Source organism: Desmodus rotundus, chromosome 9, assembly GCF_022682495.2.
Source record: "Desmodus rotundus isolate HL8 chromosome 9, HLdesRot8A.1, whole genome shotgun sequence".
Classification (NCBI taxonomy): Eukaryota; Metazoa; Chordata; class Mammalia; order Chiroptera; family Phyllostomidae; genus Desmodus; species Desmodus rotundus.
Window position 1 is genome coordinate 80,381,536 of NC_071395.1, and position 72,089 is coordinate 80,453,624.

Sequence of the window (72,089 nt, forward strand, 5' to 3'; positions counted from 1 at the left end):
CCATAGTCCTGACAAGGGATTCCGTTGTGTCAAAGAAATGCAAATTAAGAGAGAAACCAATGAAGGGGTGTTTTTGGTTTTTCAAATTGGGACATGATTTTACAAATGATTCTGAACCTTGGCCTGCCTATGGTGAAAATGGCTTACTCATTCACTTCTGGTTGGATATAAATTAGTCTAGCCATCCTGGAGGAAGGTTTGGCATTTTTGTATTATAAAAAAATTAAAATGTTCATGCCTTTTTATTTTTTTAATAAAAAATTTTATTTATTTATTTTTAGACAGAGGGGAAGGGAGGGAGAAAGAAAGGGAGAGAAACATCAGTGTGTGGTTGCCTCTCACTCACCCACTACTGGGGACCTGGTCCACAACCCAAGTACGTGCCCTGACTGGGAATCGAACCAGCAACCCTTTGGTTCCCAGTCCACGCTCAATCTACTAAGCCACACCAGCAAGGGCTGTTCATGCCGTTTTAAATGAAATATGTCCTATCCAGTTTTTTGGGGGCAGATGTTTCACTCAAGACTGCATTTTTACCTGGAGCTGGAAGAATGTAAGTGTGTCCTAAATCCATGATCAGTGGTCTAATACATTTGTGTGTTTTGTTTTCAAAAAGAAGTCCATGCCCTCTGACTCAGTGTATGGGGTCAGGGTGCTGGCCAGAAACAGGCCCAAGCATTTAGTCTACAGTCAAGGTAGTATTTCAAATCAGTGAGGAAGGCTGGAGGAAGGCAGTGAGAAGTTGGCTAACTATTTGAGAAAAAAATTAATTTAGGTCTTTACCTCACCACACCTTATATCAAAATAAATTCCAGCCCTGGCTGGTGTGGCTCAGTGGATTGAGTGCTGGCCTATGAACCAAAGGGTCACTGGTTCAATTCCTGGTCAGGGCACATGCCTGGGTTTCAGGCCAGGTGCCTGGTTGGGGCCATGCAAGAGGCATCCAACTGATCAATGTTTCTCTCCTTCTCTTTCTTCCTCCCTTCCCCTCTCTCTAAAAATAAATAAATAAAATCTTTAAAAATAAAAAATTCCAGATGGGTTTAAAAGCTAAATGAAAAAGTAGAAGAAGGAGTAGGAGGAGGAAGAGCAGGAGAAAAGAAAAAACAGAAATCTAGAAGAAAATCAGGGAAGTCTTTGCTACTCAGATGAGCAAAGGGAGCCAAAGGCAAAACGCGAAGGAAGACAGCATAAAGACAACATCAGAAAGTCAGGCCACCTGAAAATACATGTGTCAAAGCTCACCAAAAACAAAATCAGAAAGCAAATTCTAAGTTTGGAAAAATATTTGTAACACAAGACAGACCTGACATTTTTAAGAACTTCTACAAATCAATAAGAGAGAAAAAAAAAGGAAATAGGAAAATTCATAAAAGAGATGCATAGGTAACTCACAAAAGGAAAAGGACAGATTTTCACATCTGTTTTCAAAATATATCTATCAGACACGTGGTCTCGGGCATGGGAGAGCAGGAACATAAGCCAGGCTTTCAGCAAAAAAGTCGTTTTCCTTTGTCCAGCTCGGGGGTGGTGGCCCCTCTCTGTGAGAAGCTTTTCTAGGAGCAGGGCTCTGGGATGCCGAGTTCTCCCTTTCCCAGGGCGCTGGAGAAACAGCTGCACCCTTTGTTGAGGTTGTGTGAGGCTTTCCCCGGAGCGAAGCCCATGGCTTCTCGGGAGGTTGGTGGTGATGTGATCCGTCTCCTTGTTTACCAGTGCGGACAATGGGCCCCGGAGCTGGCCTTCCAGTCGCACAACCAGCTTGCTGGGAGCTGGGCCGAGGCCCCAAGGCCGCGTCCTGAACCCGGGCGCCACGGCCACCGGGGGGCGGTGCTGCCCAGAGGACGCGCCAGTCTCGGGTCAGGCGGCTTGCCCGCGTGGGGAGAGCACAAAGCCCCTTTCTTCTCCTCCTCTCAGGGAGATGAGTCACAACCGAGGTAAATGTCAGAGACCGCGGCGATCCAAAGCGCAGGCAGAGAGGCGGGGCAGCGGGGACGCACGACGGATGCCTCTGAGTCACCGCGGACTCCTGCTCTGGGGCATCTGCGGCTCCCTGGGCTTGGCCGGTTGGCGGTGCAGGGAAACTGGGTCAGGCCAGTGGCCTAGTTTGCTGTTTAGCAGCAGCGGCCAATGGCAGGAAGTGAGTGGGAAGGGCAGCTGGCCCATTCATGTGACAAATGTCTGAGGAGTTCCTACCAAGGGCTGGGCAGGTCAGAAGGCACTCTGGCAGGCGGTGTCTAAATCCCCGCCACCACGGGCTGGTGAACGCACAATACAATATACAGATGATATATTGTGGAACGGTATACATGAAACCTACATGATTTCATTAACCAATGTCACCCCCAATAAAACAAAATAAAATAAAGCTGGGGCCACATGAGTTCAGAATGTGTAATCTCAGGACCCTGAAGCCTGGGCTTGACTGGGCAAGTACCCAAATCATTAGTCTCTCTGTCACATCTCAATCTCAGCTGTCTAAATTGGAACGCCTCATCCTGGCATTGGATTTCTTGGGATCTAACTCTGCGCTACTTGTCTGATTGGTTCTGCCAGGTGGTCCAAACTCGGACCATCCCCACCCCCAGCCCCAGGCCATTTCCTGCTCATTTCACCTAGGGCTGGTGTTTGTACCCCAGCTGGCAATGGCCACCTGCCTCCCAAGCCTACCCAGTCTTCTCTCTGCTTCTGACTCTGCTCTGGGATGTCTGAGAACTACTTTCTTTTTCTCTCCAAAATCCTCACTTTTTTGCTAATAAAAAGGAGACTTTTGTCACCTGATCCAAAGGTGTGAGCTGCTGGACCTCAGCGAAACTAGAAGCAGCCTGTACAGGTCTGTACCCTGGAAGCTGGACCGGAGGGCGGCTGGAGATGGCTGGGAGGCCCAAGAACAAAGGGCCTCTCCAGAGAAGGAGGGGAAAGCTTCGGGGAGGGAAGCCTCAGGCCCAGTAGCATGAAGATCTTGGCTAGGAGGGAGGTCAGAAGAGTCAGAGGGAGGAGGGACTGAGTGCAGAAGAAGCTAGTTAGTCCCTTCTCCTTCTCTGGTTCCTTCCTCTTCCCCTCACCCCCTCCTTGAGCTTGGGTCTGACACTGAACCCACCCACATGGTGGTGGCCGTGGAGTTGGGCTGCTCTAGGGCCTCTCTAAGGCTGAGTTGTGCTAACGCAGTGTCTCCTTGTCCGCCCCTCCACCCCAACCCTTGCCCCACTTCTCAGTGACTCCTGAGCATCGGGGATGTTCCTCCGGCCTCACAGCGGGCACAGTGAGGCTCCGAGGGCTGGAGACTTTGCAGGAAACACAGCAGAGGGCAGAAGGAATTAACCCCGGGCCTCCTCACACTCCACACTTCAGGGGATGTGGCCCGGATGAATGGGAAAGCAGATGCACTGTGCCTCTGCTGACTGACTTGTTCACAGATTTGAAGGTGTCGGTCTGTCTTTAGCATTATTTTTTTAATTTTAAATGTTTGCTGTAGAATGCCCAACCAACATGGAGGTGTATGAAATAGAATCCAAATGAAAGTGCAGTTCCTCACTTGGCGTAACCCTCCCTGGCTTCTTCAGCGCCATGCATTTGAGCATGCTGTTCTAGAACTTGCTCTGTTCTCTCCCGACAGTCTTATCTCCTTCTCGCAAAGGCTCCTCAAGTCCCGGCATATGGCTAACCCGGCCCTCTCAGATGGACCCCGAGGAAGTTTCTTGGTTTTACCTTTACAGGGACACTTCCTTGGTGCACTGAGGAACAACATCTCTGGGAATACCTTCCTAATAGTAGAACTGGGGGAGCAAAGGAAATGCATCCTCTATTCTCTTTTCTCTCTCTCTTCTTGAAATTAAACTTATTGGGTGACATTGGTTCACAGGATCATGGAGGTTTCACGTGTGCATTTCTGTAATCCGTGTGTTAATCTCTTATAAAGCTTGTCACCGCAGGGGCTGGCAGGCGCGGGGCAGGCTGCATCGGGCCATCATCGCACAGAGCCGTTCCAAACGTCGGCCTCCAATGATCCCTCCTGGCCACCTGCTCCCTGGCCTGCCCCTCACCTCCCAGCCAGGACATAGCCCCGTCTGAAGCTCCTGCCTTTGTGCACAGCCTCTGGGGTCCTCCTGGCACCCCCGACACGCACACACACGTACACACACCAGCTCCTTGTGTGCCATGGAACACCTCCTTTACCCTCTGGCTACCAGGACCGACAACTGCCCCACAGCAGCGCAGCACCCACTCAGCCGTGAAGTTGCAAAGTCCCCCTCTTGGGCACAGACCCTTTTCTGCCTCCTTTTAAGGCAGTGACAAAGGTAGAGAAACGGTTTGTCTACAAATGCTAATTAGGCCATCTCCACTGTCCCAGAGCTGGGCCTAGCTCTTCTTGGAGTGTGACGGCTTATTGTTTGTTTTTGGGTTTTTTATTCATTTTTATTTTATTGATTTTGTTATTGATATTGAGAGAGAGAGAGAGAGAAACATTGACTTGTTGTTCCACGTATGCATTCATTGGTTGCTTCTTGTATGTGCTCTGACCAGGGATTGAACCTGCAACCTTGGTGTATCGGGACGATGCTCTAACCAACTGAGCTACAGGGCCAGGGCCGTAACTGTTTACTGTTAAATGCAGGATCTGGGGTCCTCCAGGGCTGCACTGCACGAGTGGTGCGAGCCAGTGAGGCAGCAGCTTCCGTGGAGCCTGTGTACGCACAGCCCCGAGCCAGGCACTGGGGGTAAGAGAAACAGAGGACATAAACCCTAATCCTTTTGCCCCACGAACTATGTGCACAAGGGGTCCTACCACGGAGCTCTGTTGTACCCCAGCACGGCTTTAAAGAGCTTTGCCTCCCTCCTGCCCACCCCCCCCCACAAAAATGAGTTCATTTGATTCTCCTTCCACAGAATTCCTCTGCATCACGAGTGGCCGGTGTTGCATATTTCTGGGAGGCGTTCGGGCTCGTTCAGGGAGAATTCCCAGAGTGCTTTTGTGCAACATCGAGCCGGCACTGTGTGTCACTGTCTCCTCTGGGAAACTGGGTGGGACATGTCCCTGCCCTCAGGTCTAGCCTCACAGTCTGGTCGCCAAGACAGGTCACTAAGCAATTACAACACGAGGAGATGCATGCAAGAGGAAAGGTGGCTAGCAGGAGGCAGGGCTGCCATGAGATGTGATGTGGAATATTTATTGTCTGTGAAGCGTTTGGGGGGGATGTGACATGTGCCCGGTTCACTCTCTTTTCTTTTGTACTTGTACATTTTACCCGTTGAACTTGAGGTTACATGTCTTCTGCCTATAGCTCTGGTTCTTGAAATCCCACCTTCTCAGGAAACATTTTGACTTCAGCCAAAAAAAAAAAAAAAGACAGTAACCTTCCCGATCTAAATGCAAACCCCCATGGCTCTGGCCCACCTCACAGGCGCATGAATCCCCTGTCCTCTCTGTGACCCAATATTTCATTCACCTTTCACGAGCTCTCTCCTTCATTCATGGGCTGGGTTGGCCATATGAACCCCAATGAGGAAAAAGCTGCCTGTTGGACAAGCTGGATACCAAACCTTTTTTGGGCAAGATAACTCCCCAGTGCCGGTGAGGTCGCGGTGAAATTGGCACGCACCCACTGCGGCTTCAGATTTAAACGGGCTCTGCACTTTTGACAAGCGATCTGGCAACGTGCATAAAAGTGGCAAAGTATAGCTTTTGGCCCACTAATCCATCTTTGGGATTACAAAAGCTTTGTTCCTCAGGGAGCTATTTTCAATAGTAGGAAAGAGGGAGCAACCCTAAATGACTAGCCAGAGGGAAATTGTTCATTTCTGAAAGCTTCTTTGATGTGGGGGCTTTGTCCTATGCATGAGGCCTGGCGTGGGCGGTGCCCTGAGTGAATATTTGGGAGGCAGCAGGGCCGAGATGCGGTGCAGTCGTTGGAGGTGCCGCTCCGGGGGCCAGCCTGCCTGACTCAAGTCTCAGCTCTGCCACTAACTGGGCTGTGTGACCCGGAGAAAGTTCTATCACCTCTCCATGCTTCAACTTCTGATTCTGTAAAACGAGGGTGATGATTTAGAGTAGGACCAATTTCATGGCATTATTATAAGATTTAAAGAAGGTACATGAAGTATAAGACAGTATATATATTAACTATTATCATTATTACCAAATAAACCAAAACATTCTGAAATATCATGTGATTATAAATGATAATATGTAGCGAAATTGGAAAAAATATTCATGATGTCATAGTCTCAGTCCATTCTCCCTGCCTTTGTCTTGCCTGCTCCGGAACAGTCTTTCTTAGCTGTCACATAGTTAACAAGCAAAACTCACCCTGTACCTGCCCTGCTTCAGATCCCCTCAGATGCCGAGAAGCTGCTTCACACTCCACCCTCACTGCCCCCCTCACCCAGCCTAACGAACTACACACCCTCCAAACTCAGCACTGCACCCACATTGCTTCGCATGCCTGAGCACAGCTGCTCTCTCTCTGAACCGTGTTGGGTCAAGAGACAAACAAGCTACTGGCCCGGCCTGCCTCCGGTGCAGTGGCCCTGCTCTGCCCTCAGGAGGGCACCACTGCTATCTAAGGAATGAGCCGAGGACCGCCGGAGAGGGCTGGAAGTGCGCACAAAGTGCACTCTGAACTGGAAAATCACCCAGGCAGTGAGGCCATTAAGTAAGGAGGCCAAGTAGGAAGGATAGTGCCACCCCACCACATGGAGTTTCCCGGTGTCCTCCCTGGTCTCTGGTGTTCTCCCCACAACAGCCCCCTTCTTGCAAGGGTCCCATTTGCTGTGGGGACTGCTGGGACAGTGGTTCCAATAATAGGAGTAAAAAGAAATGGGACCTGAGTCTCCCAGTCCAGGCTCTGCTACTAAGTTCACGTTGTCTTGATCAAGCTGATTGACTTCGGTAAAATTACGGAGTTTTGAACCCGATCAGCGGTTTTCAGTGTGGTGTGGGTCGTGGTCCAGACTCAGATCTCCAGGAAAGGGACCTGGCATGTATGTTTTCAGGAATTCCGACAAGTAACTAATTGTCAACACTGGCCTTAGCTCACCTCTGGAGCCCCTTGCTGCCCCTCCGTTCTCTGGCGAGGGCCGTGGGGCACACTCACGATGAGCTTGAGGTGAGGTGGGTGTAGCACCCCAATGCCATCCCAAGTGTGAACCAAGATCTCTCAGCGTAGTAAAGAAAAACAACTTGACTTATACTGTGCCCTATGTCAGGCCCTATTCCAGCCTTGCAACTGTTAAGTTCTCTACTCCTTGTAACAATCTATAAGGATGCTAATTATTATTATCCTCATTTTACAGCCACGGAAACAGGCGCAGAGAAGCTCAGTCCCTGCCTAAGTTCCCGCAGCTGGTCCGTAGAGAGCTGGGGTGCTGGCCCCTGCAGTCCGGCTGCAAATTCTGCCGTCTTCCAACTCACTGGCTCCTTGTAATAAGCCCAGCAAATAAGGCTGAGCCAGTGATCCTGTGTGTGGCTCATTATAGCAATTACAAGGTTGTCTTTTCCTTGGCTGCCTGATGGTTGGCAGGTCTGTTTTCATTTGTCCCCTGGAGTGGAACTCCTTGAGAGCAGCAACTGTGTCTTTGTAGCACCAGCACCCAGCAGAGTCTGGGGTGCAGCAAGTCCTCAAGGGAATGAATGCACGAACAAAGGAAGGAAAGAAGAAGGCACACAGGGTGAATGTGGAGTGCTGGGACAGAGTGGGGCACAGGGTGCGGAGGAAGCCAGGGTAGGGCAGCCACTGCCTGATCAGAGGCAGGAGTCAGGCCCAAGGGGTGTTTTTGTGCCCTGGTAGGTGCATGTCCGAGGAGCAGTCACTGCACACAGTGCCCCTCAAGGAGGTGGCTCTAGTACTTGTTCCAGCAAAAACCTTGGCCTAGAACTGCAGCCTCCTGCCTGGTCCGCAGGCTCCCTGCCTTCCCCTCCAGCTGAAGGAGGCTCCTCCCAGACTTCCAGGGCTTGCTTCTTGGGGTCAGGAAGCCAAGCTGGTTTCTATCCACTTCTCCACCTCTCCTCCCACCCCTCCCTGATCATCTGACTGCTCACATGAGGCCAGAGTGGGGTGTGGCTGTTTTTAAGGCCTTTGGCATTTATTTCAGGGGAAAAATACACTTAAACAAAACAACTTGCTTTATACAAAAATATTCTATGACTTGCCTCAAATTTGTATGGGGGAAGGGGTAATCATAAACACCCAAGGCTGTGGAGATGTGGTTTTTTTCTTTTAGAGAAAGAGGGAAAGAGAGAGAGAGAAACATCGATTTGTTGTTCCACTTATTTATGCATTCATTGGTTGATTCTTGTATGTGCTCTGACTGGGGATCAAACCTACAACCCTGGGGGATCAGGACACTAACCAACTGAACTACTGAGCCAGAGCTGGAGATGTGATGTTTTAGGTGTAATAATAACAGCTCCCTACCTTAGGCTAGGTCCTTTGCTAAGTGCTTTTAGGGCTTGATTTCTTTTAAATCTGATAACCATAGGCCTTCAGTGCTATGATAATGCCTATTTCACAAGTGAGGAGGAGGAGCTTCAAAAGTTACAGGACTTGCCCAAGGGCATGCTGCTACAAAGTAATTGAGCAAGATTTTAAACCAAGTATTTCTTGACTCTGAAGCTGATGGTCTCATAGATGTGTATAAGCAGACTCTGTCTTGGCCGCATGTGACAAATGTGTCGATGGCCACTCAGTATTCATTTAGTGCCTAGAAAACAGGTGAACGTGACCGACCCACTGTGCACAGAAAAGCTACAGGTGGGTTCGCTCTCTCCCCCCCTACCTCTCTCTCTCTCCCTCCCCCGCCTCCCTCTCACCTGCCCACCCCCTTCTCTTCTCTCATTTGCAAAGTGACATCCCAAGGATGGGATCTCCCATGTTGTTTCTGGGAGAGAGAATAGCATATGTTTTCGTCATCTTTGTACTTTTCCATATAGCTTGACATTACAATACCATGGACATTTACCTTTAAAAACAATAAAGTCACAGAAACATTACTTTAAAACTACATGTGGAAGCCCTGGCTGGGTAGCTCAGTTGCTTAGAGCATCGTTCTGATATGACAAGGCTGTGAGTTTGATCCCCAGTCAGTGCACATGCAAGAATCAACCAATGAATGCGTGAGTAAGTGGAACAACAAATCTCTCTCTCCCTTTCTCTCTCTAAGATAAATAAATACAAATTAAAAAGAAATACGTGTGGAGGTTTATATTTATTGAGAATGTATTTAATTTTAGATCCTATTTTGCTCTGCCTGCTAGGAAGCTCCATATCAAACTTTGTTCCAGGACCTGGAGGCAGAAAATGTGGATTTGAATCCTGACTCCACATTTTACCATCAAGTGGCGTTTGGGCAAGTAAGTTAACTTCTCTCTGCCCTGGTTTCCTCATTTATAAGATGGGATAAAGACATTTGTTTTATGAGGGTTGTTGTTAGGATTAAATTATACAGATTAAGCATGTAGAACAGTGCCTGGGTCATAGTAAATGTTCATACATCTTAGCTATTATTTTATTTTAACAAGTTGACATTGGCAGGATTTCATCATCAAGCCATTTTTCAGGAAGGTTCACGGGTGTTACACCCCTCTGTTTGCCTCATCTTACCTCGCACTTCACTCACTGTGATCTGTTTCTGGTGTCTTCTACTCCTGATGTTACCTATGACATCCCACTGACCTGTTAATTACATGTGTTCCATTGACTTTGTGTTTCATCAAATCCTAGATGCCACTGACTATAATCTGCACGATTATATTGTGAGCCCCATAAGAAAGAGAGGAAGGAACTTGCCAACACCAACAATCCTACAATACATCCCACCCTGGCTGGTGTGGCTCAGTTGGTTGAACATCATCCCGCAAGGCGAGAGGTCACTGGTTCGGTTCCCAGTTATGTGTGAGAGGCAACCGACTGATGTTTCTCTCTCACATAGATGTTTCTCTCCGTCTCCCTCCCATCCCTGCTCTCAATAAGTAAGTAAATAAATAAAACCCCCAAGTTCAGAAATGTTCAAATGTGTAGTAATAAAGGGTAACTTTTAATCCATGAATATGGTAAGAATGATCTGATCCTTTATTCCTGGCTTGGGTCCTTCCTGGCTACGAACCATCCCTGCCCTTTCTATGTATCCGCTCACCTGAATAACTGACTCTCCCGCCCAGTCCGGCCTGGCCTCCAGGACTCTGGCCCACTGCCACCCTGGTGGCTGCTACTCCTGCCGGGTCAGCTCCAGGCAAATGAGTCTAACCTTGTCCACACAGGGGCAAGGGGCTCAGGGTGGCCCTGCATGTGGCAGCTTGGAACCGATCTAGTGTTGATCTTTAAAATCCGTGGCTGCAAGGTTACCTGACTTTCTCAGCTTGAGTGACTGTTTTTGCTGCTTCCTGCTTCAACCTGAGTTGGACTGTTCAGATGGGCAATAAAAAGAATTTATCTGAGAGAAGTTCCTAAGGAGATCAGCATAGAGGAAAAACTAACCAACATGCGCTGTGATTTTCCCAGGCAATGGGCAAAGGGCAGAACTCACTAGTCATTGTCTTGTCTGCATGGGTTTTAACAAATTACACTTGGTATCATCCCTTCCCCTCTTCCCCACCCCACAATCCAGTGCAAGGTGGAGTGTGTTGGGAAAGGTTAAGACTGACATCATCAGTGACCCTGGGGGATTGGCGAAGACGCAGGCAGGGACTAATTTAGGAGTCTGATGTTGCCTGAGTGCGTTTCCTGCATGATAGTGCCTGTCCATGGCCTTTATGGAAATGAAACGGCTCTGGAGACAGAGCAACCAGAATCGCATCCTGGATGTCATTTCTTAGCTGTGACCTAGAGGAGTGAGTTGGTCTCTCTGAACCTCCACGGCTATAAAACGGCGATATTAATACTTTATAGACTTGCTGGGAAGCACCGGGAATAGCAGTGAGCACACAGCCAGTGCTCAACAAATGGTGGTAGTGACCAACAAACGTCGAATGCCTGTGCAGATGTGAGATAACAGCTAAACACTATTTACGTAGGGGAGGCATTGTTACAGCATTTATTATAGCAAAGCTCCCGAAGTTACAAGCTGTTAAGCAGCCAAGGCAGCAATCACCCAAAGTCTTTCTTGGAACTGTAGCCTCAGCCAACAACTTCTGCAAAGTCCTCTGGGCAGCAGGCCCTGGGATGAGAAACTGGGCCAACCTGCTATACGAACATCGTCCTGATCTGAGGCCAGACGGGGCCAAGCCTAGAAGGCTGGGTCTTTGCCAGCTGTTGTCTGAGAGCTGCTTTCTCAGCCCGGCACAAGCTGGATGGGCTGGCTGGCACTGGCCTCTCAATCCAAATTCCCTGACCCAGGGTTACTTCCTGGGCTGCTGACCAGGGCCCACTCTGTCATTCTTTCACGGCTCTGACAAGTTGCTCTGACCCAAATGCCAGCCAAGCCCTGAGAGAGAGGCGGAGAGAAACAACTCCCACCCAGGCATGGCATGTTTGCCTTCTAAATGAGGCATGAATCCCTAAAAAGGAGTAACTAGCAACAGAGCATATTTGAAAGGCCAAGCGGCATGGAAATAGACTAAGACGTGGAACTTCAGAAAGGGCCAAGACCACTCTGGGCTGAGGCGGCTTACCCGTGACCACCAGAGAGGCCAGCTAGGCCATAAACTCTTGTCTACAAGATTTTGGAACGCCATGAAACTGAGTAAAACAAGTGAAGGAGGCTTGTGGCACAAAACGGGGGTGATGGGGACAACCTTTGACTTGGGGGCTGCAGGCCCTTGCCACACAGTTGGCCCACAGCAGCATTTGCTGCTTCTCTTCTAAGCTCCACCAGTATCACTCAAAGAGAACTTGAAACCAGAGGAGCCCCTACCCGATCACCCTGGGGGCTTGGAGCCAGGGCAGTGGTTTAGGAATAAAGTGCTGCTCTGATTGGGGTGGTTCGGTTGGTCGGGTACCGACCAGCAAACCGAAAGGTCGCCAGTTCGATCCCAGGTTGGGGGTGTGTGAGAGGCAACCTACTGATGTTTCTCTCCCTTACCAATGTTTCTTTCCCTTTCTCCCTCCCTTCCCCTTTCTTAAAAAAAAAAAAAAAAGCCTGTCTGCGTGATGTAGGAGAGCTTTCACCTATTTAAAAAAATTTCAGGAAGTATTCTGCTGGTCCTATAGTAAACTTTAACTGTCATTTTCCTCACAATTGCTATGAGACAGGTACTGAGAATCACGTAACTTACTGGGCGGGCTTCCCAAGAGCCAAACATTTGGCTCACGTTATGCAAATGTCGTCTGTAAGGCTCCCATTTTGTATTACCCTCTTTCTCAGGTATCTGTTAGTATACATCATCCCTTTATTTTCTGGAGAACATTGCATTATTAGTCAATTCACATAAAACAACTTACTGGAGCTGCCGTTTCATCTGTCTTCATTGCAAGGCATTTCATCTTATGTCCTAATCTAACATGAGCCACTTTCTACTTCACAATATTTTTGGAGAATAATTTTTAAAAAGAGCCATTACTGCTTCAGACTGATTTAAAACAAAACAAATGTATCACTATCATCACTGTATTCTACTTTTCTCTTGACAAAGTCTTAAGTTTACTTCCACAGGTGGAAGGAGTTCCTGGACTTCTAACGTCATTTCTAAAACAGCCCTGGCCAGGTCGCTCAACTGGTTGACACATCATCCCGTACAACAAAAGGTTGCAAGTTCAACTCCAGATCAGGGCACATACCTAGGATGTGGGTTCTATCCCGGGCTGGGGCATGTACGGGAGGCTACTGATTGATGTTCTCTCTCCCTGCCTCTCTAAAATCAATGAACATATCCTTGGGTAAGGATTAAAAAAATAATAAAGAAAATAAAAAAATAAAAGAGAAACGACAAGGATAATCAGTTGTTAGTATCTGATAGGGACAATAATGCTGGAGTTAACTTACATGGAATTAAATCATTTTTCCTTCCCCAATCCTGGCATCATTCAAGCTTTTCCCCCTTCTGATTCTTCAACTGTTAAAATAAACCTATATAAATACCAAGTCACAACCACACAAAGCTACCCAACCACCCGAAAAGAACAGGTCACTTTATACCTGATTCGGACCCAATGTTTTGCTTTTGGCTATACAAGCAAGCTTTACAGAGCAAAGGGCAGGTTGAGATGCCCTTTAATCTTCATTCCTCCCACACATCCTAGTGTAAACGTGAGCCACAGTCACCATGACCTTTTCTCCAGGTTGCACTTCATTGTTTGCTACCAAAACCTCTGACTTCTAATGGGAAAGGATTTAAAAGTCCACCAGTATACATCAACTGATGCTTTATTTTGAAACAGCCATACAAAAGTAAGCCCATCTGTAACTCTACGAGACAGTTTATATCTTAACCTATAAATTCCGTAAGCGAAATGCACTGTTGTAGGCCAGAACCTCATCAGAATTACTTGGACAAAATGTCAGTCTGGAGGTTGGATTCACTGTCCCAGTGGTCTCTGGCTTGTGAGATAATGTTTTACTTCTCACTCGGTGTTTTTTTATTCCTGGGCTGGCTGGCCAACAGCCAGGTCCCCTGTATCCGTCAGCCTCTGCCTCAGCCCATCAGCACGCTCCAGTGTAGTCCTTTTTTGGTCTTGCTGCCCTGAGGGCAGTGCAAACCAGTTGAATCCAACTTTGTCTCAATCTCAAGCGGGCAAGGAATTTCAGGGCTTAGAAATTTAAGGTTTGCCAACCTGCTACAAAGTTACATGACTTAAAGTCATTGAAATCACTTTAAATCATTTGAAATTATGAAGACAGCTTGGCTACTGAGAAGCATTTTTCTGTTTGCCCACACCCCTATGGGTTACTAAACTAGGAAATCAAATCTGAACGGAAATGACCTCATCAGTTCTCCAAATAACATGCTTGTGGCAAAGACTAGAGGACAGAAAGAAACAGTATCATTTTAAAATCATGTAGCTAGAATCTGACCCACATTAAAAATCCAAACTTGTCTTCCCAATTCCATTGATTGAGTACTCAGTCTAGGACTTTAATACATGAAAGTATCACCATCCTGTTATTACCTTCTTCCCAACAAATGGAAAATACAAGCATGTTTCTATGTGACTCATATTCTGCAGCCTTCCTTTCAGCTTGCACTGATTTTCATGGGAAAAGGAAGTAAGCAATTCTGGCCTTTTCAGAGAATGATTCACCCAAAAATGCTATTTTTCACTTGGTCAAATAAATTGGCTGGAGAATAAATAATGTAATGGTGTGATGAGTAAGTAATGCATCTTACTTTAAAATTATAAAGCAGATAGATTACAAAATAAAATGGAAAACAAAAAAAATCACAACAGGTTTAAAGATAAGATACTTTTGTGCTTCACTTTGTAGAACACAAAGGAGCCGGGACTGGTGCAGCTGAGTCGGTTGGAGCATTGTCCACAAAGTGAAAGGCTGCCAGTTGATTGCCCAGGGCACAGGGATCGTCAGGTCTGGATGCAAACGCTGTCTCTCTCCAAGGATGTTTTTCTCCCCCCCTTTCTCCCTCCCTTCCCCTCTCTAAAAAACAAATAAAATCTTAAATAAGTAAATAAATAAAATACAGGTGATTCTCAAGAAGTAACTTCGGCAAATTTTCCACTGCCTTTCACGTTTATACCCTACATCGGTATACACCCTTACCAGCCAACTGTAGGAACTTCCAAATAATTTCTTGGTGGAAACAATCAAGTCTTCAAGAGCACACATAGCTAATAAAAGGTTTTGCTTTCTCTTCCTTTTTGCCTCCTCAAAGGGCCCACATCACTAGATTTTTCTTATGGCTATCATAACCAGGTGGGTTTACTATAAGCCTTAGTTCCCCCCCAAAATTCTATGTTTCTTCTGCTCAGTAGTTGTTTTAAGACTTTTAAAAACAAGCATTACTGCAACGGTTCTCCCCAAAGAAACCAATGTGAATGTTAAATTCATGAAGCATTAACTCTACCCCTATACTTGTGCTTCTTCACTACACCTTTCTTGCCTAATTTGCTTGCGGTGCTCCATCAGTCCTACAATGGAGACAAAAAGCACTAAACATTCCAACATATTTAAGAAACATTTGCAGAAGATAGTGATTTTTTGTCTTTAATTAAAAAAAACTCAACAAAAATATATAATTAAACATTTTACATAATACATACATTCTTTAATATCTGCAGGTAAGATAAATAACAGAAGGCAAAAGCAGGTATACTGTATTGCTTCTCTTTGGTAGGTCACCAATATTATCCCCTGCAGAAACACAGGATACATGTAAAAACAAACAAAACACAAAACCATGGTCTTAAAATAACTGTCCCTTACTACAAACAACAAAATATTTAGCAATAAAACAATACAGTAGATGGATCTTCAAATTGACTGAAATTTATAATACTTTATACCATAGGGGTTAAAGTAGCAAGCTGCTTTCCAAAATTAAGGTCTGCAGCAATAGTTTGGGGGGTGGGGGAGACACCCTTTTGGTAGTTATAGCCCGGCTGTTTTTAATTGAATGTCACATTCAAACTCTACCTCTCACATGCCATCCATTGTAAGGAAAACAAAATCCTTTCCCTATACAAAAAGTTTGTGTTACTTACAAGTTAGTTTTCTGATTCCCCCCACCAAACACATTTTATATGAGGCAATTCAGCTTTCTCAAGTCAATATTTACCATCTAAACTCAGTGTCCCAGAATAAAAGATTTTTCCTTCCACTTTACAGCAAAGATAGATAGTGTGGCTCTACTAAAGCAATATATACATGTCAAAACTAAAGCTCAGAAAAGCAAAAGAGTCCATTCGACACATAGCAGCTTATATCTAAATATGCACATGTATGTGTGTTTCACAGTTAAATTTTAGAAAAAAAATTGCATTTTCTATGTTCGGAAATACTTCTCCTATAGTCTATAAATAATATTTTAAAAACTGATCAAAATGCAGTACAAGAACATATCAAATTAAATAAATCTTCTAAACCTTGAAAAACAGATACTTGAAGTCGGTAAAGCTTGAGGTGTGTTTTGTAAAGGGTGCTCTGTCAGTCCCTACTAGTAGGGAAGGCAGGGCCCTCTAAATACGATAGGAGAGAAACTCCAACACTTTGGAAGGAATCGGCAGCTCCTGGACTTGTTGGGTGGGCATCACTCTCCGGATGGACATGCGACATAAATGCTGAAGACTAGGGATTTGCCTTGGAGTGGCCCAAAAATACACACTTCCATCATGTGTCCTAAACAGAAACAAGAAGAAAAATCACAAGCTCAGTCACCCAAATACATGCATTTCAACATCCTACAGTTCAAACAACTATCATCCAAAGCTGTGTATCAGAGTCACAAACTATACATCAAAACCTAATTAAGGAGACATAATCAATGAGCATGATCTGCTTTATGACAAAGCAGTATTATTACAGAGAGCCCTTATGGAAGATTTACTGACAATGCATACTGGCTGCTTTGATTAAAAACTACCGGAAATTGTCTCTTAAAAACAAACAAACAAAAAATAGAAAAATGGACTTACCCAGCAGCTAAAACACTGCCATCAGTAGAAAAGGCACAGCAAAGACCATTGCTCAAAGGTGCAACTTGTACTGGATAATCCTCATCAATTCTCCAGAACCTCACCATTCTGGAAAGTAAATAAATTGTCCAGTAAGTATCTAGTAGGATATTTAAGGTAAAAAGCAACCTTTAAAATTGAGAAAGAAATGCCACTATGTTCTGAGTCACAAATAGTACATTTGCACAAATCATGGCAGCAAGCAATTCTGTAACTTGCTTTATAAAGTACTGGATAGTCTATACATTGGTAATTTAGATCAATTCACACTTAGGAGACTATAATGCATGTCTGTCTACCTGTCTTAGTTCAGATACAGAATGCTCCCAGCCAAAACCTTTCTCCTTATTCTTACACTTAAAACCCAATATCTGATCTTTTTTACTCTCATTCCAAGACATTTATAAAGCCTTTGCACCTAGGTAGAATATGTCTAGGAATGGCAGACAACTGCCATTCAGAATTATCTAAGCAAACAGGAAAATGGTGATTTATTGTCAAATAAAGAATCTGTGAGCTAGGCTAAAAGCTAATTAAAAAATCTACCCAGTTTGCTTGAACTAGCTAACAAGAAGTACAGGGAAAGGCATGCATGATCTTTAGTTTACATGCATACTACTCAGGCCAAGGTTCTTTTTTTTTAATCCTCACGCGAGGATGTTTATTGATTTTATTTATTTATTTATGTATTTTTAGAGAGAGGGGAAGAGAAGAAGAGAGTGAGAGAAAGATCAATGGGTGGTTGCTTCTCACGAGCCCTGTACTGGGGACCTGGCCTGAATGAAACCCAGGCATGTGCCCTGACTGGGAATCGAACTGGCGACCCTTTGGTTCACAGCCCACACTCAATCCACTGAGCCATGCCAGCCAGGGCTGTTTATTGATTTTAGAGCAAGAGGTATGATGTGAGAGGAAAACATTGATTGGTTGCCTCCTGTATATGCTCCAACTGGGGATCAAACCCGCAACCTAGGTACATGCCCTGACCAGGAATTGAACCCACAACCTTTTGGTGCATGGGATGATGCTCCAACCGAGTACCCTGGCCAGGTCAACATTCTTTAAGACACATCAACATCTTTCAAGATCTTATCTAAAGAACAAGATGCTAAAACCCAAACTGCAAAGGTTTTTTTTTTCTTTCTTTAGCCTTTCTTAAGAATGTTTTCATGAAGTAGAAGATGAAAAGAAATCTTTAAAAGACTTCTTTTGAAGTCTTGACCTAGTAATAAATAGGTCAAGCTGTAATTAACACACTTACTTGTCGTCAGCAAGGCTTGCAATATGCAGTCCATCATGACTAAAAGACACAGACCGGACCCATCTGTCATTTGCTCCTCCAGCAAATATTGGAGTAGGTGGGGGAAACATGTGCCTGCGGTAGAAGTACATGTTTTCAGTGGAAATGAGTCACTTCAAGAAACAAACTACCCAGGTACAAAATACATCTGTCTTTGAGTAATGTTTAAAGTGGCCTTAACGAACACAAGTAAGACTTGAGAAGAGCTGATACATCCAAATTAAATGAAAGGAACCTAAAAAGAATTACTAATCTCCTTTTAAGAATATTGTTTAAGGTACTAAGATGAAGTCCAACTTTTAACTATTTTTTCCCCACATGAAACTCTAAATGTAATTACCCTTTCTACAGAGTCATGTCCTATTGAATAACAAGACCTATATTAAGATAGCCAAGTTTATTCTTAGAATTTATATTTAAAGCTTTGCATTATCCAATGACTTAAATAATAACAAAATTTTAAATTATGATAGGCTGCAATTTTAGGTTTCACATGTTAGTGCTTGCAGTCATTTATGTAATTTCTTAAGTTATATACTGACAGCCAGAGATAAATTACAGACTAAAATAATTCCTGCTGTACCCACCCAAGTTCCATCAGAATGTCTCCGGTATGTGGGTCCCAGATATATACTCGAGTATCGTAAGATGCAGTAGCCAGTAATGCTCCATCAGGAGAAAAGTCACAAGCTACAACATCGTGGTGATGTCCTTCTAGTTTCCGTATCATGGTATATTTATCCATATTCCAAAGGAAAACCTGCAATAAAAAGGAAAATGTTATAGCTTCATTCAGACACACAGAGGTCAAAATGGCACATCTTAAACTAAAACTGCTAAATTTAATCCAGATTATATTAAATTAAACATTATAAATTACGGATAATTAAAAGAATATGCTCAGTGTCATAGATTAAAAATCAGTCTTTAAGTTAATTAAAGTAGACATGCAAATTCTATTTAAAATGTTTCTGTTAAATGTTAATTAAAAAATAAGCCTAAACATAATAAAGGCAGTAACCACAAAGTTACACTGAAATCCATTTATTCCAAAAACTAATTAACTAAAATATACAGAAATAAATAGGGTTAAGTACTACAAACCCTCTTCTTTTTCTTCCAGAAACTACCAAATTTTAAAAAAATATACAGACAGAAAATGTAAGGTTAACAAATTGTTACTCCATTGGCATCTCCCTTTGAGATAATCACTTGTTTACAAAAGGCTTGGGTCACCAACGAGAGCCTAGGAAGAGAAACAGATACTGCAAGCAAAGAGAATATTCACAGCCAAATGAAATTTCTTTGGCAAACAACAAGGATGTTAAACCACATTACAAAATGAAAATGCTAATTTATGAAAATAATAAAATTAACATTTCTCTGAATCAAGATTGGCTAATCTTATTTTTCCCAAACTGACCACACAATCATTAGTCATTTTAAGTATAAAACATTTAAATTACTTTAGTACAAGTTCACATATAGTTTTAGATTCTAACATCAGTAGTTAGACTGTGCAGAATAGCTCTAAACGGATTCTAATGTTTACTGCATCTGCTCTACTAAAGGCGAGCTTGGAGGTTTAACATCCTAGTAAGACAATCTCTCCTCCTCATGGGATAAAGCAATCCTTTGGCTACATTTTTTTTTTTTTCTGCACAGAAACAATATATTACTTCCAGAGAAAAAAAAAAGCACAAGTTTTAAATTGGATCAGACTTAATTAAGGTATCTCTGCCATCTCAAAGAATTCCAAAAAATAGTACATACAGAGAAACCACCTGAAAGCCAATTACATCACATCAAACTGGTTTCACACGTCAGACTCCCAACTCCATCAAACTGGGAGGTCAATTTACTTGGAGGAGTCAGTGGGTTTCACTGGGGGAAATTATTTTAAAAAAGAAAAAAAGAAAGAAAGAAGAGCAGAAAGTGGACATCGACCAGCACCTGTGTTACGTACAGTACACCTTGCAGCCGAATGCAAGGTTACTTCATCCTATGGTAAAGGTCGCCCCCAGCCCGGTAGCCAGAGATGCCACTCTTTCTGCCCAGCTAACACCATTGTGCGCCTGTGTGCGAGTGGTGCCAGCATAACCTCAATCACACCAATATTGCTGCCACCACCTGTGACAGGGAAAGCAAGAAGCATATGGAAAACACACAGCCTAAAATAGCAATGTCAACATCTAGCTTTGTCCTTCTCATGATTTTTAAAGAACTAAATATTTTTTCCTAAGCTTCCAACATTTTCAACTATTATTTTAACATACTTCTTGACTAAATAAAATGCATTTTAATCAGCCTCCCACCCCCCATTATTTCAAAGTGTATTGTGATTATCACATGTATTTGGACTTCAACCCTTTCATAAATATCTAAAGCTAAAATGATCTCTTTAACTATACTGACTCAGAAGCTGGTAGACAACTAAAGAGTTCATCAATAAGCATAACCCTCATAAGAGTCACTTTATACTTAATCTGTCTACAGGTATACTATGCCTGTTAGCATAAGACAGACCATATCAAATTTCTTCTACAATTCACTCTAAGACATACATGAGTGCTATTTGCATTTTTATTCGGTTTTTAAGTTACTTTTTTCAGTTAAATGTCCAGGACCAGCTGGGACTCAAACTTTTTAAAACAGCAAACTGGACAAAAAAATAGAACAACAAAGAAGAAAATTATTAGCAAGGGAATGTCTTAACATTTGTACTATATCTCTTCTATAGCACATAAACTTTCCTAGGTCTTAAAAAAATAAATTTGACAAACCCCTTATTTTATGAATAGTATTTCTAACTAAAAGCAATTCAATTTCTCACTTTACAATTAATAACTATATTTAATTTCCCTCATGCAAATTCTCCCCATCACAAAATAAAACATTTAAGATATTCATGACACCGAGCACAGACTTAATAGGTTACTTAGATTTAAAACGATTATGCACACATTATTGTAATCCAATTCATAATAAATGTAGAGGAACTTTGACACATACTGCTTTACTGGCTCCCACTGAGCACAGCATGGAAGAGTCAGGAGAGAATGCACAGCTGTACACCCAGTTCTGATGGCCTCTCAATACTTTCATCATGTTTCCTGAACAAAAAGGAATATCCATATTAACCCTAGAATCCACTTCAAATGAGTGTCATTCAAAGATGGCAAAATCAAAGAGTTCTAAGGTAGCAGTGATTTGTGCATAACGGGTTTGCGGACGTATGTTCTAGTTACTAATTTTTGTAACTGAAGTTTTATTGAAATATAATTATGCCAATTTGTTTGTGTTGTGCTCCAATGGCAGAATAGAGAAACTATGGCAGTTATAGCATGGTCCACAAGTATAACCTATTTGACATCTGGCCCTTTAAGAAAAAGTCTGCTGACCCTTCATTTATAGAAGATAGACTTCTTTTTGTCTGATCCCTTATATTCTACAAATGAAAGAACTGAAACATATCAAGTTGAGACTTACTGAACATCTTCAAAATGCCTTTTCACACTTCTTCCTTTCTGATAACCTACATTCTACTTCAAATCCCTTGTACATTATACCCAAAGGGCAAAATTATGGCTAAGTATATTTTAACTTATTTTTTCAAATATTTACTGAATACCTACTACATGTCAGGCGTGAAGATCTCTACTGTCTTGGAGCTTACATTTTACTAAGTCTCCATTCTTAAAACATATGCACACAACTGAAAAATTTGTTGAGAAAGCAAGCACTATTTGATATGCAAAAGAATATAAAAACTTAATTAATCAAACTGTTTTAACTGTTGAGATCCCTTAACCCTTCAACAGCTGAGCAGTCAAAGAGAATCAATAAAATGCAGAGATGGCGCTTTATGGTTTGGTAATAACAACACATTTTATCAGGCAATGGTTCCATCAGTTGGAACAAGTCTCCAAATCCGAAGGTTCTGCGTCCTGCTACATTCAGTTTACGCTACCTAACTAAGCAAGCCTGTCAACTTCCAGCCTGAGCTGTAAGAGAACTAGCAGATCTTATTTAAATACAAGGTTTCAATTAAAACTGTAAACTTTTTCATTACAGGCTCTAAGAAGAGGGAAGAAATACTCCGTATGGTCCTCTCAAACAAAGTAGATTCTCCAGAACCTTATCAGTAGGCATCACAATGATCAAGGTTTCAGAAAAATCTGAGTACTTGACACTGACATACCTTTTGTTATATTGAAGGGTAAATCTTTTACTTTTCATAACACAATTTCTTACCTTAACCTATCCAATGTAATATTATGCTTATTTATTAGCACTTACATGTTATAAATTCTGATGTACAAGTCACATTTTAATCAAATTTTATTAGCTCACTAAGTTTTATATTTGTTTGTTATTCATGGTCTACTTAAATTTTTACTAAGCAAATGAAGTTAGTAGTTCTCCCTAAGATAAGAAAAAAAACTAACAGACCAGTTCATCTAAAAACCTGAAACTGATCTAGATTTTATCCTCAAATAGTTGATACAGATCTGTATGGTTAGTTTCTGAATAATATTAGATTGTTTACTTAGAGTAACTGCTAACTCCTATTCTGGGTCACATTTATGGTTTTGTTTGATCTGTACAAGGAAAGGAACCAAAGGACTAGAGAAAAGGAAATGATCATAATGCCACTTTTAAAGGTCAAATGCCCCAGATGAACCCAATACCTCTCAGTAATAGTATCAAAAAACTAAATCTTTTTCATAGCCTGGGAAAAAGACATACCATCATCTTTCAGGTCCCACACTCTCAGAGTTTTGTCTCTTGAAGCTGACACAAGGATCAAGCTCCCATCTGGAGCAAAAGTTAAATCTCTGACCACTTCAGTATGATCTACCAAGTTAAGGAGGAGTTTTCCTAAATGAAATGGAAGGGAAAAATAAGACAATGTTAATAATTTTTATCAGCCTCTATTTTATAAAATGGTGTTCCTCACCATTTAAAAACTACTTGGGCATCTCTTTAGCTTACCAAGTGTAAAATGACTTATTAATTCTTTTACTATTACCTTTAAAGATCTGCTATTTACATTGTTCTAAAATGCATTATTTCCAGGATAGCAAAGCCTACATTAGAAAAAATTAAAAGGGAATTCCTGAGTGTACACAAACTCCAGGATCAAGTTAACTTAGTAATCAAGAAAACCTAATTATCATTTTAATTCTTTTTATAGTATGATTTTACATAAAATTTTTCCTTTTCTTTTCCTGGGCCTTGAATTACTAATGGACTGTCAAACTCTCCAAAAGATTCACGTTATCCCACAGCAACCTAAATTTTCAAACATAATCTCACTGAAAAAAATACACTTTATAATATTTTCAGTTTTGTTTTCTATGAGCATCAATGTGCTTGAACTTTTTCAAGAATCTAACCAAATTTTATTACTCACCACCACTCAATGTTTGTATCACTTACTGTGTTCTAATGTACATACTATTTTAATGCTCATTTTTAAACTCCTTCAAATGTTTGAGTACATATTCTCAGCCAGACTGTTTTAGGTAATGAACAACACATTTACTTTTATTTGCCCAAAGAATGTAACTTCTAATCCTATCTAGTTAAACTATAGATTAAACATCACCAAAACTTTATACAGGGTTCAGGGGTGTCCAGCCCACGGCCCAAGATGATTATGAATGTGGCCTAACACAAAATTGTAAATTTACTCAAAAAGCCTTTTATTGCTCATCAGTTTTTAGTAGTGTCTGTGTATTTAATGTGTGGCCCAAGACAACTTTTCTTCTTCCAGTGTGGCCCAGAAATGCCAAAAGGTTGGACATTCCTGGTAGATGAATGTTGAAAATCAGGTTTGCCTCGAAACCTGTAAGCTATCAATCACTGAAAACTATGTAAGAAAACGCCTTGCTATTTGAGTCAAACTAAATTACTAGTTTTAAGTGTTAATTAATGAAACGTTCCTTAGATATGCCTTCCTGTTGTAACGTGCTGTACTACCCTCCGAAGAGTGATCAAGTGCTGTGAACTCTATTACCCTAAATTAAAACCACAGTGGAAGATGCTATTCAGGCCAATTATAAAGACACATTGCACCAAATCTTGCTTTTCAGTAAGTGAAAATCCTTAAATTATATACTGCCTATAAGCAATGCCCTGCGCATCATAAAATAACCAAGTTTGCTTTTAAAATTATGACTCCATACCTGTATATACATCCCATATTTTGATACGCCCATTGTTTAACCCTGTGGCAAGGAGTAGCTGATCTTGTCCGAATTTGAATCGATGCCATTCTATGTTTACACAGCGACTCTGTTTTTCTGGAACTGAAGATCCAAAAGCAAGACTCCAGACTATATCACCACAGTCTATAATATGCTCGCGAGGCTTATTTTTCTGAGCACCATCACTATTTTGTCTTGACAATCTCAAACCGCTTGAATTAGTGATATTCTTGGTGCCATGCAAGAGACTGGGTGGGGGAAAGGGTCAAATAGAAATCTAGTTATTATTTACTCCAGACTCCTGTGGATATGAAATGATGTTTGTTAAAAATACCTCAATGTTATTATTGTGATACTAAATAACAACAGAGCCCTATAAATGGGAAGGGGAAGTTGCTATGAACTACAAGGACATGACCAAATAAATTCTCAGTGGCTGAAAAGAAAGAAAGTTCAACAATGAGGTAATTTATTTGTTTCAAAATTTTCTTCAAAACGGCTATATCAATTAAGACTCCTTTAATTAACCTAAAGCAAGTATAAACAAGGGAAAAAAAAAAAAAACTTGAGAAGCCAAAACCAGAAAATTTCCTTAAAAAATAAAAACCAAAATAACCAGTAGTTTCCCAGTTTCTACACCTAAAGTAGTATGTAACAAGGACATTAATAAATATAACCATGAAAGTAGACTAGACACAAAAGCAGGGAAAGATTAAATTTAGGATGGTACATTTTAGAAAAACTTTCAACAAATATCCAAACTCAATTAAGCCCAAGTAGAGGCTAAGTACATAAAAAGTAATTACATGACTATGTACCTGTTACCTAATAAAATGTTGTGAAATCAAAAAGCATCATATAACAAAGGTCACCTGACCTGGTACAAATAACATACACACTAAACCAAGGCACAATATGCCTTTTTATATACAGAAACACGTAAGGATCTGAGAAAGTACCCTGTAGGAAATAATAATACTTCCCACAATTTCTCCAATATATACATTCAGCTTAAGATAAAACACATTTACAATAGGCTACAAAAGAAAAACTTAAATATAAAAATCTTTTTATTACTCCACACAGAGAAAACAGGGAGTTCTATAGACAGATACATAGTACAAAAAAGAAAAGTGTCTTACAAGTTCTTAAGGCACTGGGACCATGGAACAAGCTTTACTGTCGAATGTCCTTGGGACCAAGCGAAGTATGAACCATCTGGAGCAAAAGCAACTGTCCAATTCTCACGACCACATTTCTTGTCAAAAGGAGCTGCTACAGCTAAAAGTTCACCTATAGTACGTGATCTCACTAAAAAGAAAAAAAAGATATTATATATAACCAACAATAAATTTGATACTGCTTCCATTTTACTTTGGAACTTACTCAACTACATTAAGTATGTTTTCCCTTTTCTAGATATCAACAGAATGAGTTCTGCTTTCCACATTTTGACGGGACATATCTGGTGTGAAGACTCCTTAATGATAACATCTTCAAGTCTTGGCAAAGTGAGTTTCCTAAAATTTTTCAAAACAAGAGCTTTCTAGAAAGTTTCAATTAAAAAGAAAAAAACTGGTCAAGTAATGCTACTGTAATGATCAATCGGGGCTGGCAATCACTGAAGTCCTGATTTTTGCATTGCCTTATGTTTTCATCAAATTACTAACATTTAAAGTGCAAGAGACTAAAGAGACTTTGCAAGAAAAGTTTCTTCCAAAAAACCTGTAGCTTTCAAAAACCATAAACCACTATAACATATGACATTACATCATTACTCAAAGAAAAGCACTATAAAATGTTCTATTCAAACATGGATATTCTTATCTTTTTCAGGTCACAAAAATCACAAAACCCTTAGAACTATAAGGGACTTAACAACTATCTAGTCCAACCTCTCAACCAGTGCTTTAAATTCGTAACATTTGTGATCCTTTAACAGTGGTCCTCAAGCATCTTCCTAATGGGCTACAAACTGACCCCAAACTGGAATAATTATTTTGGTGTTTGAAGGACAAAAACCAGACAATCCCATACATTTTTCATTTAATTAGGAATACTTAAATTTAGCATTCATAATAAAAGCTGGTATATTAATAACAGAGTGTACAGAATTTCTTTTTTAAGATTTTATTTAAAAAAAAGATTGTATTTATTTATTTTTAGAGAGGGGAAGGGAGGGAGAGAGAGAGGGAGAGAACCATCAATGTGTGGTTGCCTCTCGACCATCCCTTACTGGGGACCTGGCCCACAACCCAGGCATGTGTCCTGACTGGGAATCAAACTGGAGACCCTTTGGTTCATAGGCTGGCGCTCAATCCACTGAGCCACACCAGCCAGGGCAGACATTTTTATTCTGCATTTAACAAGCATCATCAGCAAGCTCCTACTGCAAATGTGTGCGTGCATACTCAGCTGGAATTTCCTCAATTTAGGGAAAGGATATTCTTTATCAGCAAATCACCAATGCTATCTTGGGTTGGTCTTATTTTCGAAGTTTGCTATCTTGTCTTCTTAATTATAAGTTGTTGTTGTCCAGTTTAGTTTCACTGTTATCTATTTTATGGTCAGTTGTCTGGTCACCACTAGAGAATATTTTTATGTATTTGGCTTACACGTACTGCAGTTAAAATAAGAACCACTTACACTCCTACTGCTGGGGCAGATATAAAGACCCCAAAATGTACTCATTCAGTGACACTTCCAGTCTGAATGCACAGCCAGTGTAGCACCTGTCATGATAAGTGCTCAGTAAATACTTACTGAATGAATATGAAAGCACAAGTATAAGCTCTCATTCTTAGGTGATTTCAAAATTACATTGCCCAATTCTTTGATGTATCAACAAATAAGCTATGGCTTAAAAAGTAAACAAATAAAACTGACACCAATTTTTCTATGATATTCATAAATATGAATACTTAATAAGGCTCATTCTAATTTAGTGCAGCTGAGATTATCAGAAAATATTCCTTTTTGTTACTCAAAACCTTCCTCCTTGCCACTCCAACCACTCAGTCCAGATTCTGACCTAAGAGAATAAACCTAACCCTGCTCTCACGTGACATTCTTATGTTGAAGACAGCTCTGACGTCATCAACTAAATCTATTCACCAGGCTGAAATCTCTAGTCCTTTCAATGATTCCTTAGGTTACCTGGTTTCAAGGCCATTCCCCATCTTCACCATCACCACACTTTTCTGGATAAACTCCAGTTAATAACTGCCCTCCTAAAAGCGGCACCCAGAACGAAATACAATACTTCAGATGTGGCTTAATCAAAGCAGCAGAACCCCCCACCTATCTCCACCTCACCTATATCAATACAGCACAAGGTGACATTAACTTCACTAGTAATAACATGGCTTTCTTAATGCAAAATTTACACACCAGTGCCCCTCATATGCCTGCAAAATGCTTTTTTAAATACACGAATGATTTTTGAAAGGGCTTGCTCTTCCATGTTTCCTTACATTCCTCCAAGCCCAGTCTCACATAATCATTGCTCTAGGATGCTTCATATGTGCCTGGACCCTGAATTTGCAACCCCTGCCTAAATCTTTTTTTTTTTTTTTTAACTTGGCTTTCTGTTCAACCATATCTATCTTTTAAATCCATAAATTTTAGGAGGAAAAGTTCACAAATAAGGGAAGCAATTTTTAAAATTCAACTGAAAAATTCAAGCATTATCTTAAAAAGGAAAAGCCCCTGGTTAAACTAAGATGAGTATACGTATGTAATTTCTGTATCAAAGAAGTCTAGCCCTAGTATTCAACCTCAGCAACACCTGGTAAGTTGGACTAGCACTCACCTCTCTTTTAACCAGCAGAAGCAAGACTAGCCCTCCTACAGAAAACTTTTTTTTGTCTGTATTTTAGGATCATTCTGTATTTTCTTTCAGAATCCGAAATCTTTTCAGTAACAAGGCAGGGTGTTTTCCTTCTTTTACCTTGGCCACAATCACAAAATTCCTCTTATATAAAACGTGGTTCTAAATTAACTAAAAAATTGGTTCAAATAAGTCAAAGACCACAAAGTAATAACCTAACTTATTCTTGAATATAAATTCAAGAAATGGGGCCACTACAAAAAAAAAACAAAAACAAAAAACCAACCCTGTCAAATAAATGCTGTTCGAAGTATTGTATTAGTAACTACCTTGTTAATTTCTTTGCTTGTTAACATGTGCAGGTATACCAAATGATCTTTTCAGTTTAATCAAATGAATTTAAACACTCCATTTAAACACTGGTACAATATTATAAACTAGCGTAAACCTTTATTACATTATCTGCAGCGGTTTAATGTTGGTATCCTAAGAAATGTATGACTTAATGACCTTGTCTAAGGGAACAGCTGCCTGCCGCAGGAACTCGGATGTAAGGTACAAGTCTGCATTATCAAATACTACCCGTACAGCAGTAGCACATCATCTCAGTCACTGCTGAACGGAGCCAGCTAGATACTCAGCTCCTTCTCCATACTCCCGCATTTCATAACCAGAAAGGCGGCTTCTGGCATGGTGCCCTATGAAAGAGGCAGTACTCCCAGTCACATGGACTTCAATCATTCGCGGAATCTTGTCTCTCCGCTTTCAGTAGTACCAGAGAACCCAAGAGGTATAATTAATACCCAAGAAAGTAGGGAAAAAGTCAGTCCTTACTGATACAGAAAAAGATACACAGAGATACTAGTGTTTAATATCCAAATGATACTTCTCTCCCAAAAAGGTTAGAAAAGGCCAAAGTTCTTCTAACATATTGGCACTTAGCTAGTAGAAGAACTTTATGTTGTATCCAATAACAGAGACCTAAATATGTGAAAACAAAATTTTTTTAAGGCTACTTAGTAGATGATTCTCCTTTATACAGGTATGCTAAGAAGCCCTATCCCTCAGAAGAGAAAACTGAAAAAGTTTTCAAAATGGTTCATCAAGGTGAAGTGAAAACGCAGATTAAGAAAGGCAGTTCGTTCGTCTGGGGCATTATGTGTAGGGAAAAAACTCTACTGGACTGAAAATAAGAAACTTTTGGGACATCAGGACACACTAGTCCCGAAGTACAGTTAAAATAAAAACTGTACATGAATTGTTTTCTCTCCATAGTTAAAAATTATTAAAATCAAGGTTAAAGTCCCCCCCTAACCTGTCATCCAAACTTATCCTTAAGAAAACTAAAGCCCGGAATTCTAAGATGTCTCTAAATACAAAAAAATTTACCCACAGACGGGACAGAGGGCATTTTGGCTGCTTCAGCTTCCCCCTTTCTCTACAAATACCTCTTCCATGTATTTAAAGAACAGGGGAATGCAAAGGCATCCACCTTCAAAAGGGGGGAGATGCTAAATGGTTTAACTTTTTAAATAAAAATTGTATATATTTAAGGTGATAACATGACGACTCGATACGTTCCATTTTTAGTCAGTATATCCGCGAACGCTCCCTCAACCACCGCAGCAGCCGTTCCAGTTATTTGCCCTGGAGAGGAATGTGAATAACGCCAGGTGCTGTTACCTGAGCCACTGCGGTCTGGACGCACAACCTCCAGAACCTACTGCGCCGTCTTCGGCGTGGCGGCGCCAGCCACTCAACCAGTTTTTCGACAGGCTTTGCGGAGCCTGCCCTTCGGCGCTACCGTGTTTCCGAGGTCCCCCCCCCCCCTGCCGAGTGCAGGAGAGATAATTCCGAGGCGTCCCGCCCGAACCTGAGCCACTCCCTTTCTGACCGCCAGCCCGTTTTTTAAACTACTGCTTCCCCCCGGCTGATGGCACCTCTTCGGTCACATTTCTCCTTAAACAGTGGTTGGAGATACTCGAGGACCCCGCTTTTCATGATAGCCCAGGGCACACGAGTTTGCTTTCGGAATCGTGAATTCGAGCCTCCGAGACTTGTCCAGCACTCCCTTGTGCACTCGACGCCCTGCCGCTGAGCCGAGAAGAATCCCCGCATAATGGTCCCGGTCCGCATCTCCGATGAGTGAAGTGCGGTCCCCAGGGGGGCCCTCGCTACTCGGCGCCCAGGTTCCCTCGACCCTAAGAGCCGCCCACTGCCTCCCTCCCCGCCAGGAGCAAGGTCGGCGCCAGCATCCATGATCATCCCATTTACCCTAGCGACCCCAAGCCGCGGGGCCATTTCCTTCCTGTTAGCTCCAGGGCTTGGCTCCGGCTCACCTTACTTCCCTCAGATTCCGAACGGTTTCCTCCCGAGCCTCCTCCGAGGAGTCCCTGCCTCTCACGAGCCCTCGCGCGCTCCCCAGCACCCCACGCTCACCAATCCCATTCCTCACCGATCTCTTTCTCGTTGACCCTCGGGGGAAAGCTGGCCATCTATGGGGCACCGTCTGATTCCGGGGGCGCGATGCGGCCGCAACCACAGAGAAGGGAGCGGAGAGTGCTGAGGGGCGTGACGCGGACTCGGTCCCTCCCGGTCCCGGGGACGCAGGGGAGGGGCGGGGGCGGTCGCGGTGGCCGCTGCCGACTGCCCCGGGAAAGCTCCGAAGGCCTTGGACCAAACTATGCAGTCAAACACAGACAATAGACCCTGGTTTCTGCCTGACGCTTGTAGACCAAGACACTCCCTCGAACGCTGCCGACAGCAAACGAGACACTGGAGACAAAATGGCGGGCGGCCGGGGAGATATAAAGGATGTGGGGGCGGGGTCTCATTACAACACAGCCCGAGGCCCCGCCTCCCTACGCTCGCGACGTGACAGTCTTTGCTAAGCGCCCCGCCCCCTCGTCCAGTGCAGGCGGGCATCGTCTGGCGGGATCTGACCCCCTTGAGCAGGAAGAGTGGGGAGGCGTAGGCGGAGTCGCAGCTGCAGCCCAGGCCCCGGCCCCAGCCCCAGCCCCAGCCCCGCCGAGGCCGGAACTCCAAGTAGGAACCTACTGACTGGGCGTTTAAATCTGTCTCGTTTTCCCGGCGGGTGGCCCCTAGCATGGTTGAAGTGTCTTTGAAAAGCAAACCCTGAATTGTAGAATACGTATTAGCCCACAGCTTAAAGATCGCGTGGAATTTAAACTAGCTGAACAGAAGACGTTTCAGGTTTTGACTCCTTGGCCACCTCCCCAGCCCCCACGTGCCGGGGAACTAGGGGTTTGTTACAGAGGAGAAAAATGGTATCAGAATGAACATCGCATTGCACCGCTCGTCGGGGCGTGACGGTTCTGACGTGAGCCAGCGGGTTCTGGGCAGGCCCGCGGTGGACACCTCGTGAGAAACCGGGAAGCCCGGGCCTGACGGCGTCCCGCCCCGCACCACCGGACCTCCCCGGGCTGCCTTCGTCCGGGCGGGTCCCTGCCGCGGGGCGCCTCCGGGCTGCAGAAGGGCTGAGGTCGGCGGTGCTCCGGCCTCTGGCCAAGCTGACCCCACCCCGTCAGCCCAGAAGCGGCCGCTCCTGCACCCAAGGTCTAGGCCTTTGGGGGGCAGCTACTCACACAGCGGGGCTGACGAGCGTGTCGGTGTCTGTCTGAAGCCTGGTTGGTTCCCATTTACAAAGGACACATTTGTATGTTAACGGGCCCTCGCATGGACACGGAAACCATGCTCTAAAGGAGGCCATCTGCGGCTGGGAATTTCAAAAATGTGGCAGACACGGCTGGGAGAGGAGGTGCCTGGCCAAACTCTTGAGATTTCAAATGACAACATTTACGGTGTCTGTTTCTTTTTCATTGCATGAGTGATCATTCTTTCAATAGTGAAATGTCTAACAGCAGCGATGACAAAATCATCTCCCCTCCTTTTGGGTGAATCACTTCATTACATTCAGTCAATATATTTATTAACGGCTTACTCCGTGCCAGCCACTGGGGCTACTTGTTAAATATTTAGAGTAAAACAAAAATATTTTTTAATTTAGTCATGTGGCTCATAAACCAGCATTTCTAATTCTCTTAACTAACTGCTATTACCTCTGTTTACTTGTCCCAGACAAATTCATGGAAAAATACTGGTTCTTGAATATCTGTGAATTACTTTGGTGGCTTTTTCATCTAATTGTTTAATGCCACTGTAGTTTATTTATTTCCATTAACCAACAGACTTCCCGATCACTTTCTCAACTGACAAAGCATGACAATGGAATGAAAAATAATTTTATGACTTGTGTACGCATTGCAATAATATTAGCGAATATTTATTGAATCCATGCTACATGCTGGACACTATGTCACATAAATGCTTTTGTGGACTAACCCACTTAATAGCCACAACAGTGTGAGTGTATCTGTGATTAACTGCGTTCATCATTCACATTTTACAGGCAGTAACTTGACAGCAGTTGCAGAGCCAGTAAGTGGCAAAGCGCTACCTTTGCGCCCAGGCTTCTCTGACTGCCCTGCCCTGCCTGCTTCCATGCTGCCTTGTCTCATAAACGAGACCTAGCTTGAAAAGCAAATAAATGTCCTGCATTTCATATCTATTTTCTTATTTTAGCGTTAAATCTGAATAGCCGTCGTATCCCTTGCATATCACAAAGTTGAAATTCTCCAACGTTTAATCCTTGGCCCACAGCTTTTTTTCTGCTTCCATACTCTCCCTGACTTACATCAACCTCTCTTTTGAGTATAACTACCAGCTGTGTGTGAGCATTCCCAAATCCAGGCCTGACTTCTTTCTAGAGCTTAAAATTTACAAATTTAAGTACTTCTCAATAAAGCTCAACATGTCAAAACTGGGCACATCCTCTTCTCTCCCAAAACTACTCCAGTCTTCTATGTTCCCTACCTCAGTGATCGTGCACCGAGCCAGCAGCTGGAGTATTCTTAGACTCCTCTCCCTCTCTCTCAGCCCCACCGGGAATCAGTCAGTCCACCACCTCTGCCGGTATTTTCTCTTAAACTGTTCTGGAGTCTGTCCTCTCTTTTCCAACTCAGCTGCCACTGTCCTCAGTTCAAGATATTTTCATGTCATCTTTCTTAACAATCCTTTATAACCCATACATTGAGAAAAAGCACGCTGGTGTATTTCCTTCTAGTCTTAAAAATTGACTAGCTGTGTGTCCTTCAGCAAGTTATTTAGCTCCCTCTGCGTCAGTCTTCTCATCTATAAAATAGGGATAGTAACAATACCTACTTCATAGGTTTAAGGATTGAGTTAATATCAAAAAGCATTTAGAACAGGGTCTGACACAATGTCAGATACTAAGTGTCAGGTATATGTTAGATATTATTTTTATATTTAGTAGTCCCACGTGACCACAAAATTGGAAGATCAAGTTCTCATAAAAAATAAGGGATTGACAAAGAGCCATAAAAGTAGCGTTAAATATATGCATAATCAAAATAGCAAAGTTCCGGTAAGCATTCATCTTCAAAACAAAGCTGATCCTATGAGTAAAACACCTATTCTTTGAATCTCATTCTTCACTTATTCAGAAAACATTTCTGCTGTGTAGTTATCTAAGGCTAATTTACTTATAATTTTTATGTAGATATTTCTTTGAAAATTTTGAACCAACATGTGCGATCTTGACATACAATTTTTTAAAAAATTTGCATTCTCCCTTATGTTCCATTTCCTCTCATCTCGACAAAATATTGTATTAACAGTCTGGCATTTTATGTAGTTTTTTATACCTCTTAAGGGTGGTTTTTGTTTCTGTACCATTTTCTTATACTGGCAGGGAGGTGCTTAAGCATAAGAGAAGGGAGCAATAATGATGAAAATCTTTTGTTCAGAGAGAACCAAGATGGCGGCGTAGGTAGACACACTGCGCCTCTTCGCACAACCAGAACTGACAGAAAATCAAACGGCAAGGAAGTCCGACACCAAGTAGATAAAAAATAAACATTCATCCAGACCGGTAGGAGGGGCGGAGATGGGCACCGGGTCAGAGAGGACTCACGTGGCCGTGGTGGGACCGAGACTGGCGGAGTGTGGGACCAACAGGGCAGGCAGTCTGACCACTGGCAGACCCTGCGGCCCCACATTCGTGCAGATAAACAAGAGGGCCGGACTCAGAGTGGCGGAGAACGGGGCAGGCAGAGCAGTGGGTAGCACCCCCGTGGCCACACACTGGCACACAGATAAACCTGGACGAATGGCGGGGAGCGAAGCAGACCGCGTAACCCAGGGCTCCAGCGCGGGGAAATAAAGCCTCAGACCTCTGATTGAAAGCGCCTGTGGAGGTTGGGGAGGTAGCAGGAGAAACTCCCAGCCCCACAGGAGAGGTCGTTGGAGAGACCCACAGGGGCCTAGAGTGTGCACAGGCCCACTTACTCGGGAACCAGCACCAGAGGGGCCCAATTTGATTGTGGGTAGTGGAGGGAGTGACTAAAATCTGGTGGAGAGTGGAGCGGGCGCCATTGCTCCCTCTCGGCCCCTCCCCCACATACAGCGTCACAGCGTAGCATCAGCGTTACCCCGCCGCGGGGAACACCTAAAGCTCCTCCCCTTAAAGTAACAGACGTGCCAAGACCAAAAAAAAAAAAAAAAAAAAAAGGTCCAAATGACAACACTTCAAAGCTCCAGAAAAAATACAACTAAGCGAGGAAGAGATAGCCAATATATCGGATGCACGGTTCAAAACACTGGTTATTAAGATGCTCACAGAATTGGTTGAATTTGGTCGAAAACTAGATGAAAAAATGAAGCCTATACTAAGAGAAACAAAGGAAAATGTACAGGGAACCAATAGTGATGTGAAGGAAACTGGGACTCAAATCAACGGTGTGCACCAGAAGGAAGAAAGAAACATCCAACCAGAAAAGAATGAAGAAACAAGAATTCGGAAAAATGAGGAGAGGCTTAGAAACCTCCAGGACATCTTGAAACGTTCCAACATCCAAATTATAGGGGTGCCAGAAGGAGAAGAGGAAGAACAAAAAATTGAAAACTTATTTGAACAAATAATGAAGGAGAACTTCCCCAGTCTGGCAAAGGAAACAGACTTCCGGGAAGTCCAGGAAGCTCAGAGAGTCCCAAAGAAGCTGGACCCAAGGAGGAACACACCAAGGCACATCAAAATTACATTACCTAAGATTAAAGATAAGGAGAGAATCTTAGAAGCCGCAAGAGAAAAGGACACAGTTACCTACAAAGGAGTTCCCATAAGACTGTCAGCTGATTTCTCAAAAGAGACCTTACAGGCAAGAAGGGACTGGCAAGAAGTATTCCAAGTCATGAAAGGCAAGGGCCTACATCCAAGATTACTGTATCCAGCAAAGCTATCATTTAGAATGGAAGGGCAGATAAAGTGCTTCTCAGATAAGGTCAAGTTAAAGGAGTTCATCATCACCAAGCCCTTATTATATGAAATGTTAAAGGGACTTATCTAAGAAAAAGAAGATAAAAAATATGAGCAGTAAAAATGACAGCAAACTCACAGTTATTAACAAACACACCTAAAACCAAAACAAAAGAAAACTAAGCAAACAACTAGAACAGAAACAGATTCACAGAAATGGAGATCACATGGAGGGTTATCAATAGGGGACTGGGAGGGGGAGAGAGGGGGAAAGGTACAGAGAATAAATAGCATAAATGATAGGTGGAAAATAGACAGGGGGAGGGTAAGAATAGTGTAGGAAATGTAGAAGCCAGAGAACTTATGAGTATGACCCATGGACATGAACTATAGGGGGAGAATGTGGGAGGGAGAGGGTGGGCAGGATGGAGTTGAGTGAAGGGGCGGAAATGGGACAACTGTAATAGCATAATCAATAAATATATCAAAAAAAACTTTTGTTCAAGGAAAATATAACCATGTGTGTGTAAATAATTAGCATTTGGGAGTAGATCACAATATTAAAAATTGTCTTGCCTTTTTTCTTTTATATTATAAAATAATATTTTCCTATATTGATTTTTTTTTAAAAAAAAACAACTTTTCACCACATTACTCTAGAAATCCTTAACTTCATTTGGAGGTGAACTTCCTTTCCTCCCCCAGAATACATAATAACAGCTCAGAAAGGTGGACTTCTCCTGTAATTAACTTTTCACTACTCATATGGACATTGTAGGTATATTTCCTTTGATGTCAGGAACGCTCCAGTTCACAACCATGGCCCTTTTTTGGGAGAATCAGTGTTCACCAAAAGTTAGAGAAATTCAAGTGGAATTCAATTGCTGTTAAGATATGCATCTATGCAGGTCTCTGAAGTTACAAACATCTCTAAATAAGAATTCCTGTAGGATCTTATTTCTAAACCTATGTCTTGGTGAGAGCATACAGTGTCCCCTTCCTATAACTAGAGGAAAGCAATGTTTATTTAAAACAATAACCAAACATGACTAAGATTTTTTTAAAAACTAATACATTTTGCAAGATGGGTTTGAAGCCAGTACCACCACCACCAGAAAAAAAAGCCACAACATCCAAAGTGCCAAATATTTTACTGTTCCCTAATGTGGTTCAATTTCAAAGATGAAAAAGATTGCCCTAGTTTTTTTTTTTTTGACTCTGCATCCACCAAGACCAAACAAACAGACAAAAGTTAGTAACAGCCCAGAAAGCCCGCATGGATTAAGCAATAGGAGAGCTTGTCTGGTATTTGTTTTTGTGTTTTGGACCTCCCTGCTATTGTTATTGTTACTACAGCTCCTCCCAGACTAAGTCATAGGCAAAGCCTAACAATTCATCCAAAATTATTCAAGGCTTGGGTACAAGGGCTGGAGTTTCTAATGATGGATTTGTGGAATTAAGTCTGGGATTCTAGATTAAAGAGTATGGAATTTGCTCAGGACTTAGCTGGACAAGCATAATTTAGACACATAAACATCTTCATTAATAAACAATCATAGAGCCCTGGCTGGTGTGGCTCGGTTGGGTGTTATCCTGCAAAGCAAAAGATTACTGGTTCAATTCCCAGTCAGGGCACATGCTTGGGTTGCAGGCGCGGTCCCAGTTGGGGCTCACAGGAGAGGCACAACTGATTGATGTTTCTCTCACATCAACATTTTTCTCCCTGTCTTTCTCCCTCTCTAGTAAAATAAGTAATTTTTTTAAAATATTAAAAATAATTAAAAATAAACAGTAGTAGATACTTTTATAACTCTGAAACATGCTGGAAAAATAATAGGGCCCAGAGAAAAATTCTGGTGGCCACTTTTCTTGTCCATGGTAGTCTTGCTGGGGATGAAATGTCTACTTATACCCTATCTTACTTTTCACTTTCCTTCCTGATTTCACATATTTTGTGGGTGGTTTAAGAGTGTGGTATGAACAGGAACTACTATAAAGGACACATGGACCAAATCAATGGGGAGGGTGGAGGTGGGGGAGGGAGGGGGGTTCGGCTGGGGTGGGGTGGAGGGATGGGGAGAAAAGGCACACAACTGTAATTGAATAACAATAAAAAATTTAAAAAAAAGAGTGTGGTATGAGCAGAATATTAGCACTGGGTTTTCAAAGATGTATATTTTGATCTTAGTTTACAACTATACCCAAAATTGTTCAGAAGTGTAGAAAATGGTGCAGCCAGTCTAGATGTTTCCACATCTCTGTCTGAGTCAGAATGCCCCCAGTGGCTCATGGAAAATTATCACATCTAAAAGAGTAAGCAGGAGACCGCGTCTCCAGTGCTCTGTAGGACTGCTTCCCTGTGCTTGTTGCTGAGCGAACCCAGCTCCATCCTCCTCCTCTCCTTATCCGTAAATTCAGGTCACTCATGGGCTGGCTGTGTCCTTTAGCTCAGTCCTTGACCTTTAGGAGAAATCTGTACAAAATGGAATATTCCACACTATAACGGGGATTTTCCTCCTATCAATCATTTTTCTCAGCTTTGAATTTTCTTTTTTTTTTTGCATGTTTTTATCTGTGACCATTCTATAGAGATTATAAGGGAAGAGAAAATTATCCTCTCCACACGCTGCACAAAACGCAAAGATTTCTCTTACTTGGCCTCCCCCTCTATTATTTTGTTTCTTGTTTGGGAAATGCTTCCTGCTGCCTGGCTTTTTGGTCAGCTCTTTCTCCATTGGGGGTGGGGGTGGGGGGAGGCAGGGAATGGGAAGGGTAACCACATTGGCTGGAATTTGAATCTTTCTCCAGAGGCCCCAGAGAGTCCTGGGGACAGCTCATAGGCTACCTCCACTCCACTCGAACTGCCAAACTTCTGGCTCCCGCTGGCTCATCTTGTCCTTGTGTAAAATGGGCTTGAATGCAAGATCTTCCTATTGATGCCTTTACTTGCTAGTTTATAGGTCATAGCTTTTTTAGGCTGAAGAATTTCTGACTGATTTCCAACCCTCCTCCACATTATTTCTTTTATATCTTGCTTATTGTTTTGCTTTCTGAGTTTGTTTTTTCCTTTCTATGAAATAAATACCCTTGATATAATGCAAATGTTGTCTTTTCTCTACTCAGTTGTAGGTTCCTACGGGCCATGACCTTTCTTTATCTTGGAATCATTTTTAGGGCTTTGCAATAATTGATGTTCAGTAAATGTTTGTTGAGTGGAATTGACTTGTATCTTTCATCTAACTTCCTAATAGGGTGTTTGAGGTTAATTCAGAAAGCAAGTGTTCCTAAGACTACCTTTACAAAAACAGAGAGAAATCAAATTAGAAAGTTTACTAATAGGAGAATTCAAAGATTGAGGCACTTGCAGATTGAAGCCAATAAAAACCATCTTAGTGACTTTGCTTACTAGTTTTACATGGAAAAATATGTGTATTGAAAAGATCACCTCCAATATATAGTTAAAACTCTTCAGGACTAAGCATTTAAACTAATTTCTCAGAGGTGTAGAATCATTTTCAGACTCACAGCTGAAAGGAACCTTGGATAACATACAGTGTAAACTTACTTCACAGGTGATGAAACTGATTTCAATTAAACCATGACTTTCTCACATTCACACGACTCGTTAGTGGAAGAATGAGGATGAGGTACATTCTGCTCACAGGAAGCTCAACACTTTTCCTATTGCACTCTAGTTCTTTTAGTACAATGTAGTTATTTGTACATGTGCCATCTCCCCCCAAAGGGTCATAAGTTAGTGGAAGACAGAGGTCATGTCTTTCTTTCTTTCTTCCTTTCTTTCTTCCTTCCTTCCTTCCTTTCCTTCCTTCCTTCCTTCCTTCCTTCCTTCCTTCCTTCCTTCCTTCCTTCCTTCCTTCCTTTCTTATTGTTTATGCTATTATACTTGTCCTCACTTTTCCCCCTTTTCCCATCTCTACCCATCTTCTGCATTCCCCACTCAGGCCATCACCACACTGTTATCCCTGTCCATGGGTCTTGCATATTTGTTCTTTGGCTAATCCCTTCATCTTCTTTCGTTCAGTCTCCATCTCTCTGCTGCTACAGCTGTCAGTCTGTTCCCTGTATCTATGCATCTGTATTTTGTGCGTTACTTTGTTTTGTTCATTAGATTCCACATATCAGTGACATCATATGGTATTTGTCTTTCACTAACTGGCTTATTTCACTTAGCATGCTCTCCAGGTTCAACCATACTGTAGCAAAAGATTTTATTTTGCTTTTTATGGAAAATAAAAAAATATCATGCCTGGCAAATGTAGCTGCCAAATACTAGGTGTTCAATTAATTCCCTGTGAATTAAGTTCTTACCTGACAAAATGTGATTCTTCTTGGCCTCATGTTCATGAGGAGCCACTCTTTATTTATTGATTAAATATTTATTAATCGCCTAATACCGTGCTAGTATCAAAATGAGGGTTAAAATGAAGATCTCCTTTCAGCTTGGAGCCAATTTACTGTGTGATGGTAAATATCTCAATTAGAAAGGAAAGGAAGTGAATTCTCAGCTGACCTATTTCCTTTTTACAGGCTTATTTGCATTTCATAGAATTTTAGTGTTAAAGGGAATTTAAGGTTACCTAAGACCACATTGTCAGTAAATGGCAAAGCTAGGGCCAGAATGAATGTCATCTCCCTCAAAATCCAGTGTTCTTTCTTTCCATTACAAAGAATCCCTTCCTTCAGTTTTTGGGAATAACATATGTGCTAGTTAAATTTACAAACATTAGTAAAACGGAGATTCGTATTTCTTCTGGATTAAATATCAAAATGCCTGAAGGGAGTGGGTATGGAGAGAAAATAGGGTGGAAAAACAGAGCCATTGATTCGTAGCCAAAACAACTGAAAATGCCCTAATCATCTGCTTCAAATTATAGGATATTAGAACCAGACGGATCCCTGGAGGCCACCTAAGCAAACCCTATTAGTTTCCATTTGAAGATGCTGAGACTCAGAGAGGTTCGAGTAACTTCGACAAAGTCACACAGGAAGTTACTGCCAGAGACAGGACTAGCACCCAGGTGTCTGACTCACCATCCACAAGGCCGTTGTTTCCTGAACTTCAGTTATTTGCAAACTGTCTTTCCCATTTGCCCGAATCCACGCTGTATTAGTACTTACTTGGTATTTTTATTTGTTAACTCATTTTAAAATGTAACATTTTATAATATGTAATATATTTTAAAACTTTTAGAAGAAAAATTTTTACCAATTTCATAAATGGAAAACCAGTATTATTTGGTGTAATAAGAAGATAAATGTCAAACTTGGGAAAATTTTTAAATGTTAAATCTTGGGAAATATTTCTAAATTTCACCTAATTACTCCTCTTGCTGAAGGCTTGGAGCCTGAGGCTTACTCTCTTTTTAAAGAGAGAAATAAGCAAGTGTCAGAGACCCAAAAATGAGAATTACTTCTTGATGTGATCAAAGACAATTGTAAAAGGGAATAACCTTCTAGGTATTTTATGTCCTTTTATGCTGCAGCTGAGTTCTACCTAGAATCATTCTGTGTACCGTCAGCAAGTCGCACCCCACAGTTTGGAAAACACCGCCCTATCCAATAATGGCATTTACTGAAAATGTATTTTGACTCCATATTTTTATCCTTGGGTAATATTGTATTTAATAAGTGTAAATTGTCTCTTATCTAACCTGTGTCTTAAGAGCACAGATTGCTATCGCCTTATCCCACTGAGGAATGAACTGAGTTCCAGAGGGGTTTTGAGAATTATACCAGCAGTGATAAGATGACTGAGCCAGGGGGGAAATAAACTAGGAGTTTAAATTCCTGCTAAGGATTTGGCCACTTGCCTCCCTCCCTTGATGTGATCCGGGGATCCAGGAGTTGTGCAGTCCAGGTGTGCTCCAACTGTCAAGCAAAGGGCTAAAGAGGGTCGGGGGAAGGCTAGCCTTCATTAAACTCTGGCTGGCCCTTGCCAGGTTAGCTCATTTAATCCTCCCAGCAAATGTAGCCCCCCTTTTGCAAATTCACACACTTACAGTAAGAGGCAGAGCCAGGATTCAAACTCCTCTTCCTGGTTTCTTAAGCTCCTCTTCATTGACACCATGAAGTTATCAATTTGGAGACAGGGGTGTCAGGGTGATTTTCCCAACAAATTGAAATGTTATACTGACGTAAGATCAAAGGATCCTGAGCCATAATCTTTGCCCCTTTTTGCCCAGTCATAGGTCTCCTTAGTTTCCTTATCGCCTCCCACAGGGCCCCAGTGGATTCATGTGGCAGGCCTCTCATTCCATCTCTCTTCCCTGGTACAAGTACCTGCATAAGTCCCATAAGTCCCATAAAATAAGCCCTTACTTTATATTGCATCAGACTGTTACATTATCAGAGCAGTGGAAAAATTTAAGACGTTGGTTTTAATAATTGAAATTCCAAAGTTAATGATGTTAAGAATCAACATAAACTAGATTAATTTTTTTCCTACCTGTAGAAATAATCCATGCTGAGAGATAACTGACTAATCCTTTGACTTGGCTATCTCCTAAATCTCACTTGGAAGGCTTGCAGGGGGCAGGGGAGGGGAGCCTGAGGGGGAACTGCTTGAGAGAAGGTCATTAAAAAGAGACCAAAAAGGGTCAAAATGTGTGGAGAGGGAAGGGATCTTAGTGCCCAGGAATTCAGAGGGACTTGGGGGCTGAGGAGCAAAGTGTGGGGGGGTAGAGATAGGGATGGTGAAGAGTGAGGGGACAGGAGATGACAAAGGAAGAACAGAGACACTTTTCTCCTTTCTTCAGCTCCTTAGCCTGGCTGCTCTGCCGGCAGCAGCCCTTTCCAAGCCCTCGAGCTGAGAGTAGTGCCCTCAACCAGCTAGAAAACAGAGCCTCCTTCCTCCTCTTTGCTCCCTTTGGACAATCGCTTCTCCAGCAGTCTGATGCCCTGGAGGACATGGTCATCTTCTCACCTGTCAGCAGGGCGTTCGTGGCCCACGGCCTCATGCAACCTCCACAGATGCCCCTGCCCCACGGTTCTCGCGTTGCTAAAGCCACGGCTCTGCTGTCTTCATGGCCCACTGAATCGTATGTTTTACCACATAAGTTTTGTGGAACATCTGGGGAATACTTCCTAATGTCTTTCATTTTGTTTATTGAAATATACCACGAAGTTAATGGACCCATGTCACATGAGGAATCAGCGAGCGACATATCCTCATTTCTCAATGGCTTATCTGATGCAGTCATTGATTTTGGATGATGTATCTACCATTCATTTCACCCTCAACATAGCCTAGTCCACACACACACACACACACACACACACACACAATTCCAAAAAGCTGGGACTTGCTCTCTTATCAATGTCTTGTAATATTTTAAAGCCAGTAATTATTCTGCCATTGGAGAGACTCCAGTTTTATCGACATGTAACTTGAAGGCACAAAGAAATTATTTTAGAGTCACAGGGCAAGGCAAAGTTCTGTCCTTGAGTCAGCTACGAAGACAACGGTCAAAACCTTTCATTGTTTACCAACCTCTTGACTTGCTCTCTTGGAAAAAGTGATTTCAAACCAAAAGGGATTTTAAACAAGTACCTTTGGAAGGTAGGTGAGAAGGCATTGAGAAAGGATGTCGGCCCATGAGTGAGCTTGGCTTCAGGTCCAGGGTCCCGAAAGAACCTGCAAATGCAACCATGAAGCCAAGGCAGCAGCTCTTTGGTGAGAAGTCAGGAAGAAAAAGTGTCAAATGAATTTGTAACTTGTTAAGGAATTTGTTGAGGAATTGTACCCAAGGGATTGGTGAACAAAAAAACGAAACCAGCCTGCAGGAAGCTCTCCAAGAGAGATTCCTTGGGGAGTTAGGAATTAGGAAGAACAATCATCAGCCAGAAGGAACCACAGTCTGGAAAGTACATCAATGAGTCTAGAGAGAAGAGGTGACAGAGTTCAGTGGACAAAGTCCAGAACTTGAAGCCTGGAATTTGGTCTCCCTTCCCGACAATTCACACGACTTTAGGGTGCACAGCCTTCCGCTGCAGTCATAGAAATGCTTGGTGAATACAAAGAGAGTCTCTATGACATGTTTTACATCTCTAGAAGGAAAAACTATGTATGAAGGCATTAGAACACTTTTCATTTAACTTTCGGGCTTCACTGGATTCATTAGAAGTTTATGTGGCTGGAATTGCCAAATGATCTGAGGAATAAGCTGCAAATCATGGAAAATCAGGCAGTTCTAAAGTATCAGTGAACTAGTAAGATAACACCTGTTTTCTTGCTTTGAAGTAGGACTGGTAAAGCTGCTGAGTATACAATTTGCTTTTCTTCTTCAGAACTTGCCCTTACGTCTTTTTTGTTGTTTTCCTCCTAACCTCATCTTTTTTCTCTTTTTAAAAACTTTCCATCCATCTACTTTGGGGTGGGTTGGGAAGGCACTGCTAAAGGATTAACTATCTAACGTTGCCTTGACTTAAATTAGTCTTGATATTCTTAAGCATGTGTCGGTGTATGAAGATGGGTGAAAGAAATTACTGCTGAGAGGAAGGTCAAATTGGGGATGTGGAAGAATTGGCAAGGAGTTGAAATCCAAATGCTTGAGTCATGAAAAGGAAATGAAAGAGGCTAAAATATGATCGAGCCATGTGATGAATTGAAGTTTTTTTTAATGAAAATTATTGTGTAAAGCCTTTACTATACCAGTCCAGCATTCAAGACTCAAGTCTACGAAACTTAGCTCTGAAAGGAGCTGCTTCACTGTGTTATTTTGTTTCAATGACTTCTTAGGTTTGGATTCATTTAGTACACTAGATATAGATAAAAGCAGCCAGAGAGGTGGGGAGCAAAGAGAAGCCTGAAAATGCATTGCCAAGATTTTCTTTTTGTAGCAAATGACTCACAGAAGGAAGAGCTCATTCTCTTATCCCTTTAAACCTTACTGTTTCATATTCCTCCCCAAACTTGACCTTCCTGTCAACCTGTATTGTAATCTCTCCAGAACTAAATTCTATTGTCTAACTCAAAGGATAACTTTTCCTATTTCCTTGCTTATCACCTGCCTTATCACAAATAGGTGGCATGGACTTGCTTTTTATTAAAACTGTCTTGTAACCAATGTTTATTTTTATTAAATTATTCCATGCAACCAGTTCAGGAATTCAAATAAGGCTTTAAAAAAGACATACTAAAAGCAAAGGCTCCTGATGCCCTCAACTTTCATTTCATCATTACTTCCTGCCACTCAGAGGCAGCCACTCAGCTGGTTAAACTGATCTCTCCTGACATTTACCTCCATATTTCTAAGAAGGATATGTGTATTATCTCTTTTTATTTTGTCATGTAGCAATTTTATAAGTTAGGCAATTGTAAAAAGCTTAAAGATGTGGACAAACTATTAATCTGATTAAATTTATTGTTCTGCAAAATTCAGATACTGAGTTTCATTTTAGTTAGTACAAAATTAACATAACCAACGTACAATATACCATTCTGAATGATGAAGTTTTTAGAAGTGCAAACCTAAAGAAGATAATATATTTACCCAACTATAAAGTCAATATAATACAGGATCTGGCGGAAGTAAGGCCTGCTTGAGTGTGGTTGGTAGCATAGTAACATGGGTGTCATAATTTATAGTTTCAATTTGAAACTATTCAATTTCACCTAAAATGTCATATGTTATGCTTGAGTGTGGTATTGTTATGTTACAGAATTACATGCTTATGATTTTGTAATAAAAGATTTTGTAATTAAAAGGGGGCGTTATTTGTGCCAGACCCTGTATAATCAATCAGGATTCAATTACAGAGGCAGAACCCACAAGGAACTGTGTGTATGTGTATGTATCATATATAATATATATCATACCTAATCTTACACAACTGTGGGAACTGTTTAAGAAGTCACTGTACAGCTGCTGTCTTTACACCTAATCCTACAGCTTGAAGATTTCCAACAAGATAGCCTAGAAGGGAAAATAGATGTACAGAGGGGAGAAGCAAGTATAAGCTGGAACCTTCAAGCGTGAGTTAGAACCCACATGGACAGAGTGAAAGCACGACAGTTCTCACTCCCCGACTGGGTGGTACAGGTATCCTGCCTGAGAAGTTGTCCCCTCTTATCACGTATCTAGCCCCCGAGTTGGGAAAGCGGAGGAGGATGCAGGGGAAAGTGGAGCAGTTGTAGGTCCAGCTGCTGTTCCGTGCCAACAGGGTAAGCAATAATGAGAACCACAAAACGACTGTGGCTTCACCTCCAAGGCCCGGTCGGTGTAAGAATGTCTCTTGTAGCCCACCCTAGCCAGAAACATACAGAGAGGGAATTCTGGAAAATGTAGTTCAGCTTAGCCAGGTTGATACGTCACAAAGCCACCACAGCCTACCCCCCTTTCAATGTGGAACCCATATATATGTTTATTACTATTATAAATAAATAGTTCAGGATTCAAATGTCCGCCATACCTTTTTACCAAGAGAACAATGGAAGGGGGGAGCATTTGAGATCTTGCTCCTTGGCGTATGTCATCAGTTTGGCTGAAATAAACTCTCTCTCTCTCTCTCTCTCTGCAAAGTCATCTCACATTCCTGGGACCATGCGGGGGAAAAACTGCTTCTAAGAGAAAAAAAGAACAATAGTTATATTTAATCTCTGGAAACTACCTAAAAGCCCTTCATCAGGAATATTTGCCCAGCTCCTTTGACTTTGTCCAAATTAAGGTAACTGCTGGATAAGCCAAGGTTTCTGAAATTGTATTACCAGTAAAATTCAGCAGGGATAGGCTTCTGATTCAGAGCCCTTTTATTCCCATCAGCATCTTATTTAAAAGAAAACAAACAAAAGGCTTTCAGATAAATCATCTATGTAGCAGTCTGCATTTATTTTACTTCTTGGCTTTTAAGCAAATTTTTTTTTAAGTAGGTAGGCTTCAGTTTCTGTCTCATCTAAAAATGGATGAGAATCTATTTTTTACAGTGGAATCTAAAAGTTGCTATTTATATTGTTTAACAAGCAAAAGTAATGTATACCGCTCAGTAGACAGTGGTGAAGCTGGACACATTAAATTTTGAGTATTTAAAAAAGTGCTTTAAGGAGCCAAATAATTTAATGTTTTTGGATGAACAGACTGTTTCCACTTAGTGTAACTATTTTTTTTCCTAGAGAAAGGTATATGAGAAGAAATACTATACCTAAATTCTTATTAGAAATTAAGTCTAGGTCTCCTTTTTTTTCTCCTGAGCTATTCATAAATGAAATGTTATTTTTCCCACTGTATGACGTGGCATATAAGCAAAAGACCTCAAGTTTTTGTAAAAGCACTGCATCTGGTTCTCCCCAGCCTTCTCCATGTGATAGTCATTAAAACCTCCACTAAAGGAAAACTCTTCAGAAATAAACTACGTCTTAAAAAAATGAACTTAGCAAAAGTTGTTCATATCGAACACAAAAAGCAAGCAAAGTCGTAAACTGTATAATGGAAATCAATCCAGCTTACAAAGTGGCGTCTCCCCATCCACTACTTAGTATAAAATTGGATAATAAAGAATTACAGTAGTTGTGTCATGAAGACAGAGATAAGATGTTTAGATTACAGGACGTTTTAAAAATAGTTTTAAATGTTTCTGCTGCTGAAAAACAGGAACTACCAAACTCCATTCACAGACCTCTTTTCTCTAGATTTTTTTTTTTAAGAAACAAACTCTTTTTTAAAAAAGGTTTTATTTATTTATTTTTAGAGAGAGGGGAAGAGAGGGAGAAAGAAAGGAAGTGAAACATCAATGTATGGTTGCCTCTCATGTACCCCCCTCCTGGGGACATGACCTGCAACCCAGACATGTGCCCTGATTGGGAATCGAACCGGTGACGCTTTGGTTCTCAGGCCTCTGCTCAATCCTCTGAGCTACACCAGCCAGGGCTGGATTCTAAGATATGCCCCCCTTTTTTTTTGCCTTCTGGGTTTTTTGGGGGGGGATGGGGGGTGGGCAGAGCTTCTGGCAGGCCTCCGCTGTGTGGCTCAGGTTCCCAGAGAGTTAGTTCATCTTTCCATGTTGTGGGTACTGCCTCAATTATTCTGCGAGCACTCCTATGTTTGCAGACCCCACATCTTTGAGAATGTTTCTACTTTTTACAATGAGTGCCATAGGGGATTCGCCTGTGTTTGGTTAGGGATGGGTAATGGGGATTCTCTCCATTTCTTTACTGTACCAGTTTTCTGGATTCAGCAAGATCTTCCATAAGAACCAATGTCTTCATTTATCCATATGCTGTACACTTTAGAGTACGAGGAGTATTAAATGCAAAGACTTCTGCTAGACTTACAGATTTAACAAGCTTACCTTCCAAAGGCATCGAGTTTGCCTTTATTTATGTTAAAAGCAGTTGAAAATTAGAAGTGTTTTAATGATTTTTTTTCAATTTTTAGTGCCTATAAGGGTGCATGTGAATAAAAGGGTCAAATTTAATAGGCAAATTCATTTTATTATGAAATAACAGAGATAGCTGTTATTTCACTATGAACTAGAAAACAGCTCACCAATAAAATTTCTGAGTATCCTCAAATATTGATATATAATCTTTAAAATATTCTACAGAAGCCTAGTATGTCTCCCCATAACACCTACTTCCGAAGGTCAGAACAGTTGCAGGAAGGGTCTCAGTAGGAAAATGACAAGATCACCTTTGGGATTAGTTAACACCCAGAGCTGGGCTCCTAGGCTAGCTGGCCTGCCCTGCTTCCTTTAGACAAGAGCCAAAATGGTAGTCTCATTTAAGTGGGGGTGGGCAGAGGAAGAACAGGCAAGCTATCAGAGGAAACCTACAGATTCTTCCATGGCCACAATTTCCATTTATCTCCACTTGGGGGGAAAAAAGACGAAAGAGTAGCAAACACTTTCTCCATTATGTTTCTCCAATTGTTTCATTGTGCTCATGAAAGCCAACTCTCTTTAAAATTCTTATCTAGGATATGATGAATCAGCAAATTGTTTTCTGTTTAATTTCTGGTACTCGGTTGCTTTTGTATAAGCAGTGCCTTATGTCTGCTATGGTTCACCATGATATAAGCAACATCTTTCTTCGCTCTGAAGCTTTAGATTTACTAGGCTGGCTTTTCTTTTCAAAGGCAAGTTGTGTTTCTGAAGGGCAGTGTGCTTGCTATGTGATTATGTTTAAATATTTACACTGGTGCCTTTTAAAAGGCGGTGTTGTCTTTGTTGATTGAGGCTTGGAAAACCAAGGCAGCAACGCCATTGGTCTCACTCACAAGTGTTCCCTTGTGATGTAAGAAAGTTTCAATGGATAGAGCAAGGACTAGGCCCATAGGTGAGTGCATTTGGATGTCGATTTTAAGTAAATTATTTGGTTTTAGGTGACTGTTAAAGAAGTCCCATTTCCCCTCCATTATTGCATGATTTTCCAAGCAGCTGAGTTCCCAAGCCAAGAAATTGCTGGCTAGAGATGGCATCTGTTGCCACAGTCCTCCCAGCAGACACTGTTAGGAGCTAGAACTGAAGCTTAATAAGAGTTTTGTTGTATGTTCTCTGCTGTCCTGGCATGGCCTTCAAGGGGTGTGTATGGTCTTTTCAACAACATTCCCCATTGAGACAAAAAGTAACCCTGAGTTCATCCCTTATTCCCACCTACTACATCAAAAAGTTACTAAAGGATGTTACCATGGCTGTTGTGGCTCAGTGGATTGAGTGTCAGCCTGCAAGCCAAAGGGTGGTTGGTTTGATCCCTAGTCAGGGCACATGCCTGGATTGCAGGCCAGGTTCCCAGTAGGGGGTGTATGAGAAGCAACCACATATTGATGTTGATGTTTCTCTCCCTCTCTTTCTCTCTCCCTTCCCCTCTCTAAAAATAAATTTTAAATCTTTTTTTAAAAAGTTACTAAAGGATGTAATTAACAAAAAAAGAATGAAGCTGCTAATAGGAGTCACAACACCTCTCCCTGAAAGTCAACCAACCTTGTCAACCAACAGCAATTTAACCAGGAAGAGGCTTTTACTTTGCAAAGTCGTCTGTTAGACCAGTGGGAATAGAAATACCAGAACCCTCTGTGGTTATTTCTGAATCAGGAAATAATTATCCTCTTATTCATTTGTGGCCCTAGTGAATTCTCAAGGTACAGCCTCACAGTTAAAGTCATATAAGGCTGAAAGAAAGAACTTACAAACTGTCCAGCAGGAGGTTGGCCCAGCTCAGCTGCATTTTGCAGGATAGCTGCCCCCCTGACCTTAATTAGATTATCAAGAATCTTTCTAGTCCAGCAGCTCTCTTCTGGGTGTTTGCTTAGCTCTTTCTCTACTTTGCAGCTCGAGCTTCAGCAGAATTCAAAATGCCTGATGGTAAAGCAGAGAGCCCTAGAAAGACCATGACAAGGGTGGATCCTTCTAGAAAGCTGGCCAGCAGTTCCCACCCATTACGTCCATGCACATCTGAAACTTCCTGACAACCAGCCGTGGGTGTGTGGGAACACCTGCTGTCAAGCCGACCAGGAGTCAGTCCCTCAGCATAGAGGCCCTTGAAGGGGCGGGAAACACATACAAAAATGCTTCGACTGAAAAGAATTTGCCACGCACAGAGACTCAGGACTCTCTTCAAGGCTCCAATGGCCAATGGTGGTGTCCCTCAGTAAGCCCACATGAAACCTAAGTCATTACAGCCAGTCTCATTCCCGTCACCGTTTGGGACCCAGTCAGCAGAGTGGGACTTGCATCTAGAAATAAACCCAGTCACCAGCACAGAGCAAAGACTGAGTAGGGGTGGATGGGTGGGGCACAGGGGGATTATAGGCACAAATAGAGAAGGTTCAGGCTGGAGAGCAGTCATCAGATTAGCAGAGTCAGCCGGGAGATGGGCAGTGCAAAAACAATGGCACCCCTGAGTAGGACATAATAGAATAGACATTAAGGAGTCCCCAGACATCAAGGACACGGTGAAGCTCCAAGATTCAAGGGCAGTGCTCAGATTCCAAGAGAGACAAAAAAGCAAAGGACACATAGTAATCTCAAACAAAACAGGATTAATACTAGTTAAATATCAGTTAGGTTCTGTTCTTCCTACCGTTATGACTGGTCCTGGGAGTGGAGGTGATCGACTGATTGGAGGTGGGGGTCCTGAGAGGCCTCTTCAGGGCAGGAACTGAGCCTTATTTGGTCACAAAGAAATACACTGACTCTCAAAGATTAGCGTGTATCAGAATCATGTAGCTGGGTTCTTTTAAGGTCATACTCTGAACTCCACCCCCAGAGACTCTGGACCAGTTTGTCTGGGGTGCAGCTCAGGAATCTGCGTTGTTTCAGCCATGCCAATCTCATTCCCACAGGTTTCTGCCAACTCACATTTTGAGGATGACGGGAAGCTCACTTTTTCCACTTGATTGCAGGCTCAAGGATGGGGAAGACAGTTGAATTAAGGTTTTAGCCCACAAATAGAACAGTCAGAATTTGTGAGGACTTAAGAGGACCTTCAACAAAACTGGGCCGAGTGAATCATCAGTCAGAAATGATCCCATTTCGCAAGTTTTGCATTTTTAACAACTGCAGCAGAACTGTAACTGCCACGTAAGAGGCTTGAAATATAACTGGGAGCATTTCGCATCATTTAAAAATCTTAAGCATTTGATACTCTGGTTTCTCTTCGCATTATAAAGATCTTTTGCCTTTTAAAAATGTTAAGCATTTGAGAATTTTCCCAGCCTGATTTTAAAAGCTGTACATTTGAAAATAAAAATGCTTTTTTTTCTTAAAGTAAAAATAACCCTCGTGGATGATAGCAAACTAAAAGTTGAGATAAGCAAAAATAATATTTTTAAACATCCATAATCCCACCACCCAGAGATAACCACAATTAACCTGTTGGTGTGTATCTTTCCAGCCTTTGCCTAGACAAACACATTCATGCAAAGGCTTGTTTTTCTCCCTTTGTTTTTTTATAAGTGGGATGGTACTGCACATGTGTGGGTAGTGACGGTTGTTTTTAAAGCTTTTGTTTTAGAACCAGGCGCCAAGGTCCCTCTATCCCACATAGACTCTGTGGTCTTCCATCTCTACTTCCCTTCGCATCTTGGCTCCATTCTTCTCCATTGATTGGCTGTTACTTCATGACCAAAACTGAATGTTCTACAAATTACTGATAGATACAACGACATGCATACATTTCATAGACATTGTGCCAAATGATAGAAGCCAAACACAGGAATACGTGCTGTATGATTCCATTTATACAAAATTCTAGAAAGGCCCAATTCACCTATAGTGGCAGGAACTAGATGCACGGTTGCCTGGCTACGTGGTGAAGGAGTTTACTGCAAATGGAACTTTTGGGGGTAATTAAAATACTCTATACCTTAATTATGGTGGTAATTTCACGGGCACATAAATTTGTCAAAATTCATTGAACTTAAGATGGGTGTGCTTTACTGTATATAAATTATGCTTCAAGTTGATTTGTTATACAATCAGTTACTATTCAAAATTTTGAGAAAAGGTTTCTTATTGGCTCAGTCTGAGTCAGATATCCACTCACAGTCCCATCATCCAAGGCTGGAGGCTACTGTACAAGACAGATTGGGGTAGATTCCCAGCTCACAATAAGCCTCCCTTTTCCAGAAAAGCCCTGAGACTTGGCTCCAGTGGGCCTGTGCTGTGGGACTCAGTCAATCTGCCCCAGGTGGATGGTGCAGGGTGGACATATAACACAAGCCAGGCGAGTCTTTCCCCAGGAGTTTTCAAATGGGAACTCAGGACAGAGAATCAGCATCTTTCTGGCGGTGGCCTCTTTGGATGTGAGGTCCAAGTGCTGCCAGTAAGCAGGTCTGCTCTCTTGGAGGACAAAGTCAGCATACAGAGAGCAGTAAGGCAGAGCAAAGTGCTCATAGAAAAGATTTAGCTGCACAGTCAAGTGGATGTGGAATGGGAAGTAATGGTTTCAATCACTAAAGTCTGAATGCACAAAGTCAACCATCCACTAGCTTTCCTCTTCCAGAGCTAGAGAAAATTCCAAAGATGAGGCTTGTTCTGAGTAGCTTATCAGAATTGCCAGAAACAGGTGTAAGTGAAGAGGGGAGCCTCCAGAGCCAGAGGAGCAAATGCAGGCCTGCCATCCAGGCAGCCAGTGGGAGATCAGACATAGGAGGTGGATCACTTATTCCTGCTTTTGATGCATATTTATTGAGCACCTGCTGTGTCTCCAAAACTGTTCTAGGAGTTGGCAATACAGCAGTGAAGGAGGCAGATGAGGTCTCTGTTGCAGGGAAGCTTCCATTGTACTGGAGGGAGATAACTAATAACCAAACAAACAAACAGAAACATGGAAATTCTAGATAGTGACACGTTTGATGAAAAAATAAAACACAGTCACATGATAGTGGCTTCAGCAAAGAGCAGACCACTTTAAACAAAGAGATCAGGGGAGGCCTAGCAATACAGGTAGCACTTGAGTTAACACAAGGAGGCCAGGCAGCTTGACCAGTTTCCACAGAAGCTCGAAGGAGGGAAGGAGCTTGGGTTGATTGAGAAAAAGAAAATCCATGTGAATGGAGTGAAAACAGAAAGTAGAGCTGAAACAAGAGATGTTAGAGAGATCAGCAAGGGCCAGAACACACAGGGCTTGTAGACCGGGGTGAGGAGTTCGGTGTATGCTACAGGTGATGGGAAGACGTTGGACTACAAAGAGGAGTTTCCATTTTTAAAAGTTCCCACCAGCTATTATGCTGCAAATGGAGTGTAGGGCAACAATGGAAGCAGGGAGACCCATTAAGAGATCACAGTAGTAAAGTCCTGTGGGAGACCAGAAGATAAGCAAAGATTTGGGTTATGTATGATATCGGCAGCTCAACAGATTAAAAACAGGTATTGTCAGTGTTTAAATGTGTAGGCTATCAACAAAACAAGGTCATACAACACAGAAGCTAATAAGCCAGCTGAAACAAAATGTAGAAAGCCCAGGAGGCTTGCGGTGCTGAGTGATGCTGATGTCCTTGTAACTGAGCAAGCTGGGCCTTGGCCACGTGGAGCCTTGACACATGACCCATCTATTAGTGTTGAAGGAAATAGGTATTTATTAACAGGGTTTCAACCTGGGGGCACCGAGAGCACTCCTGCTCAGAGTCGTCCTCTCCCATGAGACCCAGCACTTCCCTCATTCCACAAAAGGCTATAAGCCAAAACCATGCCCAGAAGTTCCTCATATCCTTATCTGTTCTTAAGCCGGCATGCAAATGATCTCCATCCTCTCTGGAATGTGCCCTTGAGGGTTTCAGAGTCTCAATCCTCCCGCAGCAGCTCTCTCCTTCGGGATCTGAGGTATGTTGTTCTCAGCCTCCATGCAGTGGTTCAGGAAAACATTTGCCATATTACACTAGGTCATGGGGGGGAGGTGTCCAGGGAGGCATAGTCCCAAGAGAATGACCCCTCTGTACGTCATTCAGAGATGCGTAAGTCTGCAACTTCCCCCTTAAACACCAGACCTCGTGGTGGACCCTCCCTCCTCAGTCACTCCCACCTTGTGGGGAACTCTCTTCTCTTTCAGCCCACCCTCATTTTAAAGGCTCTGCTGGAACTTCCTGCATGACCTCATATCTGGCCCCTCCTATGATGGTTAGCTGTCCGCCATTTTTGCCAGTTCCCCTGTATCTTTTACCTTCCTTCAGCTGCCATCTTTAGTCACGGCAAGAGTTCCTAGTGACACAGGGTCATCTGGAGTGGACATCCACCTTACCTGGCTATGTCACAAGTCACTATATGCTCTTAAAGTCATGTAAACCTTTCGCCCTAGGTGCTAGTCCTCTTCCCTTCAGGATAGACATGGCTATTAACTTGCCATTGTTATGCAAAGTATCTTAAACATCTTATCATCCGCTTCCCCCTCCCCTTCTTCCCCCCCTCAAGAGTTGTGGGGGATACACTCTGCTATCTTCAGGGGACCCCTTCCCCCACACCCTCTTACACCCTCAATGCCCAGAAGCCCACTGCTGAAGGAGGGGAACCCCTCCTCCATTTTTATCACATTTTTACGTCACCTGGACATGAAAACCATGTGGCTGTGCCCTGATGTTTTAGACATTTTAGGGACAACACTCTCTCAGCATCTTTGGAAGCCCCTCTCTCCCTAGCACTCAGATAAACGCTACTCTCCCTGTCCTCTTGTATGGGCAAATGGTCATGCTCCTTCTGCCACAACTCCCATAAATGGACTCTCAGATCCAACTCCTTTGGAGCCCCTACTTGCCCCACCCAAGCCTGCGTGGCCCATCTACACAACCCTGTGATGGACACAGTTAGGTTCAAGCCAATACTGCTTTAGCTATATTATTTTAAGTCTCCTTAGTTAAGCTTCCCAATTAAAAATATCAAGACCCTATTAGCAAAATTGATTTGGATAATCTACACTTGAAATAAATACTTAACCAGCAGTACTCTTAATCTTGGCTTTCTATTGGACTTTTGAACCTTTTTGCCCAACTTGAAAAACCAGAGAGACAAAACAAGTAAGAAGTAAAACATGCTATTATAATAGTAAACTGAGTGCCCAAACACTGAGGTATCAGTCCTCAGACATATATTCTCTCGCCACCAAAATTCACTTCCCCACCTTTCCCAATTTCTTAGTCAATACTAATAGAAAGATTGTAAATCAGTATTCTTAGATTATTAGGAATTAATTTACCTACTCTTCTAGTCAAAAATCTGTTGGTTGCTAGAATCAAAAGCTCATACCCAGAAAAATTTAAACATGGGTTCGAAGAAGAGTAGAACCTGAGGTCCCCTTTAGTCTCTTTCTCTTTCTCAGCCCCACCCCTGTATGTGTTATCTACTCCGTTCCTCTCTCATTCCTCTTTTTTCTGGCTGGCTCCCTCTGCTTACTCATTGTCTCCATTACTTCATACCTTAGGCACATACTTAACCCATCAGGGCTACTCAATCTTAACTCTTTACAACTTCCCAGAACCCCAGCCACTCCCACCCACTATTCTAAATGCCCCAAAGAGGAATCTAATGGCCCAGCTCATATTTACCAGCCAGAGGTCATTGATCAGGCCAAGAATAAGGTGTCTTTGGGCCTGAGGTCTGACTCTGATTATATGGGTTGTGGCCAGGGGGGCTCAGGGTCCCACAGTACTTGACATGATCACCCAGGGGCAGTGGGCTGCAGGGACAGCAGTCCCCCAGAAAAGGGAGTAGATAGACACCCTAAAATATCTTTTAGTACATCTCTTCCATTCCAGGACCCAGTGGCTAACTGTTGGGTTCCTATGTGGCTTCCCAAGTCTTCTTGCTAGCCATAAAACCCAGGACCCAGTACTTCCGTGGGTGTCCCTCCCCAGGCACCTAGCTCATCCTGAGTCACCATTCTCCCTCTCAGCCTCACCTTTATGCCTTTAATCGCTTCACTCCAGAGTTACAGAAGTCCTTCTTGCACTTTAGTTAAAATGCATGTTCTTATTCAGTCTGGCTGCAGTGAGACCTTATATTTTGCTTTTCTAACAAGCTTCCAGGCGGTGCCAATGCTTCTGCTCCAAAGACATCACTTAGACTCAGTCTGTTTCCAGCTCTTTAGTTCTAACTGAGTTTTGTTCTTAAGTAGTTTGTTGTTTTCAAGGCCCAGGCCCTGGCATAAGAGGGGAGCATCAAGCTGTCCATACAGATTATGTAAAAGCTAGAACCCTATGGCAAGAGACTTGAAACAAACTGTCCTTTATGTGCGAGGCAATGAAGGAGATCTTACTTCTTAGAATCCAGAAGAGCTCCTTGCCAAGAGAAAAACTGTCAGTACGCAGGACTGGCCCACACTCCCTGGGAAGCTCCCATTCGGACCATCCCTAATATCTGCTGGCCCCGGGACTGAAGCCCATGTGGAGGCCTACAGACTGTTCTGTCCTCCTGCCTTGACAAATGCATCTTCAAGATGACAATTTAAAAAATACTTGTAAAGCTGTAGTTTTATATGGCCAAATCAGTAGATTATCAAAGATGATGCTATTTAATTATTAATAATATTCTAAACTATGGCAAAACAAAGCACTCTTGTTTATGCAATGGGTTGGGGGAAGCACAAAGACTTCCAGGGACTTTTTATGGGACCAATTTAGGCCAGTTATGCCACTAACCCCGAGTGATACACTTCCCTTTTTGCCAGAGGTAGCTTGGACCTTTTGTTATCTGACACACACACACACACTCACGTGCATACACACATCTCTTGTACCCTCAAGTCTCCAAACTGAGCCATAACATGGAGCAGAAATGACTGCTACTCACAATTCCAAGTTTAGCTTAGCAAACTCATATAAGAAAGTAAGAAAAAGCGTGCTGTCGATAATAATGTCAGAACAAGTGGAACCAATCAGGGAACTGAGGCAGGTAACACTATTGGCTAGGACCCTCCAGGGAAATACTAAGAAAGCTTCTTTAGACAAACTCCCAACACTCTGATGTCTGTGGCAGTGCAGAATTCTGAATTCTGAGGACTTAGTCACATGGGCCACTCCATCATGGACTTTGCCTGCTTTGTGGTACCTTGCTTACCGAACAGAACCTCATCTGGTCTTTATCTTTCTGCCAATGCCACTTAATTTGAGTTTACTGGGAGCAGTTTTTCCCCCTTGATTTTCATTACCAAACAGCTGGAACTTTTCCAAGTTGAAAACAGCAACTAGGTGCAGAGCTGACCCAAGGTCAGTGTTCTGGCTGGGGTGCATCCTATCTAAAAGGTGCCTGCTGTTTCTTCCACTCCTTAGATTATTTTGCTTATTAGTCTGGCATTCCCAGGGGATCTGAGGGCTGGTGAGAACAAAAGCAAACAAGATACCCTTAAAAACATTCCCTGTTCTTTTGACCTTTAAGGCACATGCTAGGAAATGGAAAGCCTTGCTCTGCTTCCTGAGAAAACTATAGTAAAAGGAATTTTCAGCTGGGTATTATTTTTGGGAAGTGTTCAAATTTCTCTAAGCTGATTTTTTTTTCTACCAGAAGTAAGGAAATCCAAAGATTATCTTAACAAAAATAGAGGCAATGCTACTCTGTCTCTCTGTGAGCAGTTAAATTATGATTGTATTTTTTTTTTTTTGGAGTAAGCCTTTTCTCCTGACATGTTCAAAACTCAAAAATCTTAGGAATATCTGATTTAAACCTAAAAAGCTTTCCATAAAGTAGAAAAGAAAAAAGTAAGAATTTAAAGGTACTTTTGGGTAAGATGACTTTGGATGCTAAAATCTAATTCCATTCTACTTGGCACCCCCAGTTCCTGAAAGGGATAAGCCAGGAAAAGAGCATCAATGCTACAACTAGAAAAGGATGTCATCTACATTTTACAAATGTGAGGAATATCTACCGGACTATAGCAGGTAACCTTGTATTGAAGGAAGAGCTTAGGACGTTCTGACCTGACCCTCCTTTCCCCCATAAGGCAGAATCCTAGAATAGTAATGGAGACCCTGGTTCCCAGTAATATCTCCTAATGAGGGAAGAACAGAAATGAAAGATAAAAATAGGCCCTGAATCAATCACTCCTTTAAAAAGCAGTTGTATGGGAGGCCCAGAGTTACAAGTGACTGCCCTATTGGGAAGGGGGTCACTGCTTCTTGAGCAGCGGGCACAACAATAGCTGGGCTATACCTTGGACCGTGGGCCCCCACACTGGTCATACGGCCAGCAGAGAAAGTTGACCCAGGTGCATCATCATACACCTGGAATCAGTCTCTGCCCTTCAGCGTATAGCCCTGGAGGCCTTCCTTCTTTGCTTAGGTTAAAGATCATAAGAAGCTTCAAGTTGAGATTAAAGAAGAACATCATAGCATCGTCTGGGAAGGGGTGGTAGAGGGGGAACGGTGATTGGTTCTCAAGAGAATCACTTACTCTGTTTCAGGGTCTCGTGGGACATTTAGATAAATCTCTCAATTTTCAAAGGTGGAAAGGGAGGAAAAAAACCCCTGCCACGTCCAATTCCATTACGGTCAACCATGTTGTCTGACAAAGTCCAGACATGGGGGATATGTCTTCAAAGAAGCGTATCCTGGCCTGGAGGACGTGGCATTGCTTGGGATCTGAGTGTGATTCTGTTCTTTCTCTTTCTTGGAATCTGGATTTTTACTGCCTTAATCATCTGGAATCTCCTAGAAATGATCACCACTCTTAGAATTGACCAGCAGCTGACACGAACAGGATATAATCAGACCAATGCATCTCTAGTCAACAAGTCCCTGAATGTCTAAAAGTCGTTAGAGTAACAGCCCCTCCTTTACCTTAAATAAGAATATATATCAGTTAGACAGCCATAGAAATAAGAAAAGCTGGTTAGCTATTAAGCATATAGAAATAGTTACTATGAAGCTAAAGTTTATAGTACACAGAGAAACATTTTAGACAGAAAAGATAGATAGCTAAGTTAGATATCACAAAGGCCTTATTGCCTCTGCTCAATCTACCGTATACTTTTGCCCTATGAACAATTTCTGAAAATGTCTAATCGTCTGATTCATGACTCTCCTGGTTAAAATAATCTTTGTTCACTATAACTGAATCTATGGAAACTTCGGTCAAAACAGTCCTTGTTTAATATAATTAAATCCATGGAAACTTTCGTACTTTTCCTGGTTACCTTTGTATAGATTTTTCTGCTTAACTGATCATGCTACACACTTGCAAATGTTAATCTATGCCCAAAAAGAAAATATAAAAATCCACTTGTACTTGCAATAAATGAATCAGTGCTTCACCTGCCTCTGAGCTGTGTAGTTACCTGATCTCCACGCGCCGATGCCTCATAGCACCTTTGGGACCCCCTGGACTCTGCTGCGGCTGGACCGCGGCAAACCCCAATATGAGAACCATGAAAATATTCTGTATCATAAAAGGAAGAGAATGTAGGACTCAAGAAGAAAACCACCTTGTTAAATAAGGTGAAATATAATGTACTAGGCAGGCAAAAAATATTACTTTATGAGCTGAATACACAATTTCTTAAGGGGAGTGAGATGTCTTTATTTAAGAACATATCTTGCCCTGGCCGGGTAGCTCAGCTGGTTAGAGTGTCATCCCAATATTCCAAGGTTGCAGGTTTGATCCCCAGTCAGGGCACACACAAGAATCAACCAGTGAATGCATAAATAAGTGGAACAACAAATCAATGTGTTTCTCTCTCTCCCCCCCTTCCTCTCTCTCTCTAAAAGAAAAAAAAATCCATTAAAATTCTTTTAAAAGAACATATCTTGTAGAGCATAGCTAGCTCTGAAGATGAAGCCTTCTAGGCATAGCCAATGTTCTCTGGTGAGCAAAAAGATCGAGAGATAAAAAAAGAATGAACCAAAAGAATGAACTGGGAGGGGTGGGAGCAGGTCAGAGGGGTCATGATGCAGGGTGAATCTGAGGAGAAGAAGAGCTGGAAGTTCAACAACGTCAAAGAGAAGGTAGGCCCTGGGGAGAAGAGAACAAGCGTGACGCAGAAGAAACAAATGAGCTCGTGATGAGCAGGAGCAGGAAGCTGGAGCAAGCGGTGACCACAAGGGACCCACAGAAATCTCGTGTGTGGCATTGGACTGCCCACAGGGCCTGCGATGGTAGGTTGGCCCCAGGTCACCTGGGTCTCGGGGACAGGTTGATTCCAGCTGACATGAGAGTTATAGTAGAAACCGGAAGTAAAATTTAGATGATAAATTATACTGTGATCCTAACAGAATTAAAACATGGACTCTGTGAAACAGTAGCTGAAAAATGTTCCCCAACAGTAGACTGACTTGAAAAGTTGACTAAGTGAGAGGCAGAGGCCATACAGTAGTTTTCAAATGGGGACTGGATAATAAAGTAATATAAACACAGGGTGGGGCAAAAGTGAGCTTACATTTCTGAGTACATGAACCAGTTTATTTTTGTCTTATTATTTGTTAATCATCGTATTATTTTCCATACGAACTACTGTAAACCTACTGTTGCCCCACCCTATATACTAAAACAATAGAATGGAGTTTGAAAATACAGAGAAGCAGTAAAATCTCTAAACTCAACAACATAGAAAACTGAATCTATAAAATGGAGGCCGAGAGTCCTCCTAAAATGCAGAGAAAAAGGATAAAAGTTCAAAGTAATGAGAGAAAGGATGGTAAATGTAGAAAACACAGAGAAGATAAAAATTAAGAGTTAAAGGTATTGCTGAGGACAAAACAATGACATTAAAACAGACCTAATAAGGGTAGAATTAAACTCTCCTGAATTCAGGCTTGGGGAGAGGACTCTCTGTATATATTTACAGGGCATTCCAGGCAAAATCAATAGAAAGTTACCAATATTTAAACCCATCCCAACAGCCCTTCCTAATGTTTAAACAATAAAAAACTATTATAATAAGAATTAGACCCCTGGCCAGGTGGCTCAGTTGGTTAGAGGATCGTCTCGTACACCAAAAGGTTGCAAGTTTGATTCCTGGCCAAGACACACACATAGGCTGTGGGTTCATTCCCCATCAGCGTGGGAGGCAACCAATCCATGTTTCTCTCTCTCTCCCACCCCTCCTCAGGTGAGAATTAAAAAAAAAAGAAAAGAAAGAAAGAATTAGATGGCTGTTTTTTGTAAGTATCACGAATTAATATCTTAATGGTTAATACTTGGGGTGTTCCCACTAATATTAGGCTAAAACCATCATCACTAGTGCTTACCATTGGTCCCAAAATTCCAGTCATTTCAGAACACAAAAAAGAACTAACGAAGGGATCATTTACATTAAAAAACCCAAGGAGGCCAGTTATAAAATAAGTCTATAAAAATCAATGGCCTCTAAATGGTAGTTTAACTGGATTATATAACATATGTATAATGTATATACTTTGTTTTATATTAATAATAGCAACACAAATGAAAATAGTAAACCTCGAACCTTTAATGAAGGACATCAAATGAGCAAAGATAAACCATGTTCCTCAAGGGGAAGATACTGGGTATTGTCAAGATGCTGTTCCCCTTAAATAAAGTTTCCAGTTTAATATAATTTCAACTGAAGTGACAAAGGAGTGTTTTCTCAGAACTTGAGAAGCCAACTGGGAAAAGTAGCCAAACACAAAAACGGAGAGGCATCGTGGCGAGCAGGACCGGCTGCGGATCTGGGATTGCATCTGAAGCCACCCCGACCCAGGCGGAGTTGCCACGGTGAAAGGTCGGGCGGCTTCCTGTGTGGCACTCGACACACGAACAGGTGAAGGCTCTAATTTTTTAAATGAGCAAGTTACAAAAGACGAATTACAGTGACCAATGAACCTATAAAAATAGTTAATGCAAAATAAAACAGGACGTCCTTTTCACCTATTAAACAGGAAAAACTGTAGCTGAGAGTTTGGGGGGAGAAGCCCGCTCAGACACTGCTGGTGGCAGTGAAGACCCCTGCCTGGCTTCTCTGCCCCCCCCCCCATCAGCGTCCCCCACCCCCGATGGCACTTTGATTTCTTTATGATGAACCATGGCTCCTTCTCTCATAGTCCCTGTGCTTCACGTGGGGATGATCTAACTCCTCACTCCCCCACCCACCCAAGCTCAGGCAAAGACTCTTGCCTGCGCAAGGACGGAACTTTTGCTTTAACTGTCGGGAAAGAAAGTCCCTTTTTTACCGTGGTTGCTGACGTGCCTGTTGGGAATGGAACCTTACATCTTTTGTAGGACCTAGAGAAAGCACATCCCAGAGACAGAGCAAGACAAAGTTCAGAGAGCATTGTCTGAGCCCCAGATCCAGCCATTCCTGAATAAGTGTGCCATCTTCACCTGGCCGCCCCAGGCCCTAGCCATGTAGGCCAATAAATTCCTTTGGTTGTTGTTCCTTCATCTGGTTTCACTTAGCTGTTGTCACTTGCAATGTTCTGACTACTACACCTATGAATTCTGCAGTTCCCCTGCTAGGAAGTGGGCTGAGATAAATAATTAGATACATCCACAGAGTTTAACGTACAAGGCTCTTTATCATGGAGTTATTTATAAAAGTGAAGAATTGGAAACAATGGACATTGGTCAAATAAATTATAGTGTATCCAAAGGTGAAATATATAATCACTCAAAATAATGATTTAGAACATAAGTTAAGAAATTTTTTCATGCCCTCGCTGGTGTGGATCAGTGGTTGAATGCCGGCCTGCAAATCAAAGGGTGGCCAGTTCGATTCCCAGTCTAGGGCACATGCCTGGGTTGCAGGCCGGTTCCCAGTGGAGGACACGTGAGAGGCAATCACACATTGATGTTTCTCTCCCTCTTTCTCTCTCCCTTCCCCTCTAAAAAAAAAAAAATAAATAAAATATTTAAAGAAAAAGAAAATATATTTTCACAAACTTCTTTTCTTTGTGCTTATATGTTAATCTCAACCTTTCCATAAAGAGCAAATATTATTTCTATAATCAGATGGGGAAGAACAAAAGTATGTAGGTTTTGTAAAATCCATGATCAGAGAAAATTACACATGCCACTGGTTTATGCATCTTTTTTCTCCTTTTTCATGTCTTTCACCTCTGTTCAATGTCCTTTATGGTTTTTTAATCCATCTCACCCAGTATATAGCCCTGGAGGAGGGGGACTATTACTTCTATGTCCTGTCTGGTTGCTAGCACACTGTGGACACTAGTAAAATAATTGTCTCGTCCCTGGGGAGTATTCTCTCTGAGAATTTTGTTGCGGTATTAGGACCAAAGTGGTCAAGTGAAACACACAGAGCCAGGTCGTCCAAGAAAGCACAGACCCTCTGCCTCCCTCACCTTCCCTTCCAAACTTCCTTCTTAGCCCGGTGTTTATCTCAACCCAATACTTGATTTCGCTTGTGCATCCTTAGCCCTGGGGGTAGGGTGGACATGGGGTGGTGATGGGCCCAAAGTGTCCTCTACTCTTAGCACTTTATTTATTTTTATTTTTATAAAAGTCTGAAGTTACATAGTCCTCTTGTTTATCAGCAACAACTGCAGTTGTGTCAGAGGTTGCAGTCATGGGCACTCCGATTCAGTAAGGCCTGGGCATCCTCCTAGCAAAGAAAACTCTACACTAGTCACTACAACTACGCTATCCAACAGTAGCCAGTAGCCACACAGGGCTACTTAAATTTACATTAAGTTTAGCCCTGGCTTGGCGTGGCTCAGTGGGTTGAGCACTGGCCTGTAAACCAAAAGGCTGCCGGTTCGATTCCCTGTTAGGGCACATGCCTGGGTTGTGGGCCAGGACCCTAGTTGGGGGCGTGTGTTGGGAAGCGTGCAAGAGGCAGCCAACTGATGTTTCCCTTGCACATCAATGTTTCTCCCCCTTTCTTTCTCCCTTCCTCTCTCTGAAAATAAGTAAATAAAATCTTTTTAAAAATAAATTAAGTAAAATTTAATAAAAGTAAAAATTTAATGCCTCAGTCATACTGGCCATGCTTTAAGGGCTCAATAGCTAGAGGTTTCTATATTGTTTGGCTTAGATACAAACATTTCCAGCAGCACAGAAAATTCTACTGGCTCAGCACTGGTCTAGAACATCCATATAGCCTCCCACCTCCTGGAAATGAAAACAAAGGAGCTAGTTCTTGGAGTAACACGTTAGCCATGAGCAGCGATTGTAAATATTCCTCTTCCTGACAGCACAATAGGGAAATTCTTTTGCCTTAAACTTTCTGTACTCGGTTGATTTTGGATGCTTGGGGTCTTTATCAGGATTTGTTTTAGGAAGGAAGACAAAAAGAACTTTAAAGAAAAATATCTTCTACCTGACTAAGTCAAAGAGGATTCTTTGCCAAGATTCTTTGCTACTTTTAATTTTTAATCCAGTCTATTTGGAAATCCCAGGAGCTGATTCAGTGCATTTGCTTTCTGGGTCAACAGGAATCATGGTGTTTTCTCGGGCCCTCTGCCTACAAGTTACTTTTCCAGAACATCAAGAAGCTTGTTTCTTGTTTACCGTTTTTAATCTATCAGATTGACAAAGGTCAAAAAGTTCAATAGCACACTTTATCCCTTGCACGTTGATGATGAAAGTAGGAATTGTTACAACCTCTGTGGAGAGCGATACAACGATCTCTGTCAAAATCAGAAATGCACCTGCCCTTTGGCCCAGCAATTCCCCTTCAGGACTGATCCTACAGATACCCTCATGCAGCTCGAAATGACGCACGAGCCAGGGTATGTGCTGCCGCGCTGGTTAGAGGCTTGGAAACGACCTCAATGTCCACAGACAGAGGCCTGCTTACGTAAGTTATATCACCCATATGTAACTTAGTGCTGTGAAGCCATACAAAAGGCTGAACACGTTTTTTTGTGGGCTAGTTGGGGACAATTTACAAGACATACTATGAAATTTAAAAAACCAGTCATCATTTGCATTTTTTAAAAAGGATGGAGCAGGGGAAACATGTAATGGTTATATGTGTCGAGAACATCTCTGGAAGAGGAGGGAAGTGGGGGAGCTGCTGGGGTGAGGTGTGGGAAGGAGACAAACTAAATGTCTTCACTAAATGTACCGTTAGACTTTAAGTAAATGTCCTGTGGTATCATGTGAATGTTGTATCATGTGGGCCAGCTGTCTGTTAAAATATGTATTAACAAGGGTGGGGTGGAGGGGTGGGGAGAAAAGGCACACAACTGTAATTGAATAACAATAACAATAAAAATTAAAATATATATATATATATTAACAAAAAAGAGAAAATTGATATTTCCAAAGGACTCCCTCACTTTAAATCCTTCTTTCACAGTTTTTGTTAATCAATGAATAGGAATCTAGAATTAGACAACAGCATTTGTGTCTGGTAACATCGCAGACTAAATAATCCTACCAACTGTCCCACTGAAAACTACTAATTATGACAGATGGAATATTAACAATTTCTGCTTGAATATATCTATGAGCTGGGGAGAGAGTAGACTTCAGATAATTGATTGCAGAGAAAAGCGCTGAAGGCAGCTTTTGCCCTGAGGGTTTTGCCAAACCTGGTGAACTTGACTGATTTCATGATCTGAAAAAGCTCTGGGGCCTGCAGAATGTGAGGGGTTTAGTTGGAGAGCCCTTCACAAATATGGGGTCCCAAAGGTCCACACCGTCAGGGTAAAGATGAATTAAAAATGCCACCCCCGCTCCCAGCAGTCTACAAGGAAGATAACGTATCATAAATCTTAGCAGTGAGAACGGCCTAGAATTTCTTCCCCAACCCCACCCCCAAGAAATCTTAAACCCAAGCTGGTTCTCACACAGGGTTGCAGCCTAAATTTCAAAACCTCAAGTGTAGGATGCGCAGTGGTTCCTGGCAGATAGCATTTTCCAGTGCCCGATAGAAGCCAGCACAGGTTCTTTCTGAAAGGGTCCACTTCTATCTTCGGACTCAAAGAATGTCTGCAGATACATTAGGAGAAAATTGAGAAATCAAACACAAAGAAACAAGACATTACCGATGGGAGCCCATAGAACACAGATGCAGAATCAGACATGCGAAGCACCTAGTAGTGAGATCGTCAGAGCTAAAACATTTTGAGAAATAAAAAAGACACTTAAAATTCTCAGCAAAGAGCAAGGATTGCCGAAAAAGAACGGAGTAGGACTCACAGAAGTAAAAGAGGTTTACTTTACGCATATATAAATGCCAGTGGATGAGTTTGCCCTCCTCTGACAGCTGGTGAAGCATGTGCAATGCTCATGTGTGTAGCAAACATTGTTAGCTGCCTACCTAACAGACCCCAGCTTTAATTGTTATCAGGTGGTCATAGCTTCAGAAGAGGCTGGTCTCCTCTCCAGCCGGAAGGCTGAATCCTGATTGGTTAAACTCTACCCCAATCATGGTTGTCTGGTCCCTCTGCCTGTGATTGATAGGCAAGGATATGTGAAGCCATTCTAGATTGGAGAAAAAGTCTGCTGGAGGCTTTTGGGAAAGCCTTCCTGGCTCCTGGAAAAAAGGGTGAATGGCAAGAAACAGCCCTTTTCTAACTCTGGTCATTGCTGTCTGCGATATAAAGCATGGAGCTGCAGCAGCCATCTTTGGACCATGAGGAGAGCCGCCTAAGAGGACATGCCAGTACGCTGAAGATGAGGTGGCAAGAACCTGAGTCCTTGATTGCCAGTAAATTAACCTACTCTGAAATCACCTGACCTCCAGAATTCTTGCTATGTGCGATAAACCTTTTATTATTATTTAAAACCATTTGAATAGAGCTCTCAGTGACTTGAATCAGGAAGCTTTTTAACTGACACACCATGGTCTCCACTGCAACACAAACCTGGGGTAGCTGGTCACACCCAGACAGGAGCAACAGGGGAGAAATTCACAGCCGGCTGTCGGCTCTCCTGGCGTTTCTAGGAAAACTGTGATTGGCTTCCTACCAGCTTCCAGAGGGCAAGGGTCCGGGGCAATGGGATGTGTTTTGGCACTTAGGGGCAAAAGAAGAGTACTTGTTTTACCTCAAGAGTTCAGCTTTTGACGTCATTCATTGAGTTACTCATTACAAGCTTGTAGACACTAGGTTAGATGTAAGGACAAACACAGGTGTAGAACAAAAGCAGTGCGTCCTCTGGGTCCCCTCCCTCTCGCTTTCACCAACCCCCTTGTTGGTGCCATTCCCAGCCCTCTCCACAGTTACCAGTCCCTCTCACTGGCCCTTTCACAGGAGGTAGAATTATGCATTTTCTGCAAGTTGGTGTACGGGCTGGATCAGGCTGTGTGAACCTTGACAACTAAGGAATCAGACTGAACTCTCAGAGAGCCCCATTTTGCTTTGGGGTAAACTCTATTCCCTACTCTGTTCCTCTGCCCAGTACACCCACCCTGAACCCAGCGGTGGGCTGGAATCAGACTGCCCTTCAGGAATCAACTGATCCATTCAAAAGCCATTTATTGCAAAGGCACAAGAGGACCTCACCATGCTGTTTAAACCCCTGTATTTTGCACATGCTGTTTACGCTCCTTGTTCACCTGACAAGCTCATACTCACTCTTCAAGGTTGATCTCCTCCATGAAGTTCCCATAATTTCCAATCTCCCTTCTCACCATTACACCTTCTTGACCAAAGAGATTGCTTTTTCTCCACACTGCCAGCAGGCTTTGGACACATCTCTGTTCACGTGGTATTGAAACTCTTTTGTTTGTGTGTCTATTTCTCTCTCTACGATTTATTCACCTTTGAGTCTGTGTATGTGACCTAAAGAAACCCTCATGAAATGTTTATTAAAATGAAATAAGAAGAAATGAAATAATGAAGTGTCTGCCACACCACAGAATGTCCCCTAGCCTACTCTGCTGTTGCCTGAAGATTCACTTTTCTTGGAGGTGTGGACTGAGGGAGTAGAACAGTCCTCCTGTCCAGGGAAGGCACAGAACCAAGCCATATCCTTACTGAGATTGAACAGATCCTTTCAAAGTTGCTAGTTGGATCTGAATAAACATTCCTCCAAAGGAGCCATACAAATGGCCAATAAGCATGTGAAAAGATGCTTAACATCATTAGTTGTCAGGGAAATGCAAACCCAAACCATGAGATATCACTTCACACTCACTAAGATGGCTGTAGTAGAAAAGACAGACGATAATAAGTGTTATTGAGGATGTGAAGAAATCAGAGCCCTCATAGACCGCTGGAGGGAGTGTAAAACAGTGTAGCCACTCTGGAAAACAGTCTGGCATTCCTCCAAAGGTTAAGCGTAGAGTTACCATATGAAGTAACAGTTCCACTCCTAGATATATACCTAAGAGAAAAGACGGCATCTTTCCACATAAATACTGTACGTGAATGTTCATAGCAGCATTATTCATAATAGCCAAAACGTGGAAACAGCTCAAATGTCCATCTGGGGACTGATGAGTGGATAGACAAAGCGTGGCACAACCGTGCAACGGAATATTATTTGGCAATAGGAAGATACGAAGTACTGATTCATATACTATGTGGAAAAACCTTGAAAACATTACGCTTAAGTGAAAAAAGCCAGTCACGTGAAACTGCACATTATAGGATTCCATTTATATGAAATATCCAGAAAAGGCAAATCCATAGAGACAGGAAGTAGATTAGTGGTTGCCTAGAACTGCAGGGCGGGGGGTGGAAATGGGCATAGCGTTTCTTTTAGGGGTGACAAAAATGTTCTGAAATTGATCTTGCTGATGGTTGCACAACTCCTGAACATAGTAAAAGCCATTCAAGTGTACTCTTTAAACAGGTGAATTGCATGAATGATATGTCAACAAAGCTGTTTCTGTATCAAACAAACAAATAAATAAATCCCCCAAACAGAGCCAGCAGCCAGCCTTCTTCCTGTTTCCATGGTCGGGATTTCTCTCCTGTTTTTTTCAACATTTGTCTTCCTGTTGAAAAAATCCACGCAGCCAGCAAACTGGGGTTTGCTCTGTGGTAACGCCCCAGGGATGCACGAGGCCCCGCAGCCTGACACTGCTCTGCAGTCCTTGCCAATTAGGTCAGCGGCAGGCAAGGCAAACAGCCCAGCTGGCTCCGTGGCTAATTCGGAATGTGACAACACTGAGTGCAGGGCGGGAGACGCCGTCAGAGAGAGCCCCTCCACAGGCTCCCTTGGATAGGACACTGGATCCTGCTGGTTGAAACCTCCCGTCGCTGAACCAGGAGGGGAAGCCAGAGAACCAGGTGCAGGTCTGGAAGAAGGAAAGCACTTCCCCAGGGAAGGGGCCGGCTCTCAGAGTCAGCCATTACAGTCGGACAAACACTGACCAAGTGGCTGTGAAGCCTCTGTGCTGTTGCCTTACGCACTGATCTCACTTATCTTCCCAATGACTCTGGGAGGTAGGAGAGAAGGACTTCTTTACTGCTGTTTTACAGATGAGGAAACTGACGTTCAAAGAGGTTAAGTAACTTGCCTCAAGTTGCATGGCTAGAATTGCGTGAGCCTGATTCCGCTCTTTGAAGAAAAGATTCAAAACAGCCTATACATCGCACAATAGTGGACTGGTTAAGTTAATTAGGCTCCATTCATACAGTGGCATGCTATGAAGATGGTCAAAGGAATTAGGCATGCATTAAATACTGATATGGAATGATCATGAAGATGTATTTTTACGTGAAAAAAGCAAGGTGCAGAACACTGTGTATAGTAGCCTACCATTAGTCTAAAAGAGGGTAGCGAATACATGCATTTGTAACTGCTTGTTTCTGAATAAAATATCCGCAAAAGGCATATAGAAACTAGTGACATCGTTTGCTTCTGGGGAAGGTATGGTTGTCAGGTTCCACGATCCCCAGGGGGGCCCCCAAGATTCTAGCTTCCTGAGGCCCCCATGACATTTGACTGCAGCTTCATGAGAAACCCAGAGTCAGAGCCACCCAGCTAAGACGCGCCCACATTTCTGACCTACTGGAAGTGGGTGAGCTGTTAAATACTGATCGTTTCCTTAAGCTGCTAAGTTTTGAATTAATTTGTTAAGCAGCACTAGATAACAAATACAGATTTCGGCGCAGTGCTGCTAGAACAAAGATCTTAAAATGTAGGGGTGGCTTTGGAACAGGTCAGTGGGCAAGAGCTGGAAGGACTTGATGGGAGTGTTTGTGAAAAACCAAGGTGCCTTGCGCACACTGTGGAGATGAGCCGGACGGCATTTGGAGAGACTCACAGGAAAATGTCATTGGAAACTGAGGAAAGGGGGATCTAGTTAGGGGCCTGGAGGGCTAGGAGGTGGGGGCGGGAAGGAGACTTTGAACCTTTTGAGTATTTCGCGTAGTACCCATATACAAAGAGAAGTTGATAATATTTAAATAATAAGTTTGAAATGAGGCTGAGAGTGTGATCTCCGTGATTCAAGCTGACTTCTGGGGCGCCTGGTCCCTGCTGCTCCCCTCCCTACCACTGTAGTGCACTGGCCACACCCCCAGTGCTCTGAACGGTTTCATTTCCAAGGGGACTAGAAAGGTCCGTGTGTCCTTGTTCCCCAACGGCCGTGGCCAGGGTCCTCCCAGTACACTTCAGGGGTCACAGGGAGCTCTGGGATACTTGGCTTGGTCCCTCAAATGTCTTTCCTTCTCCCGTCTCTTTTTCTTTCTGTTCTACTTTCTGGAAGGTTTTCTTGATTTTATTTCTACTTATTTTTTTGAACTGTTCTATTTCTTCCATCATATGTTTAATTTTCAAGAACTTGTTCTCTCATTGCTTCTTTTTTGATCATCCTAATTTCCTCTTATGAATGCGAGATCTTCCCTTACCTAGCTGAAATATTAATTTTAAAAATGGTTTCCTTCTTTTCTATGTTGTCTCTGTGTTCTGAGTTCCTTTTATCTGTTTCTTTTTCGTTTGGTTTTTTTTTTCTCCTTTATGTTCGAGGTGTCTCACATGTGTCTTGTGTGCCCCAGTCCCCTGCTTATATTTGACAACGAGGTGGTGAAGGGCCCTCTGGAGACTAAGTGTGGGGTCAGGCCTGGTTCGCTAAAGCGGCTCCTTAGCCTGGTTGAGGACGAGCTGATCTTTTCTTGCCAAGCTCTCTAACGTCCACAAGGTTTTTCTCTCTTTTTATTTTGTTGCAGAAAATCCCGAATACACTACCTGAAGTGTGTGACCACCCGGCTATGGGTTTTCTGGGAGCAGACAAGAATGGGGAGAAAGAGAGAGCCGAGGGTCCAGCCATTCATCAAGCGTTCAATCCCCGTTTTTGGTCCTATGCTCCTGTCCTTTCCTTCTACTATTTCTGAAGCCCTTACAGTTAATTTAGTCTAAATTCTAGGGGTGGAGTGGTCGTACACACTTTCCATTACTTCCCCTGTTTTCACTCTGAGCCAGACCGGCCCTGTACTCCACCTTGTAGCCTTGACCCCTTGGGGGTTCAGAGGGAAAGTCACCCGATTCTCACCAATAACCCCTTGTGCCCCGCTACACCAGTTATTACTCCTCTACCTTCCCCAAAACACCTTGAAATTTCTCTTCTGACCGTCATCTTTCCTTTTCTCTTTGTCCTAAGGTTTTTTTGTTCTGTTCTTTAAAAAATTCCTTTAGCAAAAAAACCCATTCCTCTACTAACATTGTAGTTGTCTCTCTGTAAGAAGTTCAGATCGCCTCTTGTAATGCATCAGCCTCAACCAAACACGCCTGTGGGCAGGATTCAGGCCATTGGTCACCAGTTTCAACCAAGATACCGCCAGCGTGGGCTCCAGAGAGTGGGCCAAAGCTAGCTGCCCGCCAGACCCAAAGCCTGCCTGGAGGGGGGATGCAGAGCCCAGGCACTTAGGGAAACCCCAAGGTGAAGCAATAACACCCTAAAAAGATCAACAATAGAATATTAAATTCAAATTATTTTATGTTGCAATTGTGATCCAATTAAGATTATCTGGTATCCAATACTGATCCAAACTGCCTGATTTTTTTTAGTTTCTTGTCTAATTAGACAAATATTTAGCCGGGCATGTAAATGTCTTTTTTATCATTAAGAATAATTCTGGATTGGGAAAATATCTGGTAAGTGTGATTTTTGTGTAGATAAGCAGTTTCCTTTATATTAAGCACAGGTGGGTGGGAATACCCAGGAATATCACAGCGTTCACAAGGCGTTCTATATGAATGTTGAACTTATTTCCATCTCATCTGCTGATTCCAAGCTCCAGCAAAGGCCCAAAACCCAACCAGGCAAGCCCTGCCCCCGTTTGCCCACCTCCTCCTCTCCAGAACGGCTTTTGAGAGGAGGAGAGAAGCCAAGAGAGTGTGACAAGTGGAAAGGAATCTTTCCCTGACCCCTCAAATTATCAAGATTGTACCTTTCCCTTGCTCCAGGCTGCAGGAGCTGATGGCAGCCACAGTCTGGTGCCTGCCTGGCATTCAAGATAGTAAGTGCTAAATATCAGCTGGCCTCTGTTCCTCCTCCTCTCTACTCAAATTATGTCTCCACCAACATAGGGAGAAATGAGCCTTCCTTCCGGAACATATTTAGACTTCATTTCTCCTTGGGATTGCTCAACTT

At 42.5% G+C, this 72,089-nt stretch overlaps 1 protein-coding gene across 1 annotated transcript; it reads right to left on the bottom strand.

Annotated features, from left to right (window-relative positions):
- Window positions 1-15,073: 15,073 nt before the first annotated feature.
- Window positions 15,074-30,703, bottom strand: WSB1 (WD repeat and SOCS box containing 1). The gene is made up of 9 exons (XM_024564923.3): window positions 30,350-30,703; window positions 25,208-25,376; window positions 24,045-24,313; window positions 22,603-22,734; window positions 20,866-20,966; window positions 18,441-18,613; window positions 17,815-17,928; window positions 16,515-16,622; window positions 15,074-16,218 (listed from the first exon to the last, which is right to left on the bottom strand). Exons 1-9 carry the CDS (start codon window positions 30,387-30,389, stop codon window positions 16,059-16,061), a joined length of 1,266 nt encoding a protein of 421 aa, XP_024420691.1. The 5' UTR covers window positions 30,390-30,703; the 3' UTR covers window positions 15,074-16,058.
- Between the last annotated feature and the right edge of the window lie 41,386 nt (window positions 30,704-72,089).

Excerpts from the sequence above, each read along its gene's own strand:
- WSB1 (XM_024564923.3), bottom strand. The coding sequence starts at position 30,389 with ATGGCCAGCTTTCCCCCGAGGGTCAACGAGAAAGAGATCG. Across the intron at positions 24,314-25,207 it reads TCCCAGTGCCTTAAGAACTT|TCTCTTGCATGGCACCAAGA; the intron begins GTAAGACACTTT and ends TCCCCCACCCAG. Across the intron at positions 16,623-17,814 it reads GCAAGCCTTGCTGACGACAA|AATGGTGAGGTTCTGGAGAA; the intron begins GTAAGTGTGTTA and ends TTTACTTTCCAG.